General features: G+C 40.6%; 6 protein-coding genes across 8 annotated transcripts in view; 4 read left to right on the top strand and 2 right to left on the bottom strand.

Moving 5' to 3' along the window:
- Window positions 1-2275, top strand: part of irx1b (iroquois homeobox 1b) — a 4895-nt gene extending 2620 nt beyond the window's left edge. Inside the window, exons 3-5 of the mRNA XM_014998313.2 lie at window positions 127-859; window positions 1354-1414; window positions 1886-2275. Coding sequence (XP_014853799.1) covers window positions 127-859; window positions 1354-1414; window positions 1886-1934 — 843 coding nt within the window. The 3' untranslated portion in view covers window positions 1935-2275. The remainder of the gene's footprint in view (window positions 1-126; window positions 860-1353; window positions 1415-1885) is intronic.
- A 25164-nt stretch (window positions 2276-27439) lies between these two features.
- On the top strand, window positions 27440-33921 carry irx4b (iroquois homeobox 4b). The gene is made up of 5 exons (XM_088010103.1): window positions 27440-29537; window positions 29658-29767; window positions 30026-30182; window positions 31270-31423; window positions 31512-33921. The coding sequence occupies exons 1-5, from the start codon at window positions 29358-29360 to the stop codon at window positions 32045-32047; spliced, it is 1137 nt and encodes a 378-aa protein (XP_087866229.1). The 5' UTR covers window positions 27440-29357; the 3' UTR covers window positions 32048-33921.
- Window positions 33922-39066: 5145 nt separating this feature from the next.
- Window positions 39067-41754, bottom strand: ndufs6 (NADH:ubiquinone oxidoreductase subunit S6). Its single transcript, XM_014998273.2, has 4 exons — window positions 41576-41754; window positions 41278-41331; window positions 40401-40523; window positions 39067-39192 (listed from the first exon to the last, which is right to left on the bottom strand). The coding sequence occupies exons 1-4, from the start codon at window positions 41717-41719 to the stop codon at window positions 39124-39126; spliced, it is 390 nt and encodes a 129-aa protein (XP_014853759.2). The 5' UTR covers window positions 41720-41754; the 3' UTR covers window positions 39067-39123.
- Window positions 41755-41949: 195 nt separating this feature from the next.
- On the top strand, window positions 41950-43346 carry mrpl36 (mitochondrial ribosomal protein L36). 2 transcript variants are annotated; one of them, XM_014998286.2, is made up of 2 exons: window positions 41950-42104; window positions 42894-43346. In XM_014998286.2, exon 2 carries the CDS (start codon window positions 42905-42907, stop codon window positions 43265-43267), a length of 363 nt encoding a protein of 120 aa, XP_014853772.1. In that variant the 5' UTR covers window positions 41950-42104; window positions 42894-42904; the 3' UTR covers window positions 43268-43346. The 2 variants fall into 2 exon arrangements, with proteins under 2 accessions (XP_014853772.1, XP_087866228.1); XM_088010102.1 differs by having other exon boundaries at window positions 41987-42107.
- Window positions 43347-52950: 9604 nt separating this feature from the next.
- On the bottom strand, window positions 52951-54327 carry LOC148156382 (uncharacterized). Its single transcript, XM_088009941.1, has one exon. It carries the CDS (start codon window positions 54325-54327, stop codon window positions 52951-52953), a length of 1377 nt encoding a protein of 458 aa, XP_087866067.1.
- A 4876-nt stretch (window positions 54328-59203) lies between these two features.
- The window catches only part of lpcat1 (lysophosphatidylcholine acyltransferase 1), an 18557-nt gene continuing 6627 nt past the window's right edge, over window positions 59204-71133 (top strand). Inside the window, exons 1-5 of one of the 2 annotated variants that reach the window (XM_014998217.2) lie at window positions 59204-59424; window positions 67106-67245; window positions 67353-67567; window positions 68274-68386; window positions 68870-68930. In XM_014998217.2, the coding sequence (XP_014853703.2) occupies window positions 59338-59424; window positions 67106-67245; window positions 67353-67567; window positions 68274-68386; window positions 68870-68930 (616 nt within the window). In that variant the 5' untranslated portion in view covers window positions 59204-59337. Of the gene's footprint in view, window positions 59425-67105; window positions 67264-67352; window positions 67568-68273; window positions 68387-68869; window positions 68931-71133 lie in introns of those variants that run through there. The other variant, XM_014998226.2, reaches the window with a different exon arrangement.

The following is a 71133-nucleotide window of genomic DNA, read 5'->3' as shown; positions in this document are numbered from 1 at the left end:
TTTGTAGTTGATTTCTGCTCTCTAAGCCAGCAGTAAAAACAAATAAAATGTAACTCCTGTAGCACAGCGTGCGCGTTATCATATATTTAAGAATATTTTAAAATGTTTTTTTTTCTCCTCTCCCAGGTCTCTACGTGGTTCGCGAACGCTCGCAGGCGCCTGAAAAAGGAGAACAAGGTGACCTGGGGCCGCAGCGCCGAGGACCGGGACGGCCGCATCTTCAGCAGCGACAACGAGGACGAGCACGGCAAGACCGGCAGCGACGACGAGGAGGAAGAAGAGGAGATCGATTTGGAAACTGTCGACATCGAGAGGCCGGAGGAGCAGCGAGCTGGGGAGCCCGGCTCCGGGAAGGGACAGGGGGAAGCGGGCCTCTCCGTCAGGGAGCAGGCCTCCACGGAGAGCGGGAGGACGCTGTCGGCGGAGGCCGGGGACAAGCTCGCTGCGGAGCGTTCGCCGAGCATACCGGAGTGCCAGAGAGCGCCGCAGAGCAAACCGAAAATCTGGTCTTTGGCGGAGACCGCCACGGCCCCCGACAGCGGCTCGCACAAAACTACTCCCCCCGCGGCCTTCGCGCAACAGGCGGCTTTGGCTTCCGCCGGCCACCCGGCCTTGCTGCCGGGTCACGGAATATACACTTGCCAGATCGGCAAGCTGCACAACTGGGCCAACGCGGCTCTGATTAACGCCAACTCTATTCTGAACATGCGGTCGCTGCTGGGCGGCGCGCCGCCCGGACACCTGCCGCTGCACGGAGCGGTGCCGGCGCCCGCCGCCGCGGCGGCCGGTGCTGGGATGTCGGACTCGGAGGATGACAGCGACGTGGAGTCATCGGGAAGCTTCAGCCCAAAAAGAGATGGTAGCCATGTTATTTCCATTAATCATTATCTGTCGGCGACTTTTTAACAGCACGTGGCCACCTTCCTAAAAACAATTAAGTAACTTCACTTTTTGATTTTTTTTTTTTAAAATATATAGGCTATATATAATTTCGGCCATTATTTTGTGACGACATTCAATTTCAATGTTATAAATGTCTAAACTCATACTACATAAAAATAATTAAAATTCAATCATACCTACCTTCCACTGATCCTAGTTACACAACAGTACAGGAAGCTTAATTAATTATTAAAAGCAGTTTAAAAAGTTTCTGTCCAAGCAGATTGCATGGAGTATTCACTGAATACACAACAAAAAAGAAATCTGAGGTCATCCAGAAACAAGAAAATACACCCAAATTAATTAGTCATGCCATAATAACATTGCTATAAATATGTATAAATAGTAAATATGTAAACATATATTAGTTCTGGATAAGATCTGATTTTATTTATTAATTTTTTTTTGCAGATGAGGACAGCGAGCGCAGACCCGATTCCCTGAAGTCTCCCTTTCAGCTCATCACTGACAGGTGATCATTCCTGACGCGTTATTATTGTGACACCATCAGCTCTAATTCTGTGAGGCTCCTGCTAAATGAAGCTCAGAGCAGAGGTAAACAGCGTCACATGCGAGGGGGCAGCAGGCGCATAAATCATGTGATTTAGCACTTAAACGCCTCACCAGGCAGCAGAGCAAGATATCAGCTCTCCTGCTTCTGCTCCTGCTCTGTCAGCGGCTTTATCACCACGTAATGTCATTTAAATAATGTGCCACTATTTATTCAGACGCCCTCCCCCTCCTTCTCTACCCCTCTGCGAATGAGGCTAATGTGTGAGATAGCAACATCAGCAATGAAGTGGAGTGAAACACAAACCCGTTTATTTAATTCCCATAAGCAGAGGCTGATATTAAAACTACGCGTGCGTGAATGACACTTTTTGCTCCTTTTTTATTGTTATTATTTTCAATAACTCGTCTGTTTTTGGTTCCCTCTCCTCAGACCTCACCACGGAACGACGCCACAGCGAGTTCTGACGACGACGTTATGAGAAGACGGAGCAAAAAACTTTCTATAAGAAAAAGAGAGGGGGGGAAGCAGAAAAAGAATAATTTTATTTAATGCAGAACAGTTAAATGAAGGCTATTTTTCTGAAAGCTTGAACAGTTATAGTATTAGCGTCCACATGCAAAAGAGATGTCAGAGATTTGCTTGTTTTTTTGTTTTTTCTCCTTTTATGTGTTTTTTCTATTTGTTTCTTCTGCTCTTCTGTTGTGAATGGAAAAAAAAAAACCCTTGGAAATTTGTAAATACACATTATGAATTTGTCTTTAAAGAGTATATTTTTTTGGGACCTAAATAAATGTCAGTATAAGCGTTTATTATTGAAAACCTCTCCACTTTTTTTGTTAGTGTTTTTCGAAGAAATCAGACTAACGAGTAAAACTAACACAGTTACAAAAACATTCAAACCAAAAATGTATAAGAACTTAATTTTTTTTTCCTTAAAAACAGAAAAAAACAAAAACATTTGTTTGTTCTGGTCCTAAAATAAGATAAGATATTGTTTATCACAGTTATAATAATGCTATCTATTTATCATAACTTTTGTTCTGTAAATTGACTTAAACATACAGAACAAACACCTGTTAGATTCAGTCGCCATGGTAGCACTTAACACTCTTTTCTTCTTCTTCTGCTTATGGAATGACATACCTACAACCAGCTGATATTAGCTGGTTAGTTATTGAGGTAGAACCAGGCTGGTTAAATGACATGCCAATTGGACCCAGGCAACATTAACATTATGAGGCCCATATGGGTAGAAAATGATCTGAAGAATTTGTGTGTGACCCATATGGTTACCAAGTGTGTTTACAGTTAAAGTTTTTTCTTATTACCCTAATAAGGCCCAGACAGGAACTATCGGGTACCTAACTGAGTTTGGAATACTTACGAGGTTTTTTTTGACGTCCATCTTGTGCCCAATCTGCTTAGTGCCCATCTTAGTCATGAAAAATGTCCATATGGGGCCCATAGACTCATATTGTCAACTATATTTTTAAACCAGTGGGAAATTAATATGAGACACATTTGGTATAGGAGCTTTCTTTTAGCCAGCTGACAAGATGGGGGCGTTTAGTACTATGCTAGTCTATCCTCCACTCAAAGCTGTTGGGGTTTATCTCTTAAAACATAAACACCGTTGGTTGCAATAGTAGAATATTGTCAGATAAGAATCCAAAATGACCTATGGTTCGTAAATTGTCGCCTCCTTTTGACTTATTGGCTGCAGAATATTGCAGTCAATCAGGGGTAGTACTGTCTGAAGACCAGTAAAAAGCTACAAGAACGGGTAAATGTGGTTTACCTTGAGAGTTCTCGTAGTTTGTTCTTGACTTGGGTTCAGGGCAGAACTCCTGTAACGTGTTGCCTGATTTGTCAGAGATTTTAAATGTGCAGGAACATCTAGGGAGACCTATGGTGACTTCCCAGGTATTCTGCGTTTACTTTTACTGAAGTACAAAATGTTTTGGCTGCAACGAACTTTGTTCTTGTTCTCGCCACGTCCAGGCAGTGAACAAATTTCTCTGTTTTTTGGTGAAGTTTGTCCAGAACGATTATCACATGCTCTATCACGTTCTCTGGCATCTTGTGACAAACTTTAAACCAAATATTTGACTGAAACAGAAATTGAGCGGTTTTGAAGCTAACCTCTTGAACTTTGCAGTATGTCAGCTAGTTTTAAAGTGGAGACATGGTCGATGGGTCTTTAAACATCAGGCCATGACGGTTTGCGTTTTCCACAACTTGAAATATTTCGAAAGAGACAAAATTTGTCCTCCTTGTTAGTGACAGAGACATTGAGCAGCCATGTTTTGGTCAGCAACAGGTGGGGGAAGCACACATCACTACGGCATTTCCTCAGACATTTCATTGCATGACCTCGAGGCGCTTCGTTCTTGGTACAGTTTTTGCGTGTGCGGATGTGAAAACGGCCAATGGCACTCGACCAAAACAACCACTTTGAGGTCGTGGTCTCTGTACGGTTCCAACCAGAGTTTGTTTACGGAGTGAATGTGATCCGACAAAGCTACCAGGTTGTATGAAACAAACTTGATCCAAACGTTTCCTGTAGTCAGGTTTGTGTTGCATTGTGGGACGCTGTAGAGTAAACATACAAGTAGAAAAAGGCTGTGAAACTTTTATGACGGTAAACTGAAGCAGTAACCAGAAACACAATAATGATATGATTAAACTCTCTGTTGTTTCCTACAGAATCTACTTCCTGTATCGACACATCTGAGTTGGGTAATAACTACAGTTACATTTACTTGAGTAACTTTTTTGGGGGGGAAAAAAATTTTTTTTAGGAATATTTCTTACAACTTTTTTGTTCTGGATACTCTGTCCACTGTACCTGCACTGATGAAGAACAAACTCCTTTTAACCAAAAAGCTACAGTTTTTGTTAAAGATTTATAAGTTTTATACTGAATGAAACTGATTTTGCCTGATTTTATCATTCATATGAATTATTTTAATTTGGGCTTTTAAAATAACTAAATTTCCACATAACTTTACGTCTTGATCCATCTGATGATGTCATTTTTAAATATTAAACGATCAATGTTTTGATCAGTTACTCAGTACCTGAGTAGACTTTTTACTAAATACTTTTTTACTCTTACTTGAGTAAATTCTCGGACGACTACTTCTTACATTTACTTGAGTAAAACTAAGTTAAAGTATTGATACTTGAGTAAAATTCCTGGATGTGAGTAACTTCACTGGAAGAAGAAAAAGCTCGTTTTGAACCAAAACTTCACTGGACACAGACACACATCTGAAGTTTTTGTTAAAGTTTCATAATTTGGAGAAATTTTCCTTTTGCCTGCTATTGTTATTTTTGTAATTATGCTGTTTTTATGAATTACTTTAATTTTGGCCTAAAATTTCCACCTAACTTCATATTTTGGTCCGTCTGCTGATGTAATCTCTAAATTTTAAATAAGTTCCTCAGTACTTGAGTTGACTTTTTACCAAATATGATTTTTTTTTCTTGGACGGCTACCATTTACTTTTACTTGAGTGAAAATACGTTGAAGTATCACTACTCTTGAGTACAATTCCTGGCTACTCTACCCACCTCTCCATCTGACCAATGAACAGATTGACTTGTTATTATTGTCTTCAAACTTTAATGTCATAGGAGATAGCTGTTTTAATTTAGGGTCATTTTACATAAACATAATGTTATTATACAAAAAAAAATGGATACTATTGACTGTGTCTTCTTCACCATGATCTTCTTCCCTCGGCTCAGCACCTTGGAACTGACTGCAGACTCTGCCGAAATCAGAAATTGAAGATTTGTAGGACCTTGTGAACCTTGGCGCACCGCGCGCTCACAAGGCCGGGCCTCGGTTCTTTAATGTGGGATTATAACCCCCTCGGTGTCTCCGCTGCCGCCTCTGAAATATGGATCAGACGACCGGGAAAAGGCCAGCAGCCGGTATGGGGGCGGCAGCCCCACGAGGGGGAGGGGGCCGGGGTTTGTGTGGCATCCTTGTGATGGTCAAAGGCCCGAGGAGAGGAGGCTCAGAGTGAAAGAGGCTGGACGGTGGGGGGTCTCAGGGCTGCTAATGGTGAGTGTTTCTCAAAGCTGTCCCCCCCCCCCGCCCCCCACCACCACCTCACCACTCTGTGCTTGGTTTAGAAACATATCAGCGTTTGAGGCTCTTCGGTTTAGCTTTTATTGTGACAGTCCACTGTAGTAATAGTTTTGGGGTTTTCATTATGGTTTAGTTTTATTTCATTGTGACATTTTGTTCATCTAATCCAGTTAGCTTTAATTAGTTTTTACTAGTTTTTATTAGTAAAATATTTAGTTTCAGTTTAGTCTTTATTAGTTGTAGTGGTTTTAGTTTTTTCTTACGTCAATGCAGAATTGAAAAAGGTGAAAGTATTGAATCATTGTTGAACAAAAACTTACTGGTGTTTTATTCCAACTAGTCGGCGTTTTGCAGACTAGTGTAAAAGTTGCAAGGAGGATTATAAAGAGTTGTAATCTGCTGATAGCTGACGTAAACTGCTAGTGTGGGGAGTTAATTTCACATCAGTTCAAAAGACTAATAAATAGATTCATAAACACAAAAATAAAGGATATTATATTTATAATTTCAATATGTTTTAGTTAGTTTTATAAATGCACAATATAGTTCCAGTTAGTTATAGTTTTCCCATTAACAACAGTTTTAAATATTTCAGTTGTTTTTTTTTCTCAATTTCAGATTTTCATTATTTCATTGGTTTTACTTAACCATCATAACCTTGTAAGTAACTGATGTTAATGCATTTAGTCAGGTTTACGTTCAGATGAAGCCCTGAACGACTTTAGCAATGTGTGGATTTATGCTTACAAAAAAAAGGAAAAAAAAGACGGAATCAAGAATAAAAGGGTTTTACCTGTGGATTAACATCTGGTTCAGCTCTTGCTGATAAGTGCCAGTGGAGTGTTTGCTCTGATGGATCTGGCTAAACTGGGCGAGTGTTGTGTAAATTCAGGAACATGGAAAACATCAAACAGAGACAAAGAACCAGAACCACCAGATTTGTGGACCCAGACGGGCGACTCACTGCTGCCACCTGACTCTCAGAACGGAGCCCTGAGGATTCACGTCTGCCTGAATCCGTAGGTTGGACTCGTAAACGTTATATTTAAAAGTATTTTAAACAGCTGAGTAGTCAATTTATCAGAAAATCATACTTTTTAAAATCTATAATTTATATCTGAGACAGTCATATTTTAGAAACAACATAAGTGGCAAAGAGACGTTGTCCATCTGGAAAATTGGAAACATTAAATATGTAGAAAGACAAGTTGATACTGACCTTATCTTTGCTCTTATAGAATTAGATGAGACAAAACTTCCACAGCTGTGAAAAGTATTCACAGCCCTTATTTTATGTTATTACATTTTGCCACATTACAACTTAAAAAGTATTTTATTGGGACTTTATGTGATGTGTTCTGATTATATTATTTTTGCCAAACTCTCTTTGCAGAAATAGCTCCAGCTCAGTCAGATTGGATGGAGTAAACAGCAATCTCTAGTCTTTTCACAGGTTATTAGTTTCCTTGAGGGTTTTACTTTAACTAGGTCATTTTAGCTAATGAAAATGCTCTGATCTAAATAATTTTATTGTGGCATTGGCTGCATGTTTATGATCGTCACCCTGCAAAAAGGTAGAGGTATGATGCTTATTTTGGAATCAATCTAATACCAAGTAAATATTGGATCAGTATTGCCAATACAGATACTTTTTAAAAACTTTTACAGCCATTTCTGTAGTTTTTCTTAATTATTTTTGTTCAAACATCAGACAGAATTTGGACGAAGCTTAAATGTCTCAACAAAATACTTTAACATATTAACATGATTTGTGTTCATTTTTCCTAACCAAACAAGTCATATAAAAAAAGTAAGAGCTGAGGCACTACAGTGAAAAAATTGAATAAAATGTCAAGATGTAATCTGACACTAAAGTATTGATCTGAGCCCCATAGTGTCGATACAGTAATGATACCGACTTGGTATCAATATTACTTATCGATTCGCACACCTGAACGGTCGTGTATTTAGGACAGTCCATCTTCCAGTCAACTCTAACCCCATAAAGAACAGCATTCCCACAGGGGTATCCGAATAAAAGGGGACTGAATGTTTTATCAGTAAAAAAAAATTAGAAAATAATGTTTTTTTCCTTTTATTCTCCACTTTATCTGATAAAATCCCAATGAAACACACCGAAGTTGAATACTTATAACTCCATCGTTCAGTCTCTCTATATTTCCACAGTTCGTGTGACCAATTGTGAATCCGACGAGAAAAAAAACGAGGAAGGGAGAGATGATGATGATGATGATGATGATGATAGAGTTTTCATTGATGTGAGAGCAGCAGTGTGGAAGGACGCCAGACACTTGAGGCCATTTTCACTTCCTCTGCCAGCTCTGACAGACTGCCATCAGCGGCGTTGAGGAAATTATTAGGCACTCTGCACACGCTTCCCTTCGTCTGCACTTCATCCCAGCCAGGCGGCATGGCCGACGCGCCGCTCGCCCAAACAATATGGTATTCTTTCAGAGTTGGAAACCACGGCGAGCTTAGCATGATGGAGCTGAAAATGACTTCAAACAGCTTCTTCTTTTTTTTTTTTAATCGGTTTCACAGAGTGTCCAAAATATGTTTTGCTATTTAAAAAAGGACCAAAAAATTTTGCTTTTTCTGGCTAGTGTTGCTATAAATGTCTTTTTCAGATATTAGATTTTGCACATTATGTTGGAGCTTCATCACCTAAACAGCCGGAAAACTTGATCAAAAGTAGACTGGCATACAAGTTAAAACAGAGGAAAGAAAGATCATCGCACAGATTTATTTGTTGAGAAAGACTAAGAAAAATGTAGAAATAATAAGCTCAAATATTCATACACTACGTCTTTGCAAGCAGTGACCCAATTTCTTCTTTGCTATCAACAAACTTTGAATATTTAAATGATCATCTTATCAGAAAAAAATGAATTTATTTAATTAATCCCTAGTAGACATGAAGAATATTGAGCTATTGAGTCACAGTAACAGGAAGGATGTTTGAATGAGACAAAGTGATGCATTCAAAACTAAGAACACTGCAACAGTCAGGCATGGTGGTGGCAGTGTGATGTTGCGGGGCTTAAGTGCCATCAATACAAAGTGGTTGGAATATTTAAGGAGAACTTCCTTCAGATTGTTTAACTTCCCTTTAAATCAGCTGCCAAACAATTTAACTTGGACAGTGGTGGATGATTTTCCAGGACAATTATTCCAAACAAAACTGGTTTTAGAGTCACAGCAGAATGCTGATATTAAGCTTCAGAAATGGCCTAATAGCTTGTTCAGTGTGAAGAAACTGACTAGTTTAGCTGAGTTCTAGCATTTCTGATAAAAAAGAATTAGGAAATGTCCAGCCACAATAATACCAGACGCTACGAGAAAGGAAGTTCTATCTCTACAGCTTCCTAAGATGTATTTATTCAAATATTAGTGTGTGGTTGGAGAAAAAATACACAATAACTTCAAACCAAAATTTAGCAAAGTTGTATGTTGTGTAATCATTCCACCTAGCTTAAAGGAAATCCCTAAAACTGTGGTGATGTTCTTGCATTTGTTGTCTGGTGATTGGATTCCTAAGTGATTTTGCTCGATTCTCATCTCCCCTCAGGAAGGATTCCTCTGATTGAGCTCGATTTCTTCGGTTGAATTTCTACTGGGCCAATCAGCAAACAGAAGGAGGAGTCGTGAACGATGAGGCAGATTTTATCCCGTTTTAGAATCGCTGTCTGCCTATAGTTGTAGTTTGGCAACGCCAATTGAGAAAGTGAACAAAGTTGGAGCAAGAGGAATGTTTAAGACGTCGTGGCGCTGCTCCACATGGGGTTGATTACGGCACGCGCAATTTCCAACGAGCTTTATTGAGCTGGCACATTACATATGTTACGGTCGAAGGTTAGCGATTGGGTAAAATCAGATCCAATCGTTTAAAACTTCAACAGACTCCACGCCTCCGACAAGCAATCGTTTCTCAATAACAGAGAGTCCTGAGCCACGAAGTTAAACTTAGAACAAGGAGGTGGTTTTTACCAAGTTAATGCATTTGTGTTGTCAGTCCCGTTTTGTACAAGTTAGAAGCACTTTGTTGATGATGCAATCATTTTCCTAAGAAACTTAAAATCAGTGTTGATATTGTTGTTTGAAACACTGCCAGCCTGGTGGTTATCTTAAATCTGTAGACATTTTAGAGGCGTACTCGCTCCTCAAACTCTCAGTGTGAACAATGTATTCTTTGCTGCTTTGGTATTGTGACACAGCCTCTTTGATGGGCTGTAATCCTTGTTAAAGAGGGAAGATTATGGATTATTTGCCTCTGATTTGCCTATCCCAGTGGTCCTTTCTTTCAGCAGTCTCGCCCACGATATGAACTCCTTCGGTTTTCGCTCCTCCTGTTTCGTCTTGCTGGGACGCTCGGAAACCGAACAATAATTGCCCTCGATGTGCCATCCCCTCCCCCTCACATCCTCACCCTTAAACTATCCTCCTGCGGTCATGCCCACATGTGTAAGGGCCCGCCGTTCCATGAATAGATTTGTTAAAAGCCCCCGGCGGATGAGAGAACTCCAAGCCCTGTAGCCTGGCACCTCGTGTGCGTGCTTTCCCCCGCCCCGACTTTCAACGTACTCTCCATGGGAGCAAACTCCCCTACCTCCACACAGCACCTCATCCCACAGCGACTAGCTCGCCTGCTCTTCTCTGCTCCATCCGCCACGCAGAGATAATCAGGCTTATGTAAAGACGACGTGCTCTTTTGACAGTCATCAGCTCATCAGTGATCCAGTCAAGCCCAATTCTGCCATTGTTCACCCCCTCAAAGTGCCCCCCAAATCCGCTTGTGCAGGAGAGATGTCCCAGCACTCTTTATCCTGCCAATCACTCCTGACATTCTTGCCAATGTTGCCATGGCCTGGGGTCGGAGGTCGTGAAAACAGAAAGCGTGAGCTGACTCTGGAAGAATGGTAAGGCGCTAAAAGGGGAGAAGCCCTTCCTCGAATGCCTGTGGGCCGGCCAACTCAGGGGGTAAATGTAGACAAGTTAGGAATCTATAGCCCCGCTGAGAGGTCCAGTGGAACTGAATGAGATGCGGGTGAGGCTGGTGGAAAAAAAAAGAAAACAACGTAGGACAATGAGACAAGAAGCAAAGGGAGATGAAAAGGGGTAACAAAGGTGTTGGAAAGAATCAGGGAGCGCAAAAGGACAGGTCAGTGTTTCATTGGCTTCTGTGAAACTGACCTCGATTGGTGTGAACAGTCTCCAGAGAAATTTTCAATTGGGACAGTTTTTTAAATATTTAAACTTAAGGAAATGGTCTTGGGCCCCTGCGAGCGTCGGCTGCTGAGCCGTAATTTGAAATGGAAATGCACTTCCATGACGCAACGAAACATGTGACTGCAGGATAAGCGGGGCGCAGGGGTTAAATCTGTTGTAATGTTGTGAATAGAAGAATTTTTTGTACTCCGTGTGTACGTAAGTGAGCAAATGTTTAGCCTGAACAAGATATCATAGGGAATTTATGCTATTCACTGTTCCTCCATAGGGATTAGTGGAATTAGCTATTCGCACAAAGGCAAAGTATCAAAACTCATGGGTAATTCAACAAGCTCCACAATGTAGAGTTTACCGAGCGTCGTTGCTGCTTAGCCTCCGTTTATTGTCTCGGTGCAGCTGCGAGTAGCATACAGACAAATGGCAAACATTGTCACTCCCTTTTAAAGGAGACAAATTTAATATACAGGGAACATACACACAACAAATGCTATAAAAGAGGGGAGTGATGATTCTTTTCTTTTGTGTGCCCATTCATGGCAATAATCTGAGGAAAGAGACAGATTAGGATGGAGGGGTGGGGGTTAGGGGCGGTTTGTGTTTAGGTGTTCGCATCGCTGGCTCCTTTCAGCCATTTTGAAACAGTGTTTATCCACTGGTTTGTTCTAGCGCAGCAACGTAGCTTGGTGTGCTGCTGCGAGAGTCCTGAGGGGGACTGTGGACTCGCTGCGTCTTTGTTCAGAATCCATTCAGACGTTCGGGTGTGTTGGTGCTGGGCAGGGAAGCAGCAGAGAATTAATGCTTATGTGATCTCTGCTTTTTTGTTGGTTTCTGGGTGTGTAAAATGTCTGGGAGAGCAAGAAAAGGGCTCCACAAATACTTGTGAAGAGAATACCAAACCATAGGTTGAATGGTGATGGAACTAGTAAACTCTTGGTTAAAATGCTAACTTGCAAAGAGCATTTGGGGCTGCATTTTAACTACACAGTTACTGATTGTTTGACCACAAAAGCTCTTAAAACAAGAGAAAGTAAATCAGCTTATTGATATGGTGCCAATTTATAACTCAAGTTGTCTTAGGGCATTTCACAAAACACGTTATTTTAGTCCGAGCATGCTCTACATTCAAACTTGATCCTAGCTTTCAAACAAAGCAGTCAAATTGGTTAAAACAAACCCAACAGATCGCATCGAGTCGCCGAATTGTAGCAGTCACTTCTCCTGGAACAATCCATCACGTCACCTGTTGCACGTGGCAACAGTGGGCAGAAAAACTCCCCTTTAGCAGGAAGATACCTCCAGCAGAACCTGGCAGTGTGTGAATAGCATTTACTACGATCAACTGGGGGTTTGAGAAGACAGACCATGCACACAATAAACACACAGCAGCTCCGAACCAGGAGTACTTTTTAAAGAGACGCAAAATGTTAACGGCAGTACTAACTCCATTAGATGATTCCTCTAGCACAGAAACACGGCTGAGCACAGATTGGCTCTGTGCTGATTTCAGGTCAACAGGGTAAAAGACAGCACATACAAAAGCTTAACCAGTAGCTTTGCGTAGGAGAGAGACAAGGTTGTACACTGTCACAAGGAGGAAGAACAGGGATTTCTTTGTGTCAATGTGTCTTATCGGAACAGACAGACGTCACATGTGGGGTACCCCAAGGCTCAATCTTGGGACCCCCTCCTATTTCATATCTGCATGCTGCTGCTAGATCAGATTATAGCAAGAAATATGATTAGTTACCATAACTGACAGATGTTACACAGCTCTACATTACGATGTCACCAGGTGACTCTGAACCCATCTGAACAAGTCAATGTGTGGATATGCCAAAACTTTCTCCAGCTGAACTGAAGCAAAACTGAAATTATGTTTGGACCTAAAGAAGAACAATCTAGAATCAGCACAGAGCTTCCAGCTAGAAACTAGCTGTAATAACTGGAAACCTGTACTTTCAGAGACAAATAAAGACAGTTACAAAGTCAGACTTCTATCACCTGAAGAACATCTCCAGGTTTAGAGGATTAATGTCCCAGCAAGATCTAGAGAAACTCACTCATGTGCTTACTTTTAGTCACACTAAATATTGCAGTAGTGTCTTCACAGGTCTGCCTAAAAAAAAATCAGATAGTTGCAGCTGATCCATAACATTTGACAAAATATAATGTGTAATACTTGTTTCACAATTGGTGACTGTATGATGTTTTTATGATGTAAAGCACGTTGAACTGGCAAAATCCAGCTTAGCTAAATTCAAGATGGTTGTAAGCTAAAAGAAAACACTAAAATCAAACACAAATAAGACAGGGTTTTGAAGAGATTTGTTACAAGAATGAAAAGTACAGCAAAAAATATAGTTTTGTATCATATGATCAGAAACTGTGGTCCCTGCTCGGCTTACTGCAAAATGCAAACACGATTTCTTACAGTTTTCCTTCCACACCAGCTTTTCTTTTTGCCACTCCTCGAGGAAAACAGATTTTTGGAGTGCATTGCTGACAAGTAGTCAATTTCTATGGAGGCAGCTGTCTTGAACTATGCTTGAACTTTGTAATCATTTTTAACCTCCCGTTGAAATAAACGTTTCAGCACCTTTCAGAGAGACGCTTTCTGCCGGTTTGTCTGAGGAGCACATTGAAGACGTGGACTGTGCCCAGTGTACAGTAGTAACGCCGCGCTCTTCCTCCCTCCCTCTGCTGTCTTTCACTTGGTGGATAATGAGATATGACTCACGGGTCACATATCTTCACAGTGTAATTACACATGAAATGTGTGCGTGTGCGTGCGCGCACGCAAACAGTTTGCGATGCAATGTGAGTCCTCATTCATTTGCCCAAGTCGTTTAGGGTAATAGAGCTTAATGGAGTGTATTAACCCCGTCCAGCTTGCGTTTCCCTCTTCGTGTGTGTGTGTGTGTGTGTTCGCGCACATTCACGGGGAAAGGGGAAACCTGCCAACTGTTTATCTGCAGGAGACACACACACTCTGGGGGGAGTGGAGATCTGGTTTCCCACTGTCACAGATGCTAACCCGCCTCTCCATTAGCGACGTGATTGGAGTGGACACAGAAAACCAGCAGCCTCACTCCCAAAGGGGCTATCGGAGGAAATGATTGCCCCAGCCTTTCTCAGGGGAACGTCAGCACACTAGAAAGAAGCACTTAACGGACTGATATCACATGCAACTTCTCCGTCAGCTGGGCTGTGTGAGTTCTGGTTCATTTAATAGTTTAAAGCCCCAATCAGTCCTTGAATTTGGAGAAAAAGGAGGCTCTCTTTGGCTTTTTTATTTTGTGGTATGACTAGAATAAGCATTTCCTTTAGTACCACTCAGCTATGAGCTAACCTGAATCTTCAGAGTCACATAAAGACAATCGCAAAAGCTAGCCTTCTGTCACCTGAAGAACATTTCCAGGATTGAAGGACTAATGTGTCAGCAGGTTCTAGAGAAACTCATCCCTGCATTTTGTGGCCTTGATTACTACAGTGGTGTCTTCACAAGTTTTGGTTTAGCACCAAAACATATTAAAGATGTCTTATTGTTGGTGGTCCACTGGACCACTGGTCAACTTTGCATTCCCAGAACCAAACATGCAGAAGCAGCATTCAGCTTCTACGCTCCACTAATCTGAAACAAACTTCCAGAAAACTGCAGAACAGCTGAAACTCTGAGTTCCTTTAAATCAAGACTAAAAACTCCACCTGCTCAGAGTTGCTCTTGATTAGTAGCAAGTGGAACACTGATTGACATATTTGATGTATATTTTCTTGATGATTGTGATATTTGACAAAATGTTATGTTTATTGCTTGTTTCATAATGTGTGACCGTAAGGCACTTTGAACAGCCTTGCTGCTGAAATGCGCTATAGAAATAAACCTGATTTGAGCTCTAGAAAATTAAGTTTGATATAGTAATTAACTTCTCTGTGACGTTTTCTGTTTATAAACACAATCGTGAGACATTCAGCAACTCATCTTTGTGTCTAAAATTGAGTAAGTTCATTTAAAACCCGACACTGTTGGTGGCCTTAAATCCTGGGAGGTCCAACCAGAGATGGAACATGAAATCTACAGACCACACCTAAGTGTAACTATGCATGCAGACACTCAGGGCTACTTTGTTGTCTTTGGTTTGGTCACCACACTGTGGCTGATCCCTTAACCCCGGTCAATAACTTCTGCAAGCTGAGCCCTTTGCACCCTGAGGGTAACAACACCACACAGAGACGTTCCCATCACTGCATCCCCCATCCTCAGTTTTTTTTTTTAGCTGCAGTAGCTTCAAAACACCAGAGGATGGCACCTGAGGTCTAAGCAGTGATTTGCTGTTAAGAATGAAGCGATGTTCCCTGTAAAGCAGACTCGCAGATACAACTCTGTTATTAAATGTGCATTCTTGTATAGTTATGTAGTTTTGGGGATTTGTTTTTTAGTTGGTCATCTTGCATTTTAGTTCTGTCTCATTAAGGTATTCAAATAACTATTACAAATATTCTGCATTTTTAACAACCAAAATTTTCAAGGTTTTAGAATTGTTTTTGTTTTATCTTTGCCCTAGAAAAAGTTAAAATGCATACCAGCATACTGATTTTTCAACTGTTATAATTCTGCGTTACATTGTAAACACAGACAAAATAACATAGTTGAGGTGGGCTAAAATGTTTATTTATTTGGGGGGGGGGGGGGGGGGCCTGGGCAAAACAAAAAAGACTTAGGTCATTATTTTAGGAAGGTGTCAATATTTGTTTACCATAAATGTTGCCTCATAACTTTAATTTTAGTTGGCCAGGAGTTCTTCAGTTTTTTTTTTGCACCTGTGTTCTCCACAGCAAAAATGTCAGACGGTTCTTTTGGGTTTTTTCTTGTCAGAAACTTCATCCGTTTCATGCTTGGTCAGCTAAAGGAGTAAAGCAGCTTGGTATTTTTGACAGGTAGCCATACAGAAAGATAATCACAGCATTTCATTAACATTTTAACAATTTTAACTTACATTTTGTAATGATTGAAAAATAGATCAAATTTTATTCTAACAAATTTCAATAAAAAAAATGCTTGAAAAATTCATTGGATTCAGTTTGTTTCCACCCCAGGCTGCACAGTGGTGCAGTTGGTAGAGCTGTCGCCTTGCAGCAAGAAGGTTCTGGGTTCGATTCCCAGCCCCGGTCTTTCTGCATGGAGTTTGCATGTTCTCCCTGTGCATGCATGGGTTTTCTCTGGGTACTCCAGTTTCCTCCCACAGTCCAAAAACATGTGCATGCATGGTTGTGTGTCTCTGTGTTGCCTTGCGACAGACTGGCGACCTGTCCAGGGTGACCCCACCTCTTGCCTGGAACATTAGCTGGAGATAGGCACCAGCAACTCTCCTGACCCCACTAAGGGGTCAGGATGTTTCACTCCATTTTTTTCTTCTCATCTTAGAATTAGGGTTAATGCCCCTCTGAGTCCCCCTGGGGGTCACCGCTTTAAAAAAAACACTGGTTTTCTTAAATAAATGGATAGTTAGGTGTTGGCGCACTCTGAGTCTAGACCTAAATCAAATTGAGAATAAAAATTTGTAAAATAATTTTTTTAAATGCTCTACATTCAAAATGAGTTTATTTAAAAATAAATAAATAAATAAAAATCAATCAGTGAAAACTTTGCTCCTTTGAAATGTAGAAAACTAAGGTTCAGAGGTAAAGAATGCAAATGTTCATTTCCAAATTTTATTTTTTGTAGAAAACTTTGTCATCCAAGTGTCGTTTTCCTTCCACTTCAGTGATTTATTGTTTTATCACACAAACAAAGCACACACTTTGTGCTTAAAACGTTATTATGGAAACAAAAGTTGACAAGATATGATGGCTTCTGCGATACACAAATGACCAATCAGCGTGGATCTCTGAGCAAATGACGGGGAGTTAAAGTGTTTGTTGAAGGCTCTATCTATCGGTCCCCGCGGACCGAGGCTTGCGGAGCTGAATAATGTATGTCCGCTGCCGGAGTAATGAAGTGGAAGCGATGGGGAGGAATACGGCTGGCCTCCCAGGGCTCAACTCCAAACTGTACACACTCTTAAGAGCTGCCTGTAGCCTGAACCCGCCTCAACATCGCTCTGCATCTGCTTCTTTTAACACGCGCGCACACACGCAGACACCCGCGCGCGCACTGCGCAGAGGCTAAGAGGATTAGCTTGTCTCTGTTCCGGTGTCCTGCATCATTGATGAGGAAGACCAGGGCATTTATAGCCTCTCACTCTGGAGTCGGACGGCTCTACCGCGGCGCTCTTATTAGACGAGAGGGGGGCGGAGGCAGATGCTAGCATAGCTGCTGCTAGGTGGTCGGACAGGCTGCTCGGTGTTGGCAGGCTTGTTTGTGGAGCACGTCGAGCCTTCTCAGGTGTGTGCTTTCGTGGTTAACAGGAGGCCGTGTCTTGTGGTCGAAAGGGAAGAGGCTACTTTCATCTCTCATTCAGAACTTGCTGTATCTTTCTTGGTTAAAAAAAGATAAATGTGGTTACCTCATGTTACCCCATTCTTCCTGGTGTCCTGGCTGAATCTCCTGATATATGGAGTCATCCCATTGAACAAACATGATTTGCTTCTGGTTCAGTGAGTCAGAGAGTTACAACATTGTGAAAAAGTTGTAGCCTTTTCATAGAAGTAAAAAGGTGCATCGGCGACAGGGATAGAGGAGATTGTCAATTCAAATCCATTCTAGAATTAAGGCGAGGTTCACAAGCAGCTGACTGAGGATGAAGCCAGGACTTCAGTTCACACAGATAAAACCTGAACCGCAATAAACATCATAACCCTGACATGGGCAAAGAAGAGTATGAGCAGGGTTGTTTCTCAGTGGTTCAAAGTCCTCTTTTCAGATGAAAGTAAAGTCTGGATTTCATTTGGAAATCACGTCCCAGAGTCTGGAGTAAGAGTGGAGAGAAACACAATCCACATTTCGTCAAGGCTATAATATGTTTTTTAGGAGCACAAATGCCAAACGAGATTAGAGCTTTGTGATGGTCACTCAAAAAAAAAAAAAAAAGAAGCCACTTTGAAAAAATGCTTCTCATTTCTTTTTATGTGAAGTGTGGACGCTGATATTAGCATAGAAGATGAGTTGCTTGCCGCATCGTATTTTGCAAGATGCTTTTCTAGGCTTGAATAGTTTCAGTGATAGGATAGGCTAACTCCTTATTTGGCACAACTTGCACACAACAATGGTCATTTCCAGCGTCCAGTCAGATCGTTTTATTAACCCCTAGAACCCAACGGACCCACCGGTGGGTCCAGCTGCCACGACCTCGGCTCGCTCTGTAAACAAAGGCTCCACGTGCCTTTAAATTTTTTTTATTTTTTATTATCCGCTAAAAGAGGCTTTGATCTTTCAAAAACTATTCCGCATAAAGGTTTTGCCCAAAATGTTAAGTTTAAATTTATTTATACCCCCTGAGGGTGTAAGAATGAACCCCCGGTTGGCCAAGAGAAGCGGCTTTGTTTTTTGTCTGCTGATGTCGCTTGTGCATCAGATTTACGGGTGTACCAGAAACACACAAATACATGGGTTCCATTTGGAACCACTGTATGCAAAAATAAATAAAATAAAGTGAATAATTGCTTTAAAAAGTTTCACATGTCAAAATCTATGTAATAAATGAATCTTTAAAACTGACATATTAAAGTCCCTGTCCTAGTTGTCACTTATACATAATATTTGATTATCTTCACTGGTTAGAACTAATACAAATTGTCCAGATCATCATTACAAACAATAAATAAAACAAAGAACTGCAAGAGGTCGGGTGTGACCTGGACATGGCTGCTGTCCATCCTGGGGAAAACCCAGACACATTAAACAACCACTGACGCCCAGGGGTAACTTCAGAATCTCAAATTAATTTGAACAACAGCGGACCATGAGAGACACCAATATACTTGGTTTCTTTCTGGAGACAAACAAACAAAAAAAAAAACAATGAAAATAACCACTCCACTTTCATCTGTACCCACCTGCCTCCCCCCCTTTTTTAAGGTGAAATAGCTAGAAAACAAGACAGAGGCTGAAAAAGCATCTACATGTTAAACAGATTAAAATTGCATAGATTTCAGACTTAAGGTAGAAAACGCTCAAACACGAAACACGCCGTGATTGAAGGAACTTGTGATTGGAGTTGTTTGGCTCTTTCCTGCAAACACTTTCCTCAGCGCTCATCCCTCCTCTGCCGCTCACATTAACACGCTTCTATCATTAACCCCCCCACGCCCTCACCCTTCTGTATAATAGCTGGAGCTGGATGCAGGAAGGAACAACGAAAGAATGAGTTTCCTCTCTTTCCTTTTTTTTCTGTGGAGCATCTAGAATGAATGATTGATGTGAGGGGAGCGAGATCAGAAAGAAATAATCACGGTCTAACGAACGCAGAGCCTTAAGAAATATATACTAGAGCTGTGGCATAAATTTATAAACAGACCATATTTTAATATACAAGTAGTTTATTTAATATTCAAAAAGAGAGAAATAGCATTACCCGCGCACCTCTGGTGTGCTATGCGTGCATTATGGTCCCTCCTTGGGGAGCAACCTGGAAGAAAAAAGATCAACTTCATCTACAGTCTGATCGTCTCTGTGAGCCTCACAAGTTATTTCACCATAAACACCAGCGAGACAAAGATTAAACCCAATCATGTTCATTGTCAGCGCAGCGGCGTAGGAAGCGGGGGGGACGGGGGGGACATGTCCCCCCCAATATTGAAGCCAGGTGGATATGTCCCCCCCAAAAAATTGTACCGCAAAATATTGGATTTTGACATTTTTTTAACTAGCGTGCTTTTATTTTGAAGGCGCAGCATCGCGTTACGTCACGGTACTCCCCCTCCCCTCTCTGAACTGCTGAGTGAGCACTCAGAAGGGAGGGAAACAGCGACACAGAAGTCAGAAACTTGCGAATGAGGTAAAATGGTCTGTCGGGAATGCTGCTATGAATATTGCTTATTTATAACGTCTTGTTGTCAGTTCACTTTCATATATAGGAACTGAATCTTTTTGGTTTAATCATCTTAGTCTTGGGATGATCACTCATCCAATATTTAACTGCTAACTTTCTCTAGACGTTTGCTACGCTAGCCAAAATGTCTTTTTTTTATATATATATATCTCATTTCAGTACAATGCCACCACCAACTAAAAGGCTGAAACAGCAGCAGGACTTGCTCAGCTTTTTTAAAAAGAGTAACGTCAGTGTGAGTAACAGTCACACAACACAAGGGCAACACCTGTGTTGCCCTTGTGTTGAAATTAGCCCGGTCTGGGCGTGCGTTTTACGAGGATTTTTTATTTTTTGCGTGGTTTTGCTTCGCCGAAATGGACAGATATTATACCTGCCGCGCTCCTGATCGTTAGTTAAAACCACAGGGAGAGTTAATTTTAATTCTTAGCAGCGGCTAACCAACAAATTAACTTCTGCACCTTTATTTCCTCAAATAAACTGCTGGCTCCTCTTTTTAGACTATAAATAGATTAACACAACATTGACAACTCTGTAGTTTTCTCTGTTCTGTACTGCAAACTGGAATTAAAGGCGCCATTTCTACCAAAGGTCTGGACAGACTGGCGACCTGTCTAGGGTGTACCCCACACCAGAACCTCCAGACCCCACTAAGGGACAAGGGTGTACAGAAAATGGAAGGATAGATGGATTTCTACCAAAGGTTTAGAATGCGTTTTTGAACCAGATGCTTCAAAGCACCCTGTCCATAATTCTTCAACACACTGTCAGCTCCCTGTCAGAAAGACTTTAGTTCAGAGTCCATAAGATAATACTCTGAAAGGATTTTAATGGATTTATTTTATTTGCCTCTGCGATTAACTCTGCGCGTAAAGTCTGTAATGTGACAAATAAAATGTTTTGTTTGATTTAAAATTGGCCATGTTAGGCTCAAGAGCTGTACCTCATTTCTGAAACCATCTCATATGTTTAGGAGCAACAATGCAGGGACAGCACAAAGGAGACAGGAAAAGGAGAGGATAGTGCAACTGGGCTAGAGGCAGGAAGTCAGAGTGAGGGAGAGACAGGAGTGGATCAACAGGTAAGATAGAGTAACTCATACGAGTAGATACTTCATGAGAGTCCACAAAAAAAGTTGAAAATTTTAATCTTTTGCTTGTAGTAAGTGTAGTTCAGGGGCATTGAGTGACATTGTAACTTTTCCTTCTAGGGAGTTCAGACTAGGGACACACAGCTGAGAGACTCTGAAGTCAGTGGACAGAGAACAGAGCCAAATCAGCCACATCCAAAATTCATAGACCCTCAAGCTCTAGCCAACAGAACTTTACATTTCCAAGGAAAGTGGTACAAGGAATTTCCCTGGCTACATTATGATGCAGTGAAAAATGGCATTTTGTGTTTTTATTGCATGGCAATTTACCAGGACAAACTCACACCATTTGGTGCAAAATCCGAACCCGCCTTTATCACTTCTGGATTTAAAAATTGGAAAAAAGCATGCGAAAAATTTAAAGCACATGAAAATAGTCACACACATCGTCATGCTGTTTCTGTGACTGCACAAGAAAGTCATCCTATAAATGCCCAATTATCCAGTGCTTTGGCAACTCAGCAAGGTGACAATAGGCACTGTCTGGAGAAAATTGTGAGCTCCATAAAATATTTGGTACGGCAGGGACAAGCTTTGAGAGGGCATGACGATGATGACAGCAATTTGTATCAACTGTTAAAAAATCTGGCAGAAGATGATGCCCTTTTGGCTAAGTGGTTGCTGAGGTCTCAGAAAGAATACCTAAGTCCACAGATACAGAATGAAATCTTGTGTTCTATGAGCAATAGTATTGTCAGTGAAATAGCAGATACAATCAGAAACCTACCAATTTTTGAGTTTGCAATTATTATGGATGGAACACAGGACATTTCTGGGAAAGAACAAGAAAGCATTTGTCTGCGATACATTGACAGTGACATGAAGCCCCATGAAGAGTTTATTGGCTTGTACTCAGTTTCTGAAACAACAGGAAAAAGCCTTGCTGCTGTTGTTAAAGATGTGCTGCTCAGATTAAACTTACCAATGCATGGTTTACGAGGTCAAACTTATGATGGAGCAGCCAATATGTCTGGGAAGCATGCAGGTGCACAGGCACTGATAAAGCAAGAGCAGCCACTAGCACTTTTTGTTCATTGTGGAGCACACTGCACTAATTTAATTGCACAGAAAGCTTGCTTAGCCTCAGTTCTGATCAGAGACGCATTGGATTGGGTGAACCAGCTTGGAGTTCTTTTCTCTCAGTCAGGGAAGTTTAAGGCAATCCATGCAGCAACAGCACATACAGAGAATCCATCGTGCACTGCAATAAAACCCCTCTGCCCCACAAGATGGGCAGTACGGAGCAAAGCAATCAGAGATGTTTTGTCACAGTATGGGTCAGTGCTGGCTAGCTTGCAGGAGATGGCTTCTGGTGCCTCAAACACAGCATCCACTGCTAATGGACTGCTGGGGCAGTTTAGGAAAGGTAAAACAGTTTTGGGTCTCATCCTTGCCTCACCTGTGATTGATGAGCTTGAATGCCTGAGCATCTCTTTCCAGAAGAGAACTCAAACCATTGCTGGAATGAGGACTGCTGTGAAAGTTGTTCAGACTTCACTTAAGGCTAAAAGAAATCAAGAAAGTTTCAACACTCTGTTTGAAAAGGCGATGGCTGAGGTTCAGTCTTTGGGTGTTAAACCCATCACAGTTACACAGAGAAGGCCACCCCCAAAACGCTTCACTGAAGGAGCTAAGACACATCAACCTGAATGTGCCAATGACCACTACAGAGGTGAATTCTTTAAAGTATTGGATGTTGTAGATGCACAGCTCACTGGGCTATTTAACCAGGATGACTTGCTGACTTTGCAAAAGTTGGAAGAGACACTTCTCAGTGGAACGATTGATGCTGCAGTCATTGGGAAATACCCAGAGTTGAATAGAGAGTTACTTTCAGTGCAACTTCCTATGTTTAGACTGAACTACTCATTTAGCAACAGCGCAGAAGCTGCAGGGATCATTGGTGGACTGCCTGGAGAGGTCCGTAGACTTTTTGGGCAAGTGGAAACTCTGGTTAGGTTGCTTTTGGTGGTCTCTGTTTCATCCTCTGAGGCAGAGAGAAGTTTCAGTGCGCTTCGTAGACTCAAAACGTGGCTCCGGTCTACAATGACTCAAAACAGGCTTAATCATGTTGCTGTCTGTCATGTACATAAAGATAAACTTGATTTACTGGACAAGAAGTCAGTTTGCAAGCAATTTGTGGCTGCAAATGAAAGGCGGAAAAAACATTTTGGCTCTTTTGCCTAAGCCAGTGTTTGCCATCCTTTTATGTTTCCGGCACATTTTTGGCGAATTATAAATGCATGGCTGTAAAGTGCAATTGTTCAGAAGCACAGAGGTGTTGATCTCTACCTAGGGTTATGTGGCCTATAATCTCTGTGCTAACTGCTTTTCCAACAGTTAAAGCACACTGTAGTCAGTGAGTTAAAAAGCTTGTCTATTAAATGTGTATTTATTGTTGGTAAATATTTCTTCATTTTTGATTTGGTTTAATTAGTCATACAGTTCGACAAACTGAATAAGCATATTTTGATTGATTTTCTTTTCTTCTTTTACTTAATGTTAAAAGTGTGAATAATTTGTTCACTACATTGTCTGTGAGGGCTCTTTCATCTCAGAATTTTGTTTAATCAAAGAAATGGTTCTATGGTCAGTCAACCTATATAAATTCATTTTTGACCATTATTGCAAGTTTGACAAAATAAAACATATCAAACTTTGCACTTGTGTGGCCTACTGAATTGTTTTTAATCCAACTGAAATATTTGATTTTCTAGTGTGTATGCGGACACTAAATATGCCAAGGGCTGAAGCCCTTGAAAGACATCTCCCTTTGCTTAATAAAAGACTCCAGTCATTTTGTTTGGTGATATGCTCACATCTTATGAACAAATGCATTATGTAAATTTTAAATGCATTATTTTTGCAAGACACAATTTATAAAGGAATAAAGTAAAAGATTAAATAGCCTTTTTTTTAAGTAGCGTACTTAAGATATATTTCTGTTGAATATTTACGAATCTCAGATTTCCGACATGTGTCCCCCCCAATTGTAAACTTATTCCTACGCCCCTGGTCAGCGGCTAAACAAATTGCCATTTTCTTTGAATGACATATGTTTTTGTGTGGAGACGCGCAACGCCAGCGCAGGGAGATAGCTTCATTTCCGAGCTTTGAGCACAGATGAGGGGGAAGACAGTGAGTCCATGTTCGGTATATGAGCACCTTTCACGGGACAAATGGAATGTCAATCAAGGACCAGTACACAGATGCGCCGTCCCCGGCGGGGGACCGAGATGCTTTCTGGTGATGCAGCTCTGTTGTTCCGGCCTCACTCTGGGTGCACTGGGAATATTTTTGTCCTTTTACCTCTCCACATCCCCTCGCTCCATTTCAGATCCCCCCGGCTCTTAACGATTTCTTCGGCTCCCCAAGTTTGTCTCTTTTTACGCGCGTCCTTTTCCCTTCATCCACTTTTTAACTTCGGAGCCTTGCACGAAAAGCTACTTACTCAACTCTCCTTTGTTTTCATAGTTGTTCTGTTTCTCTGTAACTCCTCGACAATTCTTGTTAGTGCCCCAACAAGTGGAAGTATACTGAAGCCAAGTGTTGACTTGTCTTCCCATCCTACGTTTCTGCCTTTCTAGAACTTGAAAACAGAAAGTCATTAGATAAATTATCCTTTTCTGTCTCTTTGTGATATTAAGAGGGAAATTTGAATCAAGTGCCATAAACAAAATGCATTTGACTACAAGAGAAATACATTTTCTTGATCATTTGGAAGGTAATAAGGAGCTTGATCGTCTTTTCACATCACATCATAGTGGTGAGTTGAAAGCCCCAATATCTTCCACCCTTGAGTTCTCCGTTTCCAACTTACCACTATGATGTGATATGAAAAGACTGATCAAGCTGCTAAAGCTATTAAGTCCTGTGTGTTGTTAGATTTTCAAAAGTTAGTGACAAATTCACCTACATCCAATGTGCATGGGATGCACATTGGATCTGGAGATCTGGAGCGTTGAAGATTCTTGAAAGACTGAGGAATCAGCATTATTAGCAGACCGACATGTTTTGGCTTGTGCCATTCATTGGGGTCATTGCAAAACTCCATAAAGTTTGTGTTTAAGTAAAAAAAGAGACCATCACGCATTCACCAAAAATTTGTCTGAGGCATCAGCATTCATGGGGACGATGCAGACTGAACCTGAACCTAAACAGGATCTGGGCTAAACCACGCCAAAGTTAAAGGGGAAGTATCTAGAAGACAAGGTTAAAGCACACATGGCTATTACAAGAGCTCTATATTAACATTTTAACTGGTTGGCAAAGATTAAAAAACAAAACAAAAACAAACTGAAAACAGCAGTATTTAGCTTTAGTTTTGAAGGTAGTTTTAGAAAAATATGCATTAGAACATCTAACCAGAGAAACTCATTAATAGACAGATCTTTGTTTAATATTCAGTTAAACTTAGAAGATTACATACAGTGTCCTAACATTTTGTTGTGGCTTTAATATGCTTAGTTTAATTTCCTTTCCTATGAAAAGCCCAAATTTCTCCCACTGAAGAGTCTTCAGGGCTCCATCTAGTTCTCTCTAGAGACAGTCAGCTTAACTGTGTTTCCTTGAAATCTCTAACATTTTCTAAGAAGAACGCTCCAGATGGGGGTTTTTATATCATTGGTGCACAGACATTTGCCTTGGCTTATGATTCTCAGAACTCTGAACAACAGTTTTTACTCAGGGTTGCTTTGGAGAGTCACCTTTGAGCCCATTATAACCACACTACAGAAATAATCCTACCACCTCCTGTAGTAGTAGGAAGCCACAGGAGTTTGGATTGCCTGAGTCTTGCATTGGAAGTAAAGAGATAAAAAAAAATTCCCACCATAAAATATTACAGATCTTCAGGAAGTTACTCCATCTCCAACTGGTAAAAAGGTTCCTTTTATAAAAACAGAATCAACATATTTTAATGTTTCATTGAAATGTCACCAGTTATGACTCTCCATAACTGGTAACTTCTTCTGAGGCTTCTCTTCACAACAAGAAAGTGATGATTGCTGCCTCCAGGTCAGCGGTCAGTCTCTTCCTCTGTGAAGGAATTCAAGAATGTTGGTGCCTTATAACCAAAATTATGGCAGGATGAAGTAGGAGACGGGTAGATGTGGTTCATGTCTGCAGTCATGTGGCTCATGTTCAGATCTGACCTGGCGAAGAAAGACCTGGGGCAAAATACTCTTGATTTACAAATCTATCTAGATTCTAATTTCCTCCTTGAGCCCATCAATTGGGAGGATGGGCTCAAGTACTGAAATAGGCTGAGATGTGTTCCATCAAAGACCTAAAGTTCCCTTTTAGCCTGCGATTGCCTACGGACTCTCCAGAATGAGGTAAAGTGTTTCTGCAAAATATTTAGGTTTTCACAGCAACCGATCTCATAAGTGGAATGGGTTGATTGTTCTGAACTTTTACCGAGTTAAAGTGGGATAGTATAATGTTATTCCCTCATCACAGAGCGCCCCTCTCCCACTCAGCTCCTTCAGACTAGCTAGCAGCAATTAGCAAACACCTGATGGAACTCCATGTCTGTTGAGCTCATATGAACTTCTTCTCAGTGCAACGCTCCTAAGAAAGGCTATAAACGGCATCACGGACAAACATTGTGATGACATTCTAAACGCAAAGTGTTAGAGCAGAAGCTTCTTAAAGAGACACAAATTTCAAGGCGTCGGATTGCAAAATCAAATTTCTTTTGACCCTCTAATGGTCTTAAGAGACGGGGTTATTTGAAACCTACAAGCTTTTTATTCTGTGCATGAAAGGAGCTGGACTGACCCTGTGTGTGCAGTTTTTTTCTTCTCTTGGCGAGTGGTTTTGGGTACTGACGGTGTGACAGGACAACCCGCCTCCCCCATTGCTTCCTGGCTGTCTGATCATCATTTGCCTAAACGTTGTACTAAAACTGGGGGAGGGTTAAGATATGTGTCATACTTACAGCATTTATACAACAGTTGAAGGTAACAGCTGCTTGATTGTTCTATAAAATGGCACTATATGCCTAGAAAATACATAATACTGCCCATTTAGAATATTTCTACATAGTACAACCCATATAAACAGACTAGACACTTGGAATAACAGTTGGCTGCTACATCTCCACTATTTAAATAACTTTACAACTCCCCAAAATTACATTTTGTCTAGCAAAAAAAAAAAAAAAAAGGAACCTTAATTACTGCTGCTTTGATTTAGTTTCTCACAACTTGCCTTTTCCCCTCTTATTTTATCCACATGATGGCTCAATTACATATATACTTTTTTTTTTACAGAATATAAACATTGTTGCATTTTAAATCTACCACTCTGCCCATTTATCTCCTCAATTCTCTAAGACCAAAAAGGCTGAAGAAACAACGTTCCCACTTCCTCCGCGCATCTTAAGACTTGGTTATTAAAAACATGACAAGCTAAAGGTGCTTACTCAAGGGAATGCGTGGACTGTTTATTGTTTGATTAATTTGCTCGGGGGAGACCTGAAATTCCACCCCCCCCCCCCCCGCCATTCCACCGCCCCACTCATGAATATGTGGGTGACAGCGAGATTTCTCCGCGGTGACAAGTTATCTAAACTACAGAGGCAAAAACGATTATGCTAATATCAGGTTGTAGTCATCAATCATCCCGTGTCAATGTGGTGTCAACGCATCATCGTCCCTCTCCTCCGGAACGCTCCTCTGGCCACGCGAGGTTGTAAAATGTTTGTAGCGCGTGCAAGCATCGCAGCTGTGGGTGTTTGTTTGGAGAATTGATCACGCGCTCTTCGCGCCCTGGGGGGACTGGATCTGAGTGGATCTGCGCTGTCCTCTTGGATGGAGGGGCTGAAAGGAAGCTGGGAGGGAATTAATTGGGCGAGTTTCTTCGTCCTGATGGGAACACCGGGCTGACGTCAGAGGGAGACGCGCCTTAAAATCCAAAGAGCGCATCACAGGGAGACGCGTGCTTAGATCACACACATACACACACGCGCGCGCGCAAACCAAAGCCTTGATGGTGGTAGGAGAGCAGGGAGGCTGTAGAAAGCTGCGGCAGCGGAGAGAGTGAAGCGGAGAAGTTGCTTCCTGAGGCGCGCAGGGATGACAGCTGCGCGTAAACGTCTGCGCGCCACGACTTGGATCAGAGCGTTGATGATTTTGTGATCTAAAAAAACAAACAAACAAAAACAACAAAAAAAAAAAACAATAAAAACAAAACGGAACATAAGAGTGTCTCTGAATTAGTGTCCGTGGAAAAACAAGCTGCGGGTGGTACGGATGCTGTTGGACGTGGCCACGCGGTTTTCTTCCAGCTTTTGCGTTTTTTTCCTACTTTGAACCATGGCGTATTCTCAGCTGGGATATTCCTACTCCACCACACCACAGGTGAAGACTGCTCGGCAAAAAGTTATTTTGATTTAACTTTATTACTATGTTGATGGAGAAAAATGCGAAAAGCTCTTTTTGTTCGTTCATTTAAGTAAATAATGCTTGGTTTATATTTTAAAGATAAAACTGAGTTGTGCAGTAAATCCCTCTATTCTCAGTTCACCGGAACTATTTTTGTTGTTTTGTTTTTACATCTGTATTCATTTTTTTATTTCATTCTCTCATTGTTACCTTTTCAGTTTTTTCTCATGTTTTACACATTTATTTGTTTATTTTACTGGCCTTTGGTTTGACTTTATATTAGTTTAAAGTAACTGTTTTGTGTTTACATCTTAACCTTCATTGTCATGAATTTTCAGTTATTTGTTGGATTTACTAGTTTCCACGAGGCACTTTGAGTTTAATTTCTTGAATAATCAAAATGATAAAATTGCAAGATTATTATTTTTGAATAAACTGTTAGATAGCTTCTGAAGGCTTTAGTTTATTTATTTATTCAGGCATTTTGTTTGAGTTTATATAGATGTTTAATAATTGTATGTATTTGTTTTATTGTTGTGATTAATGTAAATTTTATCTTAATTTAATTTAGTTTTTACTAGGCTCTTGTAGTTTTGACTTCATATATTGATTTGAAATTTGTTCCTTTAAATCACTTATTGGTCTGTTTTTGTGATAAATCAACAGTATATAAATATTCAAAGGATTTAGTGCTTTACTTTTTACCAGGCAATTTTAGCTTGACATGATGTTGGTCATATTTTATCTTTTTTTACTGTCGTAAAAATATATAGCTGTTTAAATGAAATGTAGATTTTTGATTTATGTATTTGTTGGTGTATTTGTTTTAATTTTTTTGTTACTTATATTCTTAGTTTGAACGTTCTTACCTGGAAGCTCTCCTTAGAAGTTTTATGTTTAGCATCAGTTTGTTCATTTTGCCGCTTGCTGCTGTTTGCATGTGAAAACTGTTGACATAACTGAAAACAAATTGATTGGTTATTACAGGTTTATGCCATTATATTGAAACATTTGAATAAAATTACTGATGCCGGTTTGTCCACAGTTTTTGATGACCTCTGGTTCTCCTGCATCCCACCCGGTGCTGCGCTCCCCGGGCCACCAGCTTCCTCCTGGAAGCGGCATCGGGGTCTACGGCGGCGCTTATACGAAGAGCCACAGCTACTACAACACATGCGCCAGCGACGCCTCCTCTCTCTATTCCAGGGTGAGTGCCAGGCCTCACTTTGATGCTTTTAGCACTGATACAAATGGAAACCACTTTGCACAGGTCAGAAAAGAATGTAGGGAAATTGTATGTCTGATATTTAAACTTTAACACTTTTAGGGGCCGCTAGATCCCAAAGAAACTGCACCCATGCATTTGGGGACGTCTCAGAGCGCCGCCTATTATCCTTATGAATACACATTTGGTCAATATCCTTATGACAGATATGGGTAAGTTAACTCGTTCTCTCAGCTGACATTGAGATTTTAACCATTTACTTGGTAAAACGTCTACTGTTTAATTATAATACACTATATTATTATCATATATAAACATTGCAAAACTGTCTGAATGTGGTCATGGACATGAAAACATTTGATTGCGGTAAATTTCAAGACATTTTTTTGTGCTAAGCAGAAAGAAAATAAAAGGAACATTTTTTACAACAACGTTCTCTCTGTTGCTCATGTCTGTTGTCGATGGTTCAGGTATTCCTGCTCGGACAGCTCCTCCCGCCGTAAGAACGCCACCAGGGAGACCACGAGCACCCTGAAGGCCTGGCTGCAGGAGCACCAGAAGAACCCGTACCCCACCAAGGGGGAGAAGATCATGCTGGCCATCATCACCAGGATGACCCTCACACAGGTGATGCTCAACATTTAATGGCTATTACATGAATACTTAAACATTAAACAATGAATCAGTTATCTATTTTTGTTTTACAAATAATCTGAAGTCATCATCAGCCATTCCAGTCCAGGTTTGGCTGCCCCACGTATAGCATTTGTCACGTTTGTCCAAATCTAATGCTAAAAAAGAATAAGAAAATTCTCCTTTTTCATGTTTACACAAAGAGTTTCTGTTCTGTGTAGAATCAATTAGTCTGTGTAGTTTTGATTTAAGCTGTAAAAATCCTAAAACGCAGTCCAGATTCACTAAAAACAGAATTAGGTTTAGCGCTAATGGTTAGCTTCAAAGTGATGCCAACTTTTAGCGTCTTTAGCGGCTAATGGATATCCTCACAGTGCTTATAAAATCATTCTCAGCTCGTTTTCTCTCGTCACTGATGACTTTCTGTTCTCCATGATCCAAAATCCTGCCCTCTAAACAATTTAAAAGGTGGAGGCCACTTCAGCAAGAAATCTTGATATGTTGACAATCAACATAATCAGACAGCTATTTGGAAAGGAAGCAGACGTCTAAACTACTTGGAAAACTAACTTGGAAAGGAAAGACTCAGTTTAACAACTTACAATTACTTAACCAGGCAAAGTGTCATGCTGGCACAATCAGGACTTGGGCAGAGAAATACTGCAGTATATCACATCTCTTGACACCTATAATGGTAACACTTCATTCATTTTTTTCTTAGCGCTCCACAATAAATTGAATGGAAGTTTGTGGAGTACTATGATTCCATGGACAACTTGGAAGCAATGTTTGGTGGCTACATCCTGCATGTACCATTGATTCAAACCCTGCCAATTGGATGGACGTTCCTAATCCTGTGTACTTACACAGGATTGGGCCAAGACGTTAAAGCTTAAGGAAAAATGGTGTACACATAAAAATGCTGGGATAATACAGAAAATTTGGCAATGAATGTCTTCAACTCAATAGTCATTGCTGTGCTATGTTTTCCGAATATCTTGCAGACATTTTCTACTTTTGGTGGTCTTTTATTATTCCCTTCATCTGGAACTCATTTTAAGTGCCTCTCTGTGTCCTTCAGGTGTCTACGTGGTTTGCCAACGCACGCAGGAGACTAAAAAAAGAGAATAAGGTGACATGGTCACCAAGAGCTTGTAAAACGTCTGATGAGAGAGGCTGTGATGAGGACAGCAGCGAAGCCGAGAAGCCGCTTGGAAGTAGCACACACCTTCACGGTAAGAAAGTCCAGAGCAAGTTGCTCATTTTTTCAATGCAATTGGCAATTACAATTTCACTGTTTCCTGAACCGATTGTCTTTTGCAGATCAACAATGTGGAGAACTGCAGAGTGACCTTGAAGACTTCGACATGGTGGAGTCAGATGCTTCTGAAAGTGACCCGAAGTCGCATGTTCTACCAGAGGGCGAAGAAGCAAACTCAAGCGCAGAACACCCACATGGGCAAAGACTGTCTGCGGATTGCCCCAAACTAACACCAGTCAATCATCAAAGCAGTTCCTTCTACATGAATCCAAACCTTCGAAGTCCCGACACAAAGCCCAAAATCTGGTCTATCGCCCACACTGCTGTTCCCCCAGAAGCTGGCTCCCCACCAGAATACCCCCCATGCATGCTGTCGTCGACCCGGTCCTCCTCTCCTGTGTACTCAACAAACATGGCGCTCACCAGTGTGGACAGGCAACAAGAGTCTCCAGTGGCCACACTGAGAGAGTGGGTGGACGGGGTGTTCCACGGTCCTCCGTTCCAGCAGCCCAAACCAGCGGAGGCGTGGAAAGGCCTCAACAACAGCGGGACGTCTGTTCAGTCCTTTGAACTCTTGCAGTCTACACCGTGTTTGTAGTCTATGAACATTGTAGCACAGGGACGTATGGACTGAAAACAAAAGTCTACATTTTGCTTTTCATGATGGAACGGAGGGACTGCACCTCAAACATCAAGTTCTCCAATGCAGGACTTGCTTCCTTGCAAAAAAAAAACAAAAAAACTTTAGAGTCTTAAATGGGATTTGCCACCATACTGTAAGTCATAAAGAGCTTAATGGTAAAGAAATTATTTTAGCTCTAAAAAAAAAAAGTCAGTAGAATTTTCCATGTAGCAGTGATGCAACCTGCAGCCATCCTTGTGTCTGTTTTATACTGTAAGGCTGGTCTGGTCCTAAAACACTCCTACACTTACCACCCAGAAAGAAATTCAAAATTTTGCTTGATGAAAACTGATGATAAAGTATGAATTACATTTTGTAGTTTAGATATTAAAATGAGATTCTGTGAAGGTATCATCAGTAAAGTTCCCCTATGTGTATGTGTATTCAATGGATGCCTTTTTACTGCAAATCTGAGAAAAAGTGAAGAAATCCTCAGACCGGTCAAAGATCAGACAGGGGTCTCAGCTCAAGCTGATCTTGTCCACTTAAAACGACTCAAATTTATAAAAAGTTATACTAGCATATGTTAGGAATCTACACATTTTCGCTTACTCAGCTTGTTTGTATTTAGCCGAATAACATCACTGTTATTAAGCTAAAAGAATGGTGGTTAGGGCTGCTAGCTGTGTTAGCCAGCTTGATCAGTTCGCTCTATGTTCTCCAAGAACGGAGCAAATTTTGGATTTCCGACCATCATTTGTGCGAGGTGTGTACGATATGCAACTGTAACAAAGCTAAAGTTACATTGATTAGCCCTGCTAGTTGTATCGATACATCAGCTGCGATTCATCAGTTTGCTCTAAATCCACCTGGAGTGGCAGAAATTTTTATAATTTATAAATGGTCGTCGGGTTGGTCAGCAGCATCAAAGATGGTACATACCAAAAATTGTCCAAGCGACTCACAGCTAAGGGAAGGCTAGCAAGCTATTTACACAGACCCAGTCTTTAGTGATTTTAGAAATTTAAACCAAACCAGCTTAGCTAACATCAATGCTAGCTAAGCCATCTTAGTTACCATTGATTATTTTAAGAATAGAACATTTTTAACAAACATTGCCTGTGTTACTATCCATAAATATGTTTCCAGAAGCTGCTCGATGTATCAATCTGCCTGACTGGCTTATCGTGACTCTGGGCACATAATTTCCAAACTATTAAAAGCAAAGGAGAATACTATCTGCAATGTTACTGCATAAATGAAGAGATGACCTCGCAAATGCTAAATTTGCGGGGTTAGAGTGGATTGAGTCTAAGGTGGCGAGTCACATCGATAAGGCTGATGGCGTCTGCTAGTTACACTAGCGGCGCACAGTACCATGAGCGCTGTTCAGTTTGGAAAAGTTGGTAATAGTTAAAGCCTAGACACGCAATATATCCCCATTTAGGGTAACATTTTAATATTCAGTGATTTCAAATTGATAGCCTAATCTAAAATGGCTAGCAGTTAGGTCTTAATTTCTCTGAGATTTCTTTCACTTATCTCCAAACTTACATGCGACATCTATGACCTAAAGCTAAGGGAAATATTACTGCTATTTTAACTTCACAGAACATTTTCCTTTTTTTGAGAAAAGCTCCTTTATAGGAAACAGTCAGTGAGTAGCACATAATCCTATTTTGAAAACATAATAATCCTCGACTCTTTTATAACTCGTAGGCTCTAATGTACTTCAGTGATCAGAGTCAAATCCTGTACAGTTTCCACTCATGAAATGAAAAACACACGACTGTACACTTGCACCATGGCCTGCACATGCACTAAGTCACAAAAATAAAAAGTGTATCCTGTAGCATGGCAGTGTTTTTGGTGTGTCCTGGCGTTGTAATGGAATCCCTTTAGATGATATAAAGCCTTTTCTGGAGCTGAGGGATACACCTCTGAAGCCTTGGCTGAGTGTGTATGTGCGCCACAGAGTTTGTTTGTGTGTGTTTGGATGGCGTGGAATGGGGCGGTGTGAGAGTGGGTGCACGGGGGGGAGTGGGTGGTATTCAGCCGTGACTAATGGAAACACACAGAGGAGGGTGCTGCTAAATTGTTAAATCGATGCCACTTCCACCTCGGCTCCAGATATAGCTGCAATCAGCGATGCGTCTCTTTTCATTAGGCGCTTTTTGACTTTGTCAACCTTGGACAGCAGGAAGATCCCTCCCACAAATAGAAAAATAAAAAATAAAAAATCATGAAAGCATCTGGATAATACCAAGTGTCACACCTTTATCTGAAACAAAATATTTTTCCCCCTTTGCACGCAACAGAAATTGTTAAAATTTATGTTTAAAGGCCATTAAGTCCTAGCGTTTTTCTAAAAATCAATAAAAAAAATTCTCAACCACCGCATAAAGAAATGCAAAGAACTTGTTTTCCCATCTTTATCCTTTTCCTGCTCCTGTTTTTTTTCTTATTTAGAAGTGGTAATAAAGTATTTATCAGAACAGAGGAGGGATCTGCCTGGGCTTTGTATGGAATTAACCATTTCAGATTAAATAATTCAGGATGAATTCAACCGAGAATTTCATTCTGTTTCTGCTTCATAAATAAGTCAGACTTGAGATGATAAATAATGGCATCTGTCTTCTTATTTCGATAAAACTTTTCTTTCTCCTGCGATCATCCTGACAGGACCTTCGCTGTGGCTGGCTGCTAATTTATCTTTTATAGTTACGCCGAATTTCTTTTTTCACTTTGTCTAAATTTAACAGGCCAGGAACAACACAGTTTTGTTCCCGTCTTGAAATAGAGGCAGAATCGAAGTGGCGGTGTCGTGAAGAAACTGGCCCAGCAACAGTATAGCAGTTAGGAGATGTAAACCTGTTCTCACCTTTTGCTGTTTGGGTGATGCATTTTTTTTTAACTTGTCCAGAAAAGAGGGAATAAACCACCAGTTTTAGATTTTTAAACGGTAGAGAATGAAATAAATCTTGATAAAAAAAAAAACAACTCTCTTTTTCTGATTTTGCCTAACCGATCACGCTGGACATCAATAGATTTTAGGGGATTTACAAACCAGAACTGCTGAGTAAACAGTCTTCACCTACTTCAAAGAATTGGTAATGGTCGATTTACTGCAGAGTGGATTTGGAAAGTTTCCATGGGGGCCACACACACGCATCGGACTTTCCAGCACCATGAGATGAGTTACCAAGACACATAGCTGCAGTAAAGAAATAGTCAACAACAAATTTCTTGCCGTTTTTGCCCCCCCAAAATATTTTTTTGACACTGTTGATCAAGACAGCTGAACAGAAACAAAACTGAAGTTATCTTTGGACCCAAAGAGTAATGACCTAGAGTCAAGCAAGTAGTTTCAGCAGAAACTATTTGATTAGGCCCTGAATCCAGATGGATTAAGATATTCAGAGTCACATAAAGACAGTTATAAAGTCGGCCTTCTATCACCTGAAGAACACTTTCAGGATTAGACGACTAATATCTCAGCAAAATCTAGAGAAACTCCCTCATGCATTTGTCTTTAGTTGTATTGATTATCTCAATAGTTTCTTCACAGATCTGCCTAAAGAAAATTCAGACAGCTGTAGCTGATCCAGAACGCTGCTGCTCACGTTCTCACTAAAACCAGTAAAACCCCAGTTCTACTGGCTCCCTGTAGATCAGATAGTTTATAAATCACTGAGCACCAAACTACATAAAAGATCTTTTGTAATTGTATCAACTTTCCAGACCCCTCGGGTCTTCTGGTTCTGCTCTGCTTTGCATCCCCAGAACCAGAACCAAACATGCAAAAGCAGCATTCAGCTTCTGTGCAACACAAATCTGAAACAAACTTCCAGAAAACTGCAAAACAGCTGAGTTCCATTAAATCAAAGCTGCAAACCCACCTTTTAAGAGTTGCCTTGGATTAGTAGTAACCAGAACATTGATCAGCATATTTGATGAGTATTTTCTTGATGATTTTAAGGATGGCATTTGACAAAATGTAATGTTTGTTGCTTGATTCATAATTGATAGTTTTTACGATGCAAAGCACTTCGAACGTCCTTGTTGCTGAAATGTGCTATACAAACAAACCTGACTCAACTTTCAAGTGAAACAGGATGGATAAACTGATGGCGTTCCATGTTAGACCCAAAAGATCAGTGGAAAGAGGTTTGTATCTACGTAACTCAGACTGGTGTCTGTTAGCTGTGTATTTTTTTCTATGCTTTGAAAAAATTCTGATGGAATGTCTTGAAACAAAATTCTGACAACTTCAAATTACTCCCCTCTGCACCTTCAGTCTGACACCTATTTCCTTTCAACACCGTCTGAGCCTCTGTTGCAAATCCAAACACGCAAACACACCCACTGGCATATATACACTCACAGTTCCAAGTCTCTTGTGTCGTGTCACACACACTTTGTTTTTTTTTTTCCGGGGCTATCAAAGCGCTGAGTGCAAACTCTGTCCTCCAAATACCGTCACGTGTCGCCAGAGGTGTCTCGCTCCCCACGGTAACCCCCTGAGCTCTTGGCACAAGAACAAGTCATTATTTTCATGGTAAAGGTCAGAGGCTCTGTCACCTGACCAAAAGCCGAGCCGAGTGGAGTCGCCTCGAGACAATGACCAAAGGTCAGCTTTCTGATTTGCCTCTCACGCAGCGAGCGTGGACTTGAGGAGGATGGGGCTGCTCCCAGATCTGCCCGTGAGCCCCCTTTCGGGTCAGGTTGGCTTCCGGACGTGGAGCCTCAGATAATTGGAGTTATGGAGCTCCATAATGAGCCTGGGGCTCTGTAATGTGACACATCTTAAAGTAGAAATATTTTAATAGGGCAATTACAGAGGAGAGGAGGATGTTTTGTGTGGAGTGAGTGATTGTTGTGCGCGGGACTTTGTATTAAGGAACTCCCTGGCATTTAACTCCATTATCTATTGCTCTGCGTTGGGGACATTTCTAATGTGATTAGTCTCATTTGAGCGTATCTTTTTCTGATGCTTCTGACCCGGCAGTGCGGGTCAAACAACAGGCAGAGCTGTATTTGCAATTACCCTCTGATATTATGCAGAGGGACAGAGGATGGCTGGATGTAGTGGTCGACCCTGCGCTGATTAAACCACTCTGAAACGGAACCCTTCAATGAATCCAGCCGCAAATTGGTTGAATGTACAATTATAACCTGGACTTACTTGACACATACGCTGTTGGAGAATACGATAATATACTGGGTGATGAGTTTACAGCGTTCCTACACATTCCTAATGCCCAAAATCCAAACTTTTCCAGCATTGAATTAGCCAAATTCCCAGCCCATTTTAAATCCGCTTTGACCAAATATAACTACAAAAAGTAGAGAGAAAATTAACGCCCATGATGGTGGAATGGAAAGGTGGAACATAGACAAATTAATCAAATGAGTGGATGGACGATGGACACACTGATGAATGACTGACTAATGGACAAATGAACGGACATATGGACAAAGAAACTGAAAGAGGGACAGTAGAAAAACCGATGGATGGATGAATGGACATAGTGGACTGAAGGACAAATGGGTGGATGAGGAATAGATATCAATAATGAATGGAAAACAGATGGAAGGATGGAAAGACTAAAGCTTGGACAGTTGATGGGAAAAGAAAGTGATAATTGATGGATGAAAAACAGATGAATGGATAGACAAATGGGCTGGTGGACAAACATATAGGTGGATGATGGACACACTGATGAATAATAGACCAAATGACAAACAGAAAAATGGGTGGATGAATGATGACCAAATACATTGGCAAAAAATAGAGAGGATGAAATAAGCCGATGAATGGATGAATATTGGAAAAATCTATAAATGGGGAGACATGGATAGACAGATAAATGTACAGACAGAACTAAGGATGACAAACAGATGAGTGGACAGAAATGGGACGGACGAATAGATGGACCAAGTCCACAGATACAAATACTCCTTAAACGTCTGAAAATACTTCAATGAATCCAGACTTTTCCAGGGTGAACAGAAAGCATGTTTAATACCAGTGAATAATTTAAAGGTGCAGCAAAACGTAGTATAAAAAACACTACTCTGTCATTCAGCTCATTTCATATGCTCAGTTTCATCTGTAAAATTTTGCTGCCGGCGATGCCTCCAACTCAGCCACCCGTCACCTCCGAACCAACCAGACGCACTGACCGCCAGACCAAGCAGTCGTCTCCCTGACACCGACCCGGCTCACATGTCTCGATTTAACAATGCACCCCACTCCCTGCCCCTTCAATCATCCACTGTGGTCTGACTGGAGATGAGGTTAACTACAGCATCAGGCGTACTTCCAGGAGCCACAAGGGCCAATTATATCAGCCTGACAACTCACGTCCCACCCAACCTGAGCCCCGTGGAGTGGAAAAATGCAGTTCCACTGGCTGCATCACCAGGGACCGAACACGCCAACGGTGTCTGGAGCCTGAGCCGAGCACGGGCCAATTTGGCATGCAGAGGTCTATGGAGAATAAGAGCTGATGAAATATATATATGATCTTCTTCAAACATGTATTGTTCCGCTCTGCTGTGTCTCAGCAGGAAGGGCCCAGAGTTTTCCAGGCAGATCGTAGAGAGGAGATGCATTATGAAGCTAAGGTCCTCTCTGCAGGCACGAGCCTAATCTTTTATAGACGAGACTAATTCAAGATTATGAAAGTCCTGCAAATGTTGTGAAAGCAACATAGATTAATATATGTTGTTCTTTTATTCCATACCCATTCTTAAAAAAAGCAACAACAACAACAACAGAAAAAGCTAGAGTTAGACGCTAAAAAGCAGTTCACTGTTTGGCTGAAGTACATATGCAGCACAGCACTGACCTCTGTTGGTCAAATGCTAGAACTGCATTAAACAGAATCGAGGAAAATTCAACATCTCTTTTTAAACATTTATAAGTATCACATTCATTTTTTTCCCTCGTTAAAGAAAAGCTTTGTTTAAAACAAACAGAAAAAAAGCTCTCCCAGTTAGACAACATAATTTATTTTATACAGAGAAGCAAATACAGGGCTGATGCTTCAGTGATGATGCTTCTGCTTGAACTGCAGTCCACAATAGCCACACGTCCCCACCTTTGTGTCCTTATCCTGAGTGGAATCAACAAGACGTCTGCATTAGTGGAAACACTTTTAGTCCATATACATTTACAGCGCCATACACAACAATCATTGCAGATTTTTCCCCAGACTCGAACACGTTACAAAACTTCAACGGATTTTACGAGAGTATCCAGTACGAGAAACTAGGACACGTTGATACTGGGAAAACACTTCGTTGCAACACGGCATTCTGAAAATTACAATAGCTGTACTGATTGTGATAATTAATCAACATTAATTACATTTTTCTTTCTTCACAATTACACAACGTCGCCATTTCGGGCATTAAAAATAAGCATCAGTGGTGGGCATTACACAGGTAGCTCCATCCATTAACGTCTGGACTAGAGCTGGGCAATAAACCGATTTTATCAGTAGCTGAAATTTTTGTTTTTGAACATTTAATTTTTAGAAAAATCAGGATTTTGTTTTTAACCAATGCACTCCTTGGGTTCCCATAGTTCAGAGTGACGTCAGCACGCTCAGTGTCCACCATTTTGATTGACAAGCAGGTTTCATAACTTATAACTATTTATTTTGACTTTGACGATGAAATATAACAGCCTAAACATTTGTTTCTCTTCTCATTACAAGAACAAAGTGATAGCATTATAAGAATACAATCATAGTAATACAAGAATAAAGTCATATGACAATAAAGTCAAAATAGTATGAGAATAAAGTCGTAATATTAGGAAGAATGAATTTCATGAGAACTCCAACAAAGAAAAAAAAAACACTAAATCAACCAACCTTTTCTCTAATTAAAACAACATTTTTCTAATAATTTTAAGACTTTCTTCTAGATAATTTATGTCTTTATTCTGATGATATCACGACTATATTCTCGTAATTCAACAAAACTCTTGTAGCACAACTCACAGAAGGGACGACTGAAATAAAAGGCATTATTTAAGTCATATCGCCCAACCCTCGTCTGGACACCGGTCACTCACAGAGTTAATGTGTGCAAAGTATAAAAATGCTTCTGTAACATTTGGATGTTAGTTTTATATGGGAAATGAATATGTGACAATATGGAGGGCTGTTACAAAGATAAAAAGTGGATCATTACTCTACTGTAATATTGGGCTGTTTGTTCCTTAGAATTCACCTTTTCTTTGGTGGAAAACACATTCCTTGTACTTATTTCACACAATTTTCATTATATTACCAATTACATATATGAATCTTACCAAATTGATGTAGACTTTGGGATGTCCAAGTGCTCCTCCACCTCCATCACAGGACACCACCCTGGCCTCCAAGTGTGTCACTGGCTCTTCTGCCACGAGGTTGATGGCAAAATTCTTATTCACCTTAACACAGCACACAAATAAATAGAAGAAAACGCTACAAATCTTCAAATAAAGCCGCCAACTATGTTTTAACTGCCCAGAAGCGACATTGGTTTGTTTTTCTCTAAAATGCAGTTTTTATTATGAGAAGTCATTAAACAAAATATAAGCATAGAAGAGATGAGATATTAGTAGCAGAGCAGAAAAGTTATATATAAAAGGTAGTTGAGAGCAAATATTTATGTAAATTTTCTATGAAGATATATAAAAAAATCTTTAAATATTTAAAGATATTTCTTTTGTGTTCTTTTGTAAACGCTTGCACATAGCAACTAAAAATTACTACAGATTTGCCTTTTAACCAGTACTTAGTTTTAAAAAAAGGCAGCAAATTAATTTAAAAAAAAATAGTCAATGACACATTTCTGGTATTCTTTATTTTGGATTTTCTGGCTATAAAAAAATCTATTAAAAACACTTCACAGCAACTATGACAAGCTATATGTATGTATATGATTCAATACAATTGTAAAACTACAAACTTTTCTGACTGGAGCTCAGCTAAGTTATTTTAATGAAAAAAATAAAAATAATAATAATCCTGTTTGGGCTCGTGTAAGTTTAAGGTCTTTTCCAACCATGTAATTGAGTTTCATATCCCTGTTTTAGAGCTAATCATCTGTATTTCAACATGTCCATCTACGTATATAGTGCATCTCATTTGGTTAATTCATCTGATAGTTTGTTGCAGGTTGTTGTATTGACTACTTCTTACCTCTTTCTGTTTTCCGACAAACCGAGCTCTTCTAGGGTCTTTTTCATCAAACACCTAAAGGAAACCACAATCCAGTCAGCTTTTACATTGATTTCATCGAAGTTATCTATATCACATGCTTGTAAATTGAGATAAAATGCAATTCTATTAGTGTTTAATGAATGTTGAGCAAAATAAGAAGCACATAACTTGTAGTAAAGGTGCTGTCCGATAATGGAGCTATAGCAACATTTGGCTAAGGCGAGCTAACAGTAGGCCTACGTTTAAGCACTAAAAGCAGGGGACATTTTGGACCTACCTGGCCGGTATGCGTGATAGGCTCGCCGGTACTTGAAACCTCCACGCTGTATCGGTGGACGGGTACAGCAGTCAACCTTAGTGGTTGAACGAGCACCTTAGCGTTCCTAGTGAAGGACAGAACTCTGCACACAGCGGCCGCCATGTTTACAAGAGTCAAGCTGCTGAGGTTGGGAAGGAGACTTTTAAATATTTTTCCCGGGGTACTGCCTGTCAGGTAGAAGTGCAAGCTGGAGGCTACAAATACATTTAACTTAAATTCGTACATTTAAAACACTACATTGGTAAAACAAGAAATAGAAACTAACCAAGTCTTATTTTAGAGCATCATAAACGTACCGTTTTTTTTAAAGCCACGCAGTTAAACAACCTTAAAGACCAAACTGGGGGAAACAATAGTCACTAACACTTAACCCGGAAGCGTTTCATTGATATACAAACGCATGAGTAGCATTGTGGTCTTGTTTCGACGTTTCGAAGGCAAATATCGGTGGTATAACATATGCTTTGAATCTACTCAGAATTCTCAGGTGGTGTGTTTTACTGTTTGACTTCATAAATGAATAGCGTTATGTACGAGATTTTCATGTTTAATACTTTTTATGTTAGACTCTAGCACTAGCAGGTCAAACTCTGAGCCGTCTGGTTTATATCGTGTAGCTGTTTATAGACATTTTACAAATACTTAACATATAGTTATACTAAGTGGAATTAATTTATGTATGGTTGTGTTTTATAAACTGTTTTATATTTAACCCTTTAATGCTGTGTTGAATAGTTTCTTCCACCCCTTGTTTTTCCCCGTTTTGTCATTGGGAACACTGACTAACGTTTCTGTGTTTATTGAATTTAATGGCATTGACAAACACAAAGTAGCGCATAATTATCATGTGGAAGGAAAAGAACCTCAGCATCCCATGGATTAATGCTGCCTTCACCGTGTTCTACCATGAGTTTGACATGTACACGATATTGTTGCTGTTTGCAATGCAGTTTGTTATCTAACGGAACATACATGCTATTCTGAAATGAAATTAGTTACTGAAGGCTGTCAGAATAAATTGGGTTGAATCCAATGAATGCATGCCATGCTTCACAGTCTTCTTTTTCTTTTTTTTAAACTGTATATTTTATGCTACCTCTTCACAATTTCACTTTGTATTGGTCTGTTGCACAAAAGTCCTTTAAACTATATTGAATTAGACAAAACGTTGAAAAATTCAAGGTGTAAAATGTCCGTATTTTTCAGATAAACTGTACTCGCCTAAACTGCTTGTAACTTATTTAACCTCTAATATTTCTCATGAATCTCTCTGCAGCCTTTGTCACCATGGGTCCCCTCTTGCTGAAGCACCTGGCTGCCTCGCTGAGTCGACAGGTTCTCCAGATGAGCCGTTTCAATCCCACCGTTTCCACGACAGCGGCGAGTGCGTACAGGTGTCTGTGGACGGTCGCGGCCGCCCCGCGCTCGATGCTCCTGCTGGCGGCCAGAGTCACGCCTCTTCCGTCGTCGGTCCTCCAGGTCCAGGGCGGGCCGTTTCTGCTGCGTCTTCCCGGCGTCCATCCCTCGGCGGGGATGAAGACCAAGTCGGCCCTGAAAAAACGCTGCAAAGACTGTTTCTTTGTCCGAAGGAGGGGACACCTGTTTGTGTTCTGCAAGACGAACCCGAGACACAAGCAGAGGCAGGGCTGAACTGTTGAGAGAGTGCCTGGAAATGTACAAAGAATTTACCGAATCACTGCAGTCATAATAAATTGTCGTGACATTGTCATTGGGATTTATGTGACGTCTTTTTGTAAACATGAGTAACCCTTGCGGAAGAAAACAAACTAAATACTCATTAAATAGAAAATAGGAAGGTTTTCTGTAAGGAACTTATTTTTCAATTTATGTTTCAGACTTGGAAGTCTTGAAATTCGCTTTGAGAAACTATTTGCCCTTTCAGACATTTCTTCCATTTAGTTCCCCTCTCCCCCATACTTCAGTGTTTCACTTCTGAACATTTTCATGGCTTCATAAAGCACTTTTTAAAGTTTTTTTTTTTTCATTCACGAGGAGGGAGAGACGCGCCAGCATGACTGACAGCACTAATACCCGCCTCCCGGCTGATTGGTTGTTTCCAGTTAGCATTGAGAAAAGGTTGCTCCAATTATTCACAGATTATCTGTCTCGTATGCTGTCAGAACATAGTGACAGTTTCAACAAATATATATATTAAAAAATTATATAAAAGTTAAATGTTGCAGCTTTAATATACTTAAAGCTTAAAGAAGAAATGCGTAAGGGACAAGTTTTTTTTACAATGGTTTATGTCACTGTTAATCCACAAGGGGGTGCCAAAGTCGCTTACATAGCAACCTAGGACGAAAGTGAAGGGGGCGCAAAAAAAAACCATAAAGACGGTCTTTCTTTTACTCTCTTTCCTCTTGAATTTATTTTCTTTTGTTATAGTAATGTAATAAATCATTTCTTTTTTCTGAAATATCGTAGCTACACCCAGTGGCGCAACTGCACATTATTCAGGTGTATGCGAAAACATAAATCGGCGACCCCCCCCCCCCCCAAAAAAAAAAGGAAGGAATGTCAGCGTAGAAAACATACGCTCCCCCCGGCCCCCCAGGCGAGGATACGTTAAGGGTGAAACTGGCGCTAGATTGACCTCATTATGTGCGTGAGGTGAAGGAGCGTAAGGCGCGCTGAAGTGTATGGGAAAACATAATCGGCACCCTCCAGACGGGGTTTTGGCGCCCCCTACGGTGCTGCGCCCCTATGCGTTGCATGCGCTGCATACCCACTTTTTGCGCCACTGGGTGCGAGGACCAACTGTCAAAAGGAAACGTTCCCGAAAACAGAAGAAGGGGAAACGGGTGGGCGTGTTGACCCAGCTGATGCCTAGGAAGCCACCAATTCCGACTCTCTTTCTGGCCAATGTCCGCTCACTGGGTAAGAAAGTGGATTTGTTAGATCTGAGGTTAAGAGTTTCTGCAGAGATGAAGAACTGTGCCATTCTTTGCCTAACGGACACCTGGCTTAACAGCAACATGCCAGACTTTAGCCTTCCAGATCAACGGTCTTCAGTTATTCCAAGCAGACTGCGACTAACGGTCAGGAGAAACACGGGGAGGAGGACAATGTATGTAAGTGAATGAAGGTTAGTGTACGACCTGTGGCCTGGTTAAAAGCTGTCAGCCATACTATCTGCCTCGGGAGTTTGTTCGTCACCATTGTTTACATTCCGCCGGGTGAAGCATCGAAGGAGCTCTATGACACCATTAGCTCACTGCAGATGAAGCACCCAAAGGCATTTTACATGGTTGCAGGGGACTTTAACCATGTGAAACTGACGGACACTCTGCTCAGTTTTTACCAGCATGACATCCTTATTACACTCTGGATTGTGTGTACACTAACATTCACGGTGCGTACGGAGCTTTTCCTCGCCCCCATCTTGGCCTCTCCAACCACATCTCCATCTTGCTGGTGCCAGCATATCGTCCGCTGATGACACAGATTAGGCCAAGGAAGAAGACAGTCACTGTGTGGCCCAGGGATGCAGCCTGTGCGCTCCAGGACTGTTTTCAGTCCACAGATTGGCAGGTCTTCAGAGACCTCTGTTCTTGGCTTCATCTCCAAGTGTGCTGATGATATCACCACCACTAAGACAGTAAACTGTTACCTGAACCAGAAACCTGGCTGAATGTTGAAGTGAAAGCTCTGTTGAAAGCTAGGGACGCTGGGTTCAGGACAGGTGAGGCATCAGCACTCCGAGAAGCGACCTTGGAGAGAATATACTGAAAGAGAGAATATACCAACCTAGGGTTAGAGTTAGCCTAAGCCTAACCCCTCACTGCCAGATGCACTTAACAAGTCCTACTCCCGCTTTGAGCATCTTAAAACCCCCCTCAGCACCAGACTAATACCACCTCCTGGTGACATGCCTCTCTGTGTGACCACAGCAGATGTGAGGAAATCCTTCCAGGAAATCAACCCCTGTAAGGCTGCAGGCTCCATCAAGGGAGGGTTCTGAGGGACTGTGTACATCAACTGTCTGAGAGATCTTCAACACCTCAATGTTACTGTCACCTGTCCTCTGCCACTTAAAGACCACCACTATTGTCCCTGTCCCCAAGCGCTCCACAGTGATGGGCCTGAATGACTGCCGACCGATAGCCCTAACATCAGTAGTTCCCACTAATATTTAAATATGCTGATCCATGGATCAATTCAATTTAAAAATACTTAAAAAAATAAATTTCCTTGTAAATGTAGCTATGATAGCTGTTTGAATTAGGTTTCTAGTAAAAAAGCGTGAAAATCTGTTCAGTCTTTAGCGAGTTATAATTAATTAAATGCGCTGTCACTTCATTGTGCCCCAAACGTACAACATTGAGTGGAGCTGGCGACCACTGCAAGATGGCGGCCCTACGTGTTTTTGCTACTTTTTTGTGAGTGGGAAATGTTTGTTTTTGGTGTTGATTCCCCAGATCGATAATCTCTGCTTTATCTGCTCATTGAGCTGTTGTCTGACCGTTTCCATGGCAACGGGTCCGCGTGTAGGGTAATGTCGACACACACACAGAGCGAGAAAAAGCAGAACAGAAGTGGTTTTATTGGGACCTCCCATTAGCATTACATAGGGAAGAGCAGTGACTGTGTTCTGCCCCAGGCTGGAAGTTGGAAATGTCTTAATTAGTTTTAAAAAGTTCTATAGTATTAATTTCTCTGTATTTTATTTTGAAGGAGAATTTTGAGATAGCAGTGGATTGTGGGTAATAGAAAGCCTGCCTGTTAATGTATAAACTTCACCTCCTGTGTTGTCAATCTTTTCTTACACCTCCGAAAACAATGGCTGTAAGTTCAATCTGTGTTCTGTTTGGTGTTATATATTTTGTTAGTTTATTTTGTGATTGTTTTCCCAAATGTGTTTATTCTACAAAAGCCATATCCTGATAGTATTTATTTACATAGCAACGGTTGCTACGTGACTGTTTCTTAACTGCAGCTAAGGTTAATTCTATTCTGACACTAGACGTTTATTCTATGTATTTAGAGCTGATGCATATTTTATTTTTCTGTTTCTTATAGTTTCACTCAATCTTTCATTGAGCTTTTCCACACCACTGGTCAAAATTGTGTCAAGAAAATGTAATAAAGGAGCAAGACGCTCAGCTTCCTGGCTCATGAAATTGAGTTTGGGTTGCTGTTGATCTACGTTAACATACACAGAGTATTTAACACGTTGTGGCGGATACAATATATATATATATATATATATATATATGTATATATATATATATGTATATATATATATATATATATATATATATATATATATATATATATATATATATATATATATATATATATATATATATATATATTGTGCCGGATACAATGTATATATTTCACACCAGAATGTATGTTTTTATTGTGAAGGGGAGAAGGTGAGGTGTGAAGAGACCAACGGTTGTTATTCATTTGATTTTTGGTTTTGTTGGAAGACATTGAGAATTAAACAAGACTCAAATCACTATTTCGTCTTTTTCTACTGACTTCCACATTGGTGACCCCGAACATCTGCAAACATCTGGACATGTTTTTTAACGAGAACTCACGAGATGCTGCCGCCGCTTCTCCGCCAGCTGTGGTTTTGAACCCAGTTTCTTGCCAGGCAGCCGTTGCTCCAACCGCCGCTTCTGTTTTTGCTGCCGTTATCAAGCTTCCAGAGTTCTGGCAGCACGACCCAGAACCATGGTTCCAGCATGTGGAAGCCCAGTTCCATCTCCAGGGGATAACCACAGATGAGACCAAGTACTTCCATGTAGTTGCTGCGTTGGATTCCGTTTCTGATGGGTCTGCTGAAGAACCCACCAACCGCTAACAAATACGGTGCTCTCAAGGAGAATCTGCAGCGGGCTGATCGCTTGCTCTCTCTGAATGGCTTGGGGGATCGCAAATCCTCCGAGCTGATGGAGAACATGCTGGCATTACTTGGCTCGAGCGTTTATCTCCTCCTGGGTGTCCCGGTTTGGTGTGCCATTGGACTTGACCCCTGACAGAGGTCCCCAGTTCATTTCGGAGTTGTGGACCGCAGTGGCAGAGAGCCTTGAGGTTAAACTCCACCGTACTGCTGTCTACCATCCGCAGGCCAATGGTCTTTGTGAGAGGTTCCACCGCACAATGAAGGCTGCATTGCGGGCCTCATTGGTGGATAATAGTTGGATAGATCGCATGCCTTGGGTTTTGTTGGGCCTGCGTTCGGCCCCAAAAGAGGACCTATGGTTTTCTTCAGCTGAGTTGGTCCTGGGCCAGCCCTTACGGCTACCAGGGGAATTTCTTCCGGGTCTGTCGTGTTCGATTGATTCCCAGGGGAATAGAACGGTTCTAAATAGGAAAGCTAGATCTTTTGCCCCGTTAGCAGCACATCACTGCCTTCCACAGGTGTTTGTGTCAAAGGACCTAATGTCTGCTCAGTATGTATTTATCCGCCATGACTCACACCGCTCACCACTTCAGCCTCTTTACGATGGTCCATTCCATGTTTTGGAGAGGGGACCTAAAGATTTTTTGGTGGAGTTGGGGGGTAATCAGGAGAGTATTTCTGTGAACCGTTTGAAGCCAGCTCACATGTTACCAGGGGACCCAGTTGAGTTGGCTGAGCCACCTCGCCGTGGTCGTCCCCCAGTTTCTTTACCCACTCTTCCGGGTCCTTCCCTTACAGCTGGTTTGTCCCCCTCAGGTGGACAGCTTAGTAGCAGTCGATCTGGAGAGTCTTTTTCACTTTCAACCCCTGTTCCTGTGAAGAGAAGCCATGGTGGCTGACTTATTAAGCTCCCTAACCGTTACCGTTAGGTAGTTCAATTGTTTTGTTTGTCACTGCTGTTTAGTTTTTCCGTTGTGTGTCTGTTTTCTTTATATATTTGTGATGTTGTTTCGCATGTTATGGTTTTTTGTGTTTGTGACATTCTGTGTGTTCAGGGGGGGCCTGTGTGGCAGATACAATATATATATTGTGCCGGATACAATGTATATATTTCACACCAGAATGTATGCTTTTATTGTGAAGGGGAGAAGGTGAGGTGTGAAGAGACCAACGGTTGTTATTCATTCGATTTTTGGTTTTGTTGGAAGACATTGAGAATTAAACAAGACTCAAATCACTATTTCGTCTTTTTCTGCTGACTTCCACAACTTAGTGATAACAGTCCAGACTGCCTTCACTGCCTTCCATGTAATGCATGGCAGGCACCTATTGTTCTACACCCAATAGAATGTCTCTATTTATTTCAGTAATAATTCCTGATTTTTTTTTACATTCTTTTTATGTCTGATGTTGTTGACAAAAATTAGGGGCAAATTTCAATGGAGTTGGAAAATATATAAAATGATTTTTAATTCAATTTATTGATACTTTTATAATTATGTATATGAATACTTATACTTAATAGTCATAATATATTATCTTAGTATTCCTTTAATTGTTTTAAACTATTATAATGTATTGCGTTCTGCTCCAGGACAAGGGATTTTACAAACACCATCCACCTACTACAATGTTTAAAATCAAAAAATATTCAGCAAACACCAGAAAAATATACATTGTTGTGCTCACATGACCCAGGTTAGTTTAGTCAGATATTTGAAAATATTATATTTTATTCAAATTTTGTGCTTTATCCATAGGACCTGTTTTGTCCCTATTCTCAAGAATCACTGATTTATTAATCTTTCGTATTGCTGCATGCCCGCCCATAAAAAAGGTATCAAAACGTGTGGCTTGATCTCGGCATCTGGGCTATTATTTTTCTTGGGGGTTTTGAGTAAAAATGGCGACATAAAATGTTAAAAACGAGCGAAATTTCCAACTGCCGATCCTTACAGTGTAACTGACACCAACTGACACTTTTTTAGAGTGAGAAAATTAGTGGATTTTTGACCCCCAGAACAATTTTGAAATAACCTTCATGCCTAGAAAAAGGGTTAACGGTTTTCTGTCAAGGTGCTTCAGAGCGAAATCATGTGACAGGGTAACCACAGGCTCCCAGCCATTCATTTTAAGACTTTTCTGAAAAATTCCAGAGCTCAGCGCACACCATCTTTCTCTCATTGCTGCTATTACTGTGAATGAGCTACAGATATGAATCGCAGTACTATCGGAGACGACAAATAGCCCTCTCATACGCTTCAAACGATTTTTGGATCGGCCTTACAGATCGTGAATGGGAAGCAATTGTTCAGACTGCTTTTTTCATCAAAACTGACTTGGTGTCTCATAAAGATAGAAATCTTTCTCCACCTTCCTGTCTCACACATGACAGTTAGCAGAGGACTAATCACTATAGCAACAGAACACAGATAAACGCACAGCTGCTGCTTAGGACTACAAACATGCTATAACTGTAGTTCTATCTATGGCCAAGACTCAGTTAAAAGAGAGACCTGAGCAGCATGTCAGAACCATAGACATAATATAAGAGTAGACCTCGCATTGGCTGCTCCGGCGCAGGAAATACGGCGGCCATCTTGGAAGGGTTGTCCCTCCTACTTTGCTCAACCAAAGCAGCAGAAGATCCCTCAGCACTGAGGGACATTGTTGTTCGGATCGATGGACTATTGATGTGACGGCTCGACAGACAACATTTCACTAGTAAGATGGAGATATTATTATGTATATATTGTGATTAGAATATTACTTTACTGTATTTATGTCCACTGGTGAGATACCAGCTAATATTAGCTAGACTGTTTGGTGTAATACTGGGTTTCAGCCCTGCTATGAAGGCAAACTGAGATTCCGTAAATCTAAAAAATGTATTATTCTCCAACATTGGCTTAGATTATCTGACACAAGAGCCTACATTAGAAATGTGACAGTGTAACAGATATTATAAAACTTAAAATGGAGATATTTTTAAAGAGAGACGGATTCACTGCAGCACGGATGAATCTCGCATCGGATTTTGGACTCAATCTCAGCTGCTGAATCACTCTGAAGCTAGAACTCGTCGGCTGGAAAACAGCCGACAGAAAATATATATTAGGCTTTACATGTTTATGTTTATACATATAAACATGTATCTAATATGTATTATTCGGTATTAATCATTATTAATCTGTGTCATTATTAATTATTTATTTGTGTTTGTATATTTATATAAATATGTATTGATATTACTAAATAATTTATTAAATAAATTGGAACAAGCTAATATAATTGCACTGCAGGTGGTGCAAGGTGCTCAGTAGAGGGCACAATAGCGTCAGCCATCCATCCATTTTCTTAGTGGGGTCGCTGGTGCCTATCTCCAGCTAACGTTCCAGGATACACCCTGGACAGGTCACCAGTCTGTCGCAGGGCAACACAGAGACACACAGGACAAACAACCATGCACACACACTCACAGCTAGGGAGAATTTAGACAGACCAATTAACCTGACAGTCATGTTTTTGGACTGTGGGAGGAAACTGGAGTACCCGGAGAAAACCCATGCATGCACAGGGAGAACATGCAAACTCCATGCAGAAAGACCGTGGCCGGGAATCAAACCCAGAACCTTCTTGCTGCAAGGCAACAGCTCTACCAACTGCGCCACTGTGCAGCCCTATCTACTTTTTCATTACCTACAATTCCTTTATGTGCTGGAACCCATGTGAATTGAATACTTATATTTTGTTGCTTTATACCATGTATCAAATAACTAGCTTCATCTAAAAGATCTTGACAGCTTTCAGATTTTCCACTAATAATACTACTTAGGAAAGACATTGAATCTGAACAGATAACTACCTTTATGGGCTTTACAACCACCACCCATTGCAATGCCAAAATAATTGCCAACATTTCTGCTGAAAAAATTGATAAATTATCTGTTCTTCTTTTTATAAAAACTTTTTGTTTAGGAATATTTTACCATTTTCCTCTTTAGATGCATCTATATTTGTGTCATACTTTCATACATTATTTCTAAATACTGCTGAATAATTTGATACAAACCTCCACAAGACTGTTGTATTTTTTTGGTTTCTAAATTTACTATTGGTATTTCAAATATCCATGGAGCAATTTTAGATTTACTTACAGTTTTACAGCATACTATATTATTTATCCCCAAATGATTTGCATAAATATTTCCATCCCATCCAAAACTCCTTATGTTATTACCATACTCCCAACATTCTCTAAATACCTGTTTACTAGGGTGACTTTCCTCACACCCTTGTAAATTTAACCAATAATTTGCTGACATTTTCATCCGCCTTAAGTCCAGTGGCATTTCTCCAGTAATCACCTGAAGAGCAGGAATAGGAGACGTTCTAAAAGCCCCACAACATATTCTGAGCGTTTTAGCTTGTATTCTATCTAAATCCACTAACAATGAATTTGCAGCTGACTTGTAAACAATACATCCATAGTCCAACACAGGGCGAATTAAAACATCATACATTCTCTTTAAAGATGTACTTGACACCCCCCAATCATTCCCTGACAAACATCTCAATATATTAATACCTTTTTTACATTTATCAATAATCTTCTGTATATGCATCTTAAATGAAAGTTTTTCATCAAACCTTACCTTATAATATTTATTTGTTTTAAATTTCGCCCATATAACCTAAGATCTACTGTAGGATTAACCCTTTCCTTTGAAAAACATATTACTTGTGTCTTCTCAACAGACAAATGAAACCCCCATTCATGTGACCATAATTCAACCTTATTAATTGCTGATTGCATTCTATTTTTTTAAAATACTAATATTGCCTCCTCTCTCCCATAATGCCCCATCATCTGCATAATAATGCTTTACTAATTCTGAAATCTAAATTATCAAAAATATCATTAATCATTATATTAAAAAGCAATGGACTACATACACTACCTTGTGGAATTCCATTTTGTATAGCATAAACATTTGAACAATTTACCCCAACTTCTATTGTTCTATTCTTTAAAAAACCCTTAATCCAATTAAACATTTTCCCTTTTTTTCCCATTTTATCCATCTTAATTAAAATGCTTCCATGGTTTGGAAGGAGGCCTTACAAAGCATGGAAGGAGGCCTTCCTTCAAGGAGGCCTTGAAGGAAGGCCTCCTTCCAAAGCATGGAAGGAGGCCTTAAACATAATAACATAATTCATAAACATAATTCATTCAATCATCACAATGACCTGAGTTCGATGGTGTGAAGTTCTCATAGCACCGCAGTCCTGCGGGCCTCAAACTCTCCTGCCAACATCTTTCAAGTGATTAGCTCTTCCACCATCAGTCCCCAAGTGTCAAGCTCCGCTGACACCGCAGTCCTGCTGTCCTCAAGCTTTTCTGCCACCGACAATCAAGCATGAAGCTTGGAGACCTCATGACACTTTTTATTTAAAAGTACCACGGTTGAACCCAATACCTCAGTGTGTCCGTTTTATACATTTTGACAAGTGTATTGGTGAGGCTTCCGACCACTCGTCTTAATACAGATGGCTGCTCCTGTGGCTGGTCTGTAACCGACTGGCTGTCTTCGTAGGTTTCCTCTTCAGATGGCTGCTGGTTCTGCTGCTGCTCTCTGTCCCTCAGCCTATTGTTCAGCTGCTCCATTTCAAGCTGCAGTTCGGTCCTTTCACGCTCCAAGGCGGTATTTTGCTGCTCCAAAGTGGTGTTTTTCTGCTGCAAGGCGAGGCTTCTCTGCTGGAGGACGATGCGATTCACCTTCAGCGCGTCATTTTCCTCCTCCAGGATGTTGTTTTCCTGTCTGAGGATGTCGTGTTTCTCCAGCAGCTCGTTGGTTTTCTCCAGCTGATCGTTGTAATCCTCCTCCAGTTCAGTGTAATTCTGCTCCAGTTCGGTCTTTTCCTTCTCCAGGGCAGCGTTGATCTGCTCCAGGACGGTGTTTGTCTGCTCCAGGGTGGCATTTCTCTGCTCCAGGATGGCGTTTCTCTGCTTCAGGGCAACGTATCTCTTCTGCAGGACGGCGTTTCTCTGCACCAGGGTAGCGTTTCTCTGCCACAGGTTGACATTGCTTTGTCCCACGGTGGTGTTTCTCTGCTCGAGGGCCGTGTATTTCTGCTCTACTTCGGTGAGTCTCTGCTCCAGAGCGTTGTTTGTCTGCACCAGGTTGGAGTTTACCTCCCCCAGAGTGTTGCCTATCTGCTCCTGGGCGATGTTTGTCTGCTCCAGGGCGGTGTTTCTCTGCTCCAGGGCGATCTTTTCCTTCTCCAGGGCCTTGTATTTCTGTTCCACTGCGGTGATTCTCTGCTCCAGGTCGTTGTTTTTATGACCCAGCATGTTGTTTTTATGCGCCAGATTGATCTTTTTCCACACCAGGGTCTTGTTTCTCTCTTCCAGAGTGTTGTTTTTGTGCTCCAGGGTGTTGTTAATCTGCTTCAGGGTGGTGTTTATCTCCTCCAGAGTGTCGTCTATTTGCTCCTGGGCGGTGTTTGTTTGCTCCAGGGCGGTGTTTCTCTGCTCCAGAGCGGTGTTTCTCTGCTCCAGAGCAGTGTTTTCCTTCTCCAGGGCTGTGTTTCTCTGCTCCAGGGTGGTGATGTCCTCATTTAAAGTTGTGTTTACTTTTAATAGTTTTTTTAATTCTTCATCTTTTTCCCGAAGCAGCTTGTCTTTTTCAAATCCAGTCTGTTCCTTTTTCATCTTCAACTCTTCATTTAATTTAATCAGAGTCTGTCTCTCAGTTGACATCTTGCTGACTTCTTTCAGGATGCCATGGAGTCTCTCTGTCTCTCTAGCCATACTGCTCTCACTCATTGTTGATCCTTTTGTTAGAAATTGGTGACAATCCTTGTTCTTGCTCTCCGACTTCTGCAATGGTTATGAGGTGTAGCTTTGTGATGTCACTCTTGCTCCATAAGAGTGACATCAATTCTCTTTGTGACATCAATTTGCGTGATGTCACTACCTCAGCAGAACAACTAGAAAACTGGTGAAGTTTGAATAAAAACAAACTTTATGACTGAATGCAGCTCTGCTTAGCTGATGGCCATAAGAGACAGTTCAACTGTTAATATATCACCAAGGCTGAAATCCACACTTGGGAGACAGCGGCTCTTGAGGACAATGGACTGGACAGCAGGGTGCAACTGCACATTATTCAGGTGGATGCGAAAACATAAATCGGCGCCCCCCCCCCGCCCCTCCCCCAAAAAAAGGAAGGAATGTCAGCGTAGAAAACATACGCTCCCCCCCCACCCCCCGAGGCGAGGATACGTTAAAGGTGAAACTCGCGCTAGATTTACCTCATTATGTGCGTGAGGTGAAGGAGCGTAAGGCGCGCTAAAGTGTATGGGAAAACATAATCGGCACCCTCCAGACGGGGTTTTGGCGCCCCCTATGGTGCTGCGCCCCTATGCGTTGCATGCGCTGCATACCCACTTTTTGCGCCACTGGCTACACCCACTGTCAGTTGGTGTACACTGAATGGCATTGAACCTACCTCAGCCTACCAGCAGTCAGGTTGAGCTAACCCAGCTGGTTACAAGATGTTTGGTGACAAACAACGACAGTACACATGGCTCTGCTTGAATGAGCTACCAAAAGGTTACTATTTCCTGATGGAGGGACACAGAACAATAAATTAGTCGCATGAATAGCAGTAGCTGCCTTTTAGAGACCACATTATGAGGGAAATTACAACTCTTTGAATGAGTGAGAAAGCGTTAAAATTCCCTGTGGGATGCTAATTAACAGCCTTGCAAGTTGAGGATATGTTTTTTTGTTTTTTAACAGGCTGGTTTGACTCCACCTGTAAATACCGACTGATCCCAACTTTTGAAGTGGAGCCGATGACCCAGTCCGCTGAGGATTTCATTGTAGATAGCAGCCATCTGTGGCTTTGAGGCTCAAACAAAGTCTGTTTACATGGACAGTTGCTGTCTTGTAGAAAATAAAAGAGAGCTGAAATTAGTGGGCGGATCAAATGTGGAATAAACAAAGCATCAGATAAATGTACTTCAATGGGGGCCAATCACCTGGAAACATCTACACTGCACATCCTCAGCTTGTTAGTGAGGCAGACTTTCTGGTTGACTTGAAAAGACACTTTCCCACAACAGCAAACATGTTGCTTTAAAGAGGACGAGTGTGCGGCTGTTTATGCAGGTGTCATGTGATTCAGGCTTTTATACTCTACCTGTCTAATATTTCAGTGTTGCTTTTCACTTTTAATCATTTGAAAAGCGAGACAAGATACAAATTTGGGGTGAGGTACGTCTAGAGTGTACTCTCTCATGTTGAAGGGACAGTGTTACATAAAAGTTTTTTTGAGCTTTACGTCGTGTTATGATGTTATACCCTCAATAAAAAGATACTGGAGTGATGATGTGATGCTTTAATTCATGTTTGAATGAAAGCAAATCCTCGAGTCTCCCATGGCAACCATTTGGGTTAGTAAAATGAACTAGCAGCAGCAGCAATTAACACCTGGAGGAACTGCACATCTGCTTTGCTTATCATATGAGCTATTCTCAATCTGATGCTCTGACAAACATTTGTAAATGCTTGATAGAGAAACGTCAAGCATTTACTGAAGGTGGAGTTTCGGGAAGAGCTTCTTAAAGAGACAGAGGCCCAATATATCAAGGTCTCTTGCCTTGCACCAAAAGTATCCTGCAATTGAATCCCAACAAGGTCCTTACTGGCCCAAATCAATTAGATCAATTGATTTGTGAAGAAACAAAAGAGTACCATCTCTTAAGAACCCATCAGTACTCTACATCTTGACTTTGCAATAAGTGCTGCTCAAACATGCCAATGTTCTCCAAAGCCTTATGACCTAAGATTGTTTGGACATGTGTTGTCCACTGTCTTCTTCATCCAGAGACTTTGTCAGATTTTGTTCTAGATTCTGGCTTGGACGTTTCCAAAACTTCTGCGGTTGATTTAGATGTATGATTGTCCGGGCACTAGGAGATTCACTGACAGCTATTTGGAATTTATCCACCCTAACTAAAACCCCATTTGGAGATAAAAAGAAGCTTCCCCGGATCTTGATGGTGCTGTCACCATGTTTTACTTTGGGTCTGGTGTGTTCTGTTGGCGATGTGCGGTGTTGCTCCAATCCCAAATAGTTTTTTTGGAAAACAGTTTCCAAAAGAACTGTTGGGAAACAGTTCTAATTAGCTACATCGTTAGCTAATTAGAAAACGTGACGTCTAAGTTCAAGTTTGGCTTTATGAAATGTTACCACATTCTCCCACAAGATTTTGGGAGATTTCAGCCAGACCTTCACGTGACCTTTGGAAGAAAAGACTGTTGCCTTGTAACTTGAGTAACTGAGTCCAAATAGGGCGAATACTGGAAATTATTGTCACATGTAATACAACACCAGCTCTGGGAAATTCCTGCAGTTCATTCAGTTGTTGCTTCACGGCCTGTTTGTTGCCTCAATGACGTTTTTCTGTTTTATCTTAAAATCAGTTGTGGAGAAACCTCCACTTATTGTGATGGTCTTAATCCATATTTTTTTTCCAACTATGAATTGCTGTCTACACTGTTCACTGTACATAAAAATAGCTCTATAGGTTATGGCTAATAATAAACAAACTCCAGTGTATGTCAGAGGTGAAATTGCTAAATATGTCCCCAACAGATAAACTTTAAGTGTTACTCTTGGTTCCAATGGTTTCTGAAAGTAGATCTAGCAGTTTTCCACATCTTCTCCTGTGAAACCAAATCCCAGGCAGACACACTGTCTGTTTTAAACTCTAGGCTTCAAACTTTCCTGTTTGTCTCTGTAGGTGTGTTGCTGTAGCCTCAGACTGCCAGAGGACACGCTGACCACTTTTCCGCAGCTTGCTTCTTTCTCCTACTACTCTCCAGTAGCAGGAGAGTAGCAGGAGCAGTAAAAAGCTGAGTTACTACTGCCAACTAACTGTGTTTACTGTTTGTCATCCTATTGACTTTATGACAGGCTGGGAACTTATCTGCAGATGAACCAGTTCCTCTGTATATTTAATGTCTCTGTGTACATTTATTTTTTTCTTTTGGTTCTTTTTTTGTGAAGTTCTATGTTGTAAACATCTGTAGTGAATTGGCATTATATTACAACCTGCAGCCACTTTAATAACTCTTAGTAACTTTGTTCATTAAAACGTAATGAACAATTATAAACAAATTAAACTGAATTAATTGCATTTTTTTAAGCAGAAAAGTAATAATTGTTGATGAATCTCACTATACATATCATTTGTAACAATCCAATTAATTACATAATGAAGGATCATGAAACTCTTTGCAAAGATGAACTCGAATCTGCTTAAATATTAATTTCTATTGGTTGAAGATTATAGCTGATTCACATGTTTACTTTAATTATTAAGCCAGTTCTTGTTCCCTTGCACATGAATCTGCAGTCTGTTTCTTTCCTGCGCAAATCTTATCTCTTGTCTGGAGCTTGGAAACATGATGCATAATTCCCACGCTCAGCCTGCAAGGCAACAATAACAAAATCATATCAAAAAGCTTTTCACCCAAGGGAAAAACTGCAATCCTTCAAAATTCAACATGATCAACTCTGACAGCAAGCTAATACAGCGAGTTGAGACCCAATCCCACCATGAATGAGTATCTACGTCAGCTTAAGATACATTTGGACTTTTCCAAATGGAAACCGACTGAAACTGGTTGAAAGAGATAGAAAATGTAAGAAATAATAATTAAAGTGACTATAAAAAACACAATTAGCTCCAGCAGGATGACAGTAAACACAAAAGAGATAAAAACTAGTAAAGTTAATGTTATAATGTGGAAATAACTAAATGTAGGTGTGTGTGCCTTAACAGTGCATTTAATCATTTAGTGTGAGCAACAAAAAGAAAAAGAAAAAAAAAACACCTCTCAAGCACTTTCTGACATTATGCTACTTAAGAATGATTAATTATTAATCTACACAATCAGGATTTTAAAACTTTTCTTCCTAATGAGAAGATTAAGAGCAGAGCAGTAAGTGCATCTAGGTCATGTAATTTTAATAATGCCATCTACAAGTTGTTCACAGACTTTATTTTGATTATGGTCTTTTCTTGTTCTTTTCAAAGTAAAAGCAGACTGATATTTGCAGTCGTTTTAAAGTTATTGCAGCCTGTTGCTGCTTTTGATGCGCAAATATACACATCTCATGCATTTTTTAAAATAGTTTTACTCAGTTACACATTTTCATTTGAGTATACAATTTTTAATAGCGGTAAAGTATTTTTCCTTTGTTGTAAATTTTCCCTTATAGTCCGTCCAATTCCTGTTTACTGATTTTATATTTGTATCTTAGTTTTGAAAACAGATTCTTCTGTTTACTTATAACTTGCTGTTGGCACACCTAAATTTCCCCACTGTCATATTTATTACATTGCATTGCTATTAATATTATATTAAATTCTCTGTAGACGTTAGCCTAGTGTTGGTGTTTCTTTTGTATAAACATAAAAGCAAAACAAAAAAAACTTGCAACTCCTTACAGTACAACTGAAAATACAACTGATATTATATTCAGATTAATTGTTTTTCAACCGCCACTGATAGTGATTTTTTTCCAAGATCCTAAGACGCAAACCCGATGCTTTTATTTTGGAAGAAGTCAAACCGGAAGCGTGGGTAACGCCGCATAACTTGCTAGAGGCGGACTGAATCCTCCCTGCTCTCCGCTCAGACAGCATCAGTTTCGGCCACAGCAGGCGGGTTGAAGCTCTCCGCTGCGTTTCGAGACATTCAGGACCGAAGTTTCCTTTCAAATAGATATATATATTATATATACCAGACCGTACGACAATGAAGACTTCCAGCAGTCCGCTTGCGGGAACTGACAGAAATCCGTTCGTACACGAGCTGAAGTTTTCCATGACAGATAAAATAAAGGTGAGACTTTTTTTTTAAATGTCAACAAGTACTTTTGTCACTCTGCAGTCGGAATTACTCCAGTGTTGCATATTTTGTGTGTCAGTATGAGGTGATAGACACCTTGCGAGCAGTCACATTCCGCTGAAATAAAATGTAAAGAATGCTGAACAATATGGAGACTTAGAGGAAGCGGATCGCTGCATCCTTCTAGGAAATGTGTTTCCTCTGTAGTTTCTGTGACAGCTGGACTCGCTGGATGTAGCCAGCCAATAACAGTTTTAATGCAGAATTAAAATACGTTCATTACTGTACAATTATAAAACTTTTAGACTTTCTCAGCACTCTAATTTGTGCTAAAAGGCATTTAGTGTTAGAAACAATCAGTGGAAAAGATTCGATTTAAAAATAACTCAATTTTAGAGTCAGTTTTAAGGTACTTTCTACAAGATGCTTGAGAAAGTTCCAGAATGAACAGAAAGATGCAGTTTCAACTGGACCTGTTGTTGATCTTGGTCAAAAGTAATTCAGTTACCAACAAGATCCATTAAAACACACGCAAACTGGTATAAAGTAAAATTGAAATTGAATATTACATACTTGGTAGTCCAAATAATGCCAAAAATAGACTCCAATTAATTTAACAACAACAAAAACAACCCAAAAATGGCTGCATTGTTAGTTGTACCATTTTTGCAGTTTTCTCCAATGTTGATTCCAGTAAAGTGTCAGTAAGTATTAACGGTGCACAGGTTGCAGTTTTTTGGCCGATCACCAGTCATTTAAGAGCCCGACCTGCCAAATCCAGTTTTGGCAAATACAATTTTTTTTTGCCTGAAACTTTGTTTATATTTGTGGGACTTCAGTTTCAGTTAAATGCAGTCACAGCTATACAGCTGCGTAAAGAAAGACTGTAAATGGTTTTTTTTATCACTTTTTTCATTACCATAACAAATACCACAAAATACTCTAAGAGTTTAACCTCATGTCACCCATCCCTTTTATTCAGTGCATAAAAACATATAGCTCTATAAATGCGTCATACAGGAACGCCTACGTTGATGCACAGTTTTTAAGTTCAATAAAGTAAACAAGGTCTGCAGCTTCATGTGATGATAGAGATGAGCTTGTAATTCTAACGGATTTAAAGCTGCTACCACAATCAAGTTTCTCCTTTTTATGATTCGGTCCTTGGAATAAATTGGAAAAAAAAAAATCAAACCTTGAGTTGCTCCAAAACAGAGTCGATAGATCATCGTTAAAGAAAATCAGTGTGAACCAGGAAAGGCCTAATCGGTGAATCAAAGCTCACAAACTGTGCTTGAAAAAAACAATCTTACTTTGACAAGTCTAAGCATTACGGCCCGAGGGGGAAAAAAGGGAACAACCTTTTACTACTCTGCTGAATCATGGAGTTTTCTCATGATTGGTGATAAATCCAGATAATAAAATCTACCTGCTTTCCAATCTTTTGAGGCAAGTCTTTTTTCCTCAAGTCCCCAAAAGTCCTCAAGTTTTCCAAAAAGGTTGGAAGGGGGGTGGGGGGGACACTACAATTTGAGTCCGGAAAAGTGGAAAAATGCGTTACCGCTACCTGAATCCACTGTTAATCACCTGGTAGTTGTGCTGCTTCACTACTAGCTGCTTTTTTATGATCTGGTATCAGTAATTGGTCAGTCATAATCTAACTGCCAGAGTTTTATCTGAAACCTGTGGTTTCACTGGGACCCCAGCTACCACTCTGTTCCTGGATGAAGGTACAACCAGTTTAACATCAGTTTACTATATTTGCATTTGATTTTAACCGAGCACCTGCTGTGAATGTCCGCAGACTGACACTCTTAGCTTTATTAGGCTGACTTTAATTTGGAACTGTATCATGTCCTGAGGGATACATCTTCTGTCTTATTTGATTCTCTCTGTTAAATGTTTCACTACGATTTTCAAGAGAATAATGGAATGGCTGTTTAAATGTAAATGTAATTTTATTTATATAGCACATTTTCAGCAACAAAGCAATATAAAGTGCTTTACAGGAATTAAAAGGAAATACAAACAAAAATAACAAACCAAAGGAAAAAAGGAAAAAAAAGAGAAAAAGAATCTAATGTTGATCTAAAGTATGCAAACCAAGTGCTCCTGTTCATGGTTGCTAAGTTTAGGGAAGAATCTGAAGCTCGTTCCTCTAAATGTTGTTCCTGATAACATTTTAACGGCTGTATTTTATATTTCCTGATTTTTCTTCAAAGAAGTCCTCAAACGACAAAGATCGTCTTACTGGTTTCCCATGTTGCACATTTTGCAGTGTCGCTACGGTGTAGCGCAAGACGATACACGACATGCCTCTTCTGACTTTAGTATACTGCTTGACTATGCATGGTCTGCTGTAACACCTTTCCCATTTGGTAATGATAGTGAGCACTGTGATTGTGATGTAGCTCATTGTATCCTAGACATCTAACCGTTGGTTACCTCTGAACAACTTTCAGTGCTTGCATGTTGTCTTGTGTCTTGTCTTGTCATCCTGCTGGAAACCCAGTGTGCTCCCAAATCATCTAAGAGCTGTTGAGCCACGTTTCATGATTAACATTCTGGGTCGACAGCACGCCGATCCCCTGAACACACATCATCCGTGTGTGTTCAGTAAACGAGGAAGTGCATCAACTTCCATGCAAACACCTTTTCACAGTTCAGTTCCTTTTAAAGGGAGAAATAAAGTTCTGCTTCAAGCTTAGAGAAGTTTGCTTTCCCTCTGAGTGGAATGTGTAAATGTTCAGCAAGTTGGCAGTAATGCTGGCAAAACCAATCCTTTAAAAGTTGGCCGTTCTGCTGAGATGAGCAGAAATACCCTGCTGCAGGCCGTAGACACTTCCCCAAGACTTGCAGGATGCTTTTCCCGCCCCTTTCCTCCGTTGCCAGGAATGGGTCGTTTTTCCGTTCAGGCCTGGAGGAGATGATTGCTAACGGTTGTCAGCGAGCGGCAGATGACAGCAGCAGCAGCAGCAGCTCAGCCATCACGTGTCTGCTTCACACCTTCCGCCACCGGCTTTCTAAAGCTGTTTTTCCACTTGCCCACACGTGTGCAGTTGTATGTAAACACGCCTGCACGCCAAAAACAAACAAGATGGAGAGGATAAAAAGAAGAAACTAAACTTTTCCTCTTAAATCTGTTTTCATTTTTGAGGGATTACAGTACGAGTTCAGCCCTGTAGTTTGACCTTTTAAATGAAAGTGTTTTTAATTTTACCAGCTTCTTCCTTTTGACTGGAGAGACTCGACTTAAACCTGAAAGAGAGCAGGTGCAGGCAGATTAGGGTGATGGCAGGGAGGCCTTCCAACCTCAGAGACCTGGAGCCTATTATCAAAAATAATCAAAAATCCAAGAAAAAAAAAATCTAATTCAACATGGCATTTCATTTAAACAGAAAAAATGTCAATTATTTTTCTAAATTTAAACTCATTTCTTATGCCTGTCATATTTTATATCACAGACAAACTCTTTGGTTGAATAAAAATAATTTAAAATCTAAATTTTCCAGTTGTATTAATAACTTGGGGCTTAAACTGTATATTTCTCTATAAACAACAGTCAAAACTGTTTGGCCTACATACAAAAATAACACCGAGAATTATCCTGAACAACACCAAGGCAAAATGTGGTGGTGGCAGCATCATGCTATGGGGAAAAAGAGGGATGTAGGCATTTTTTTATTTCTAGAATGGCCTAGTTAAAGTCCAGGCCTAAATCAAAATGAGTCAAGGCGGGAACATTTATGTTTATAGATTCTCTTGATGTAATCTGAGCCAGCTTGAGTTATCTGATGAAGAAGAATGAGCTAAAAACAGGACTGAACCTGCCAGAAGTGACAGAAAAAATGAGAAAATCAACTTAAAATGTCGACCATATTAAAAGAGATTTGATATGATCGGGTCATTACATGTTCCAGATTGTTCTCAGCTCATCGTCCTGGGCTTTGTTCCTCCTTCCCTGTCCAGATTAGGGAAAACAGAAGGAGTTAAATTGTTTCCAGACCTTAAAACTTCCTCCACTTTTACACAAACCTCTGTTTGACTTGGAGAAAACTCACCCCTGTGCATGATGCTCATACTATGTTTCAATGCGGATACAGTGATATTTGGGGATGAAATGTCTGTTCAGTTTCATCGGAGAATAACATGTTCTACTCGGTTTTCGAGAGATGTTTTCATTTTTTTGGATGTCAAGTAAGGTTGCGAGACAGAAACCTATTTGTTAACACACGATTAATGTTGCGTGTCGATCACAAGAGGTCCTTTTTATTTTTTATAATATTACGCAAGAGAAAAATGGATTTAAAAAAAGCAGATAAATTACGTTATGGCCTACAAAGTCATGGGGAAGACTGCTGACTTGATAGTTAACCTACAGGCGGTCATTGTATTCTTCCTTTAGGAGCTTAAGGTGGTTGCCAAACAGTGGCGCAATTGCACATTATTCAGGTGGATGCGAAGACATAAATCGGCGCCCCCTCTCCCCCCGAAGGAAGGAACGTCAGCGTAGAAAACATATGCTCGCTCCCCCCCGCGAGGCGACTTGCGCTATATTTACCTGGTGAAGGAGCGTAAGGCGCGCTGAAGTGTATGGGAAAACATAATCGGCACCCTCCAGACGGGGTTTTGGCGCCCCCTCTGGTGCTGCGCCCCTATGCGTTGCATGTGCTGCATACCCACTTTTTGCGCCACTGTTGCCAAATAATCTGGCTGATTACAATATGCGAAATGTGAACATGTTAATGGAAAGTTGAGTGGAAGGAGAAAAGACATCAAGGTTGCAGAGTCTAAAGGAAGAGCGGAGAGGCAGAATCAAACCTTTAGTTCCAATGTAATGTTTCCTCTGTGATTTTGGGAGCCAAGCCATCTGCTGGTACCGGTGTGGTCCCAGAGTCTGAGCTCGCCGGTGTTTACAGGAACTTCTGGAGAACTTGATGCTTCCTTTATTCCCACTGGAAAATAAATATTGTCAAGCTAGAACGGAAAGAAAATGTTTCTCACAGCTGGGCCCTAACCCTAACGTTGCTGTTGGGATTCACAACATTAAACAGGAAAAGGCAGTTTTCCTTGAACTTGAAAGCTGACGTTCTGATTTTAATAGGCTGCTAAAAGTGCGTAAGTGTATTATTACTATTGCGAATTCCAAGTAAGCCTTTTGATATCTGTTCCCTATAAAATTCAGTTTCAGTCTGTTCTGCCCTGGCTCATTCTTTTACCACCTCCAGAGAAAATGTCAAGCGGATCACCCCAGACGGATTTGTCGAGCTCCAGCCATGACGCACAACTGCAGGGAGCAGGGAGGGGTGGAGAGTCGGGAAGAGTGTTTGAGCTTCATAAATCAACCCGGTGGTTTTTATTTATTAATACAGCCCCGAAGCCCGCACCTGGGTCCTCCACATCCAGACATGCATCACGAAGGATGGAAAGATGGCAGAGGAAGGAAGAGGAGCTTAGATACAACTCCCAGGGGCGGTGACAACAAGCACGTCATTCCAAAGTAGGAGGAGAGCAGAGTAATGGATGAACATGTGGTGGAGCAGATGGAGACGGAGAGTGAGGGATTGATGGGCTGATGGTTGAGGAGAGGAAGACTCTGGGGACCTGAGATCCTTTAAGGTGTAAAGAGGGGAAGAGAGCAATCAGAGTGGGAGATGAGAAGATTGAACTGAGGGAGGGCAATAAGCTGGAGGAAGCCAGAGATGTCACACAGTCTGAATTTACTCAGCAAGCTGGGGCTCTGTAAGTCTGTTAGTTTATCCACGGCACCGTGTCTGTTTCATCACACCGAAAGAGGCAAGGAATGACAGCTTAGTCACCGGGTTTCTTCTACGGCTGCTGCTTACGTTACGTTAGAAAAGGCAACACTGTGGGGAAAAAAATCACTGCCAGAGGGCCTGCCTTTTGGAAAAAAAAAACTCTTTGTTGCCGTGATGTCGTGATAAGGTCAATGGAACAAGGGATTCATCTTTTTACTTATTCAAGCAGTGGGAGTGTCACTTCTACCTGATCTTTTTCTGTGTCCCTTGAGGACCACAGAGTACATCATGTGCTAGAAAAACATACATCTATGATACTTTCATGTCCTTTGCAACCATAACGTTTGCAGAGCTGAACTCTCTCTGGTCAGTGATCTCTCTGTGGCAAGACAAGCTCCTCCAACTTGATCACCCTTCCTTTGGGGATTGCACAAGGGATGTGTTTTAGTTCCTGATCATTGCTCGTTTCACTATGCAAAGTCTTCATGGAACATGCAGGCATTAACTCAAAACAGGTGGTTTGCAAACTCTGTGGCTTAATTTAAATTTGTTTAAAATTGGGGAACGCTTTAAATCAAAGGGAAAATCAACATGTGCCTTTGGACAGTTGAAAGAGATGTTTACGGTATTTCACAGTCCAGTCCTAGACAATGCTTTCAGGAGCTGGGGGAAGGAGCTTCATGAAATTGCATTCGCTCAAGAGCTTGGTACTTGACTTTCTTTTGCAAAGCCTTTAATTTTAGCTCAAAACAGGTACAGCAAAGAGTTCATCTGTCCATTGTCTACAACTTATACAAGATGGGGTTTAGGGCAGTGTTTCTCTACTCCGGTCCTCATTGACCTTTACCCTACATGTTTTAGGTGTATCCCTTCTGACACACACACCTGACTTGAATAAGTCGGTGATTAACAAGTTTCTGCAGCACTTGATAGCGTACAGAGGGGGTCATGCAATCATTTGAATCAAGTCTTCTGGAACAAAGACAAATCTAAAATACTCAGGGCAGTGGTCTCTAAGGACTGGAGTTAAACACTGGTCCAGGGGACAGCAGGACCAAGATGGACACCCAGACACCCCTATTCCTGGCAAAACTGTCCAAATTAGTATGAGTGATCCCAAGAAGTAAGTTTAGACCTACGATTAATATTAATAGTCCATCAGGCCTTATTGTTCTCATCAGAGTATCAATAGAGAACAACTTACAATACTTTTCAGTGTGCAGTGACTTCCAGTAAACATCCTGGAAAAGAGTCAGGCTGAGCAGATTGATGACATTTCTGAGTTACTTGCACGTTATCCGCACCAACAAGATTTAATGAGACTGTTATGACCTAGTCGTAGGGTTAAGCTGAAGTTGTGATATACTTGAAAATGTGCATGCTCAAAACGTATGGTGTTAGAAGGGGAATGTTGATGGATGAGTGTTTGCTCCTTCCTGTAGGCTCAGACGGAATGTGAGTTTCCTCCTCCTTCCCCTCCAGGATATACAGCCACATTTCTCTGCTGTATATGAATGTGTGATGCACATTTCAATAATTTAGTTTGAACTACTTACAGTCATTTGCAAAGGTCCTCATACCAAAAAACACAAGAAAGTTACACATAGTTTGTTAATGACCAAAAGACCTACAAGGTCACTGAAATAACTTGACATGAACAAATGGAATAATTCACTGGAAATTAACTAATGTAAATCTGACACTGAAATGTGACACAACTGAATAAAAAAAAATAACTAATGAAACAAGCTTGGGACAAAAAATGAAGTGAACGTTTGAGGTCGTTTTATGACAGGAATGTGAAAAGCTCATCAGGTGTGAACATTGTTGCAAGGCACTGGGTTCACACTGAGTAGCGGCACTGCGGTAATTTGTTGATTATTTGTATTTTTGTGTCTTTTCTCTCTCGTCTCCAGATCGGACTCATGTCGGTTACAGTTTTTCCAGTCCGGCTGCTGTTGGTCTCTTTCTTCATGCTGCTGGCGTGGCCTTTCGCCTTCACGGCTTCGCTGGGACGTTCCGAGCTTGTCCCCGATCCACAGTCGTGGTGGAGGAGGTGTGTTGGGGCGAGATGGTACAGTAAGAGACATTTATCAAAGGCGGGTTGTAATGTCTTTAGGTCTGACAAAAAGAAATTAATGCATAAAACGTTTGCTTTGTCAGAATAATAGATCTTTGTCTTCGGGTCATTATGCGAGCCATGTGGTTCTGTGGTGGTTTCCATTGGATCAAAGTGAAAGGGGAGCGAGCGCCGCCTTCTGAAGTTCCCATCCTCACCGTAGCCCCGCATTCCTCCTATTTCGACGCGATCCCAGTCACCATGACCATGTGCTCCATTGTCGCCAAGCTGGAGAGCCAGAGCGTCCCAGTCTGGGGCAGTGAGTCATTGACGTTTCCATGCTTACAATAGGAAAAATGCAAAAAGGGAAGAAGAGTGCAGTGTTTGTATGGAAATCTTCTAGATTTAAAGAGTTTAGCCTCTCAACACATCTACACGTCTAATGATTATTTTAGTAATCAATTAGTCTGCCAATTAATTGATTAATTGGATATAAAGTTGGCACAAAAAAGCTTAAAACCTCAATCTTTTTTTATTAGATATTAGAAATATATTAAGAGGCAAATAAACAAATGATTAAATTCCCTTTTTAAAACATAAACACTTCATTGCCCAAATGTGTTACTGAAAACACATCCAAGTGTTTTCAGTAACTTGGATGGTGAAAATGATTTTTATCTATTATTTGTAGGAGTCAATAATGAAGTAACTCCCCTAAAAAGTGCTGCAGTTTTGAGGAACATAAACTTTCTCAGTTAGCATTAAAGCTCTTTACCAAAGTTTTTTTTAAAATAATAAATACAACACAGCTACTTTGATTATATAATTTTTTAAAGTTATTAGTTGCTTTTGTAAAATTAGAAGTAGTTATATGTATGTTGACAGACTTTTGGTGCTTGCAGTATTTTTTGTTTTGCTGCATTTTCTTAAATTTCTAATCACATATTTTCCTTCTTAATAATTTAGATTTTTTTCTCTCTCATATTGGCTTCTAAAATGCATCTCTTCATCATGGCTTCCTCCAGCTCTGATCAGCTACATCAGGCCTGTGTTGGTATTCCGGTCGGATCAGCACTCCAGGAGAAAAACTGTTGAGGAGATCAAACGAAGAGCCCAGTCTGGAGGAAAGTGGCCCCAGGTGTTGTGTTCACACACACCGATTCACACACATACTCACACACACATGTTTGTGTTGCTATCTTTGTGGGGACTTTCCATTGACTTCCATTCATTTCTACAGCCTAAACCTTACCTTTACCCTTTTCCTAACCCTACCCATCACATACCAAACCCTAACCCTAACCAAAACTCAATTCATACCTTAGCCCTAAATCTGACTCTTGACCCAAAAACAGAGTTTCCCCTCGTGGGGACCAGGCTCCGGTCCCCACGAGGAGCAATTGGTCCCCACAACATAGTATATGTCAGGAAAATCGTCCCCACAAGATATTACAAACAAACGCACACACACACACACACACACACACACACACACACACACACACACACACACACACACACACACACAAGTCTAACCTCAAACGCATTCAAAGAAACTAAAGCATTTTTTTGCCGTGTTTTTACGTGTTATACTATATTAATGTTAAACTCCTTGTTCTAGATCATGATATTCCCTGAGGGGACGTGCACCAACAGGTCGGGTCTCATCTTATTCAAGGCTGGTATGTTTTCAGTCCCCTTCCTGCTACAACATGACCAGAACATTACAGGAAGTTATTTTTGACCCTCATTCTTAAATTCTAGAAGGAAATGAAAACAGTGCATTCGCATCAGTCCCTCCAGGATTTTGTAATTGTTTTTGTGATTTTTTATTTTATTTTATTTTATTTTTTTCAATTAAAATCATGGATTTTGTGGTGCTATTTTATAAATAGTTGTAAGGAATTTTACTGTATTTTTTCCTCAAGCAGACAGATCAGACACAAACATTTTTATTCTTTAAAGAACTTAGTTGGATTTTTGTTACTCGCCATAACGATCACAGACTCAAACTTGACATCAAGTTTGCTTAAGGCAGCAATGCAGGAGTAAGACATACTGCCACCTGCAGGTGGGAGTTAGCAGTTACTTAAACCCAATGTTTTTCACCATTTTTGCAGAAAATTTGCAATATGCAGGGATCTTTTGATTTTGTGTGAATGTCCATGATCGCAGAATTGCAAAAAAACTGGAGGTACTGTCACATACACTGTATAAAAAGGACAAACTTTTAAATCGGACAAATTTTGATTAATTTCTCAAATAGTATGAAACTCTATATTTTAATTGACATTCAACACTGGAGCTGAAAGACATTTTAACTATCCAAAATAACCTAAGCAACAGAAACAACAAATAAAATGAATTATGAAGTCCTTAAAAAAAGAAAACAAAGGGAAGTTTCGTTGAGGCTAAAGCACCAAACTGAAGACTTTTGTTGTCCAGTTTTTGGTAGAAACAGAAAAGAGAAGAATAATAAATCATGCTGATAGAAATTAAGCTTGCTTTAATTTATTATGGAATTTATTGGTTTTAGCGACAGGCCTATTCATCACACTGAGACATGTCTATTAAAAACTAGGATCTTTGTCCCTCAGTACAACTGAAATCTGACTTTTCTACGTTGCTTTTGGAGTAACGGCCTCTTCCTGGCTGAGCGGCCTTTCAGCCCATTTCAGTACAAGACTGATTTCACTTGGGATAAACATTTACTCTTATCCATCGGAGTAAAACAGAAACTATTCATCTCTGTTGTCACATTAGAAGTAGGTTTTGTTTTTTATCCAGAGCAGCAGGTGAAGCCTTTACTGCGCAAACCAAAGCAGCACCGTTTCATTTGACGTTCCGGCTGATTTCCAATAATGGGTGTGTCCGCATTACAACAGACTCCCTCAGCCTGGGTTTTTAATTTAGTTTGTTTGGACTTTTATATGATTATTTGTGAATGGATTCTGACTCTTTTGCGACCAGCTCCCAGCGTTTATGTCAGAACAAATTAAACCCAGCAGGCGGGGACGTTTGGCGCCCTGCTGCTTCGTGCATAAAAGTCCGACCCTTTGCTTTCTTTTATCAGACTTGTTTTTCCGCTAACGTCCGTGTGTATGTGCGGACGCATGAGGGGGGTTATGTGGTCAGCTATTGTCTGATGCCAGCTCCTTCTAATCCCCTTTTTTCCAGTCTGTTATTCAGTCTTTCCCAGTAAGCCCTGTGGGTTGGTGCATCTCTGGTTGTGTTTGCGTATATGTGGGTTAAAGCCAACTTGATCTTTGTGCTGTGTGCTTCCAGTCCTCTCTGGACATGTCTCCTCCTGCTTTGTCTCTCGGTACAGCACACCACCTATATGTGGAGTTTGTGTAGATGTGCTTTTGCTTTCTGTGTCCTTTCCTAAATTCAAGAAGTTTTTCTTTCAATTGTTATTTCTTCCTACTTTAACTATGAAAACCACTTCGTACCCATGGTGTACCGGTTTAGTTTTAATAGTACCATGTCGATAAATGGACATGTAGTACTTAAATCTGACATGTAATTTAATTCAACTGTATCGTATTAAAAACATATTACATTCTGTTACAGTTTTTTTTTTCATTCTGACCCACATTTGAGGAGCTGGTTTGGACTCTCTGGTCCAGAACTTAGCTGGTCCAGATCTTACGTAAAGAACAGGAACTACTTTGTGTTAATAGGCGATTTCTCAAGGTTTGATCCTGCAATAATACAATTTGTTATTAGCTGTAATGTGATATAGAAATAAACTTGACTTGACTAGAAGAACACAGATTTGTTTAACAAAATGTTCAACATTACCCATAATTCTATTTACAAGCTAAATACACAAAATAAGAAAATTTGTCACCTCATAAAGGTCAAAGATGGGAAACCATCATG

Source organism: Poecilia mexicana, unplaced genomic scaffold (assembly GCF_051168715.1).
Source record: "Poecilia mexicana isolate PSO_F unplaced genomic scaffold, ASM5116871v1 scaffold_11, whole genome shotgun sequence".
Lineage (NCBI taxonomy): Eukaryota > Metazoa > Chordata > Actinopteri > Cyprinodontiformes > Poeciliidae > Poecilia > Poecilia mexicana.
This window is presented reverse-complemented; position numbering and strand designations above follow the sequence as displayed.

Excerpts from the sequence above, each read along its gene's own strand:
- ndufs6 (XM_014998273.2), bottom strand. The coding sequence starts at position 41,719 with ATGGCGGCCGCTGTGTGCAGAGTTCTGTCCTTCACTAGGAACGCTAAG. Across the intron at positions 40,524-41,277 it reads TTGTCGGAAAACAGAAAGAG|GTGAATAAGAATTTTGCCAT; the intron begins GTAAGAAGTAGT and ends TGCTGTGTTAAG. Across the intron at positions 39,193-40,400 it reads CCAAAGTCTACATCAATTTG|GATAAGGACACAAAGGTGGG; the intron begins GTAAGATTCATA and ends GATTCCACTCAG.
- LOC148156382 (XM_088009941.1), bottom strand. The coding sequence starts at position 54,327 with ATGAGTGAGAGCAGTATGGCTAGAGAGACAGAGAGACTCCATGGCATC.
- mrpl36 (XM_014998286.2), top strand. The coding sequence starts at position 42,905 with ATGGGTCCCCTCTTGCTGAAGCACCTGGCTGCCTCGCTGAGTCGACAG.
- irx4b (XM_088010103.1), top strand. The coding sequence starts at position 29,358 with ATGCCGGTTTGTCCACAGTTTTTGATGACCTCTGGTTCTCCTGCATCC. Across the intron at positions 29,538-29,657 it reads CCTCCTCTCTCTATTCCAGG|GGGCCGCTAGATCCCAAAGA; the intron begins GTGAGTGCCAGG and ends TAACACTTTTAG. Across the intron at positions 29,768-30,025 it reads TATCCTTATGACAGATATGG|GTATTCCTGCTCGGACAGCT; the intron begins GTAAGTTAACTC and ends TCGATGGTTCAG.